The sequence below is a fragment of the Cottoperca gobio genome, chromosome 24 (assembly GCF_900634415.1).
Source record: "Cottoperca gobio chromosome 24, fCotGob3.1, whole genome shotgun sequence".
In the NCBI taxonomy this organism is placed as follows: domain Eukaryota; kingdom Metazoa; phylum Chordata; class Actinopteri; order Perciformes; family Bovichtidae; genus Cottoperca; species Cottoperca gobio.
In genome coordinates this window covers 2,870,808-2,942,896 of record NC_041378.1, presented here as the reverse complement: position 1 = coordinate 2,942,896, position 72,089 = coordinate 2,870,808, and the positions used below count along the sequence as shown (strand labels likewise).

Genomic DNA, 72,089 nt, shown 5'->3' with positions numbered 1-72,089 from the left:
CTCCCCTCCTCTCCTCTCCTCTCCTCTCCTCTCCCCTCCCCTCCTCTCCTCTCCTCTCCCCCTCTCCTCTCCTCTCGTATCCTCTCCTCTCGTATCCTCTCGTATCCTCTCCCCTCCTCTCCTCTCCTCTCCTCTCCTATTCATGTTTCAGAAGCAGCAGGTTCGACACTTGACAGTTGAGAGCGAGAGACCAAGAGAGAAGCACGATGGCTGAATTCAGAAGGATCATAATGTCTTCATTTCTGATGCTGCTGCTGCTGTTTACAGGTAAACACACATGAAACACACATTCAATGAAGAAATGTTACAAAACTGCATTGATATTACTAATAGTACTTTATTAAGTATTCTTCCTTAACTGTCACACACAAGTTTTTATTGTAACATGTTGAGTTTAGTGAACTCTTTCTTCATGTGTCTCTCTTTTTCTCAACAGCAGCATCTGGTGATGATTCCTCTCCTCTGTTCTGTAGGACCTGAAGAAAAAGAAGAAGCCGAGTAATCAAAGGTGGGTGAGACGGACATTTCTTAACACATCTGTAAACATTTTAGAAAATACAGCACTAGTGCTCTGATATGTAACACAATGAACAGATCTTTATACAGGCTGTCCTGTCACATCTGCTACCTCCACCAGGAACAAGAAGAAGAAGGTGAGCTCTGGCTCTGCCTCTGCTTCTGGTTCTGGCTCGGCTCCCTCGGGTCAGGTGGGCCGCTTCAAGAATGGCATGCTGATCCTCAGCTCCAAGGAGATCCAGAAGATCAAAAGCAACAAAAGGCGCAAATAGGTGAGTGTGTTCTTCTAGACCCCGAGTCAGGACACCTACAGGTCTCCTCTTGGGACTTAAAGGGATAGTTCGGATTATTTAAAGTGGCGTTGTACGAGGTACGTCCATCCACAGTCAGTGTGTTACCTACAGGTGGTCGGTAGCAGACAGGACAAGCTAAGCAATATACTGCTGTGCAGCAGCAAGACATATTTTAGACACCTAAACAAGTTTAATTGTACGCTATGTTTAGAATATTTTACCGCTTCACTTTGCCGACAGACTGCCCTTTCCAACGGGGAACTGAAGCTGTTATCTATGCTGGCTTCAAAGTTACCAGACTCCATTGACAAAACATACATTTTAACTTGCAGAACAAAGTAGTTGCTGGTCTAACGCTGCCTCAATCAGTTAGTGTGTTTGTGTTATTGTGTGACTTTGGTGATTTGGAACTAACCCTTTAAAACACCAAGTTCAAACAAAAACACAGACGCACTAACGGATTGAGGCAGCAGTTGACTAGCAACCCCCGTGTTCTGTGGGGTAAAATGACTGTTTTTGTCAAAGGAGTCTGGTTGTTTTTAAGAGAGCCTAGATAACGGCCTCAGTTTCCCGTCAGAAAGGGAGGAAAATACTCTAAATATAGCTTTTTTATACGTTTTGCTGCTACACCAGTACATTACTTCTTCAGGTCCTCCAAACTGTGTACACCGACTATGGATAAGTACCTCATACAAATCCACTTCCAATAACACAAGTTATCCCTGAAGGGTTAATGTTTGAAATGGAGTAAGTAAAGGTTAAACATTGTGGTCGCTGAGAGGTGTCTGTGTTTATTGTTGCAGGTGAGCGATTAAATCCTCCAGGATGGGAAAACATAAAGTACCACACAAACACACAGTCAGAGATTCGGCTTCCTGCAGGACCGTTTGGAGCTGTGAGGCTGATTTCCAGAGGACTTGTCTGCAGGAAAGAATAAAGCCGTTACTGGAGACAGACTGCTGAGTCAAGGATTTAACGCTCACAGCGGCAGGACGTCAATGCACCAAACTAGAGACTTCTGTCGAATCATTTTCCATCACAGTTAATTTATTTTTGTTTTTATAAATGACCAAAAAAAAGACATTTCAGTTTCTCTTGTTTTACACATCTTGTAATACAAACGTCGTGGGCAACCAACGCACAAATGAAGCCATACAAGAGCTTAGATGCTTATAATTTCTTTGTTTCTGGCTGGGTTGGTAGTCTTCTTAGCAAACCAGTGAAAGATGACAGGGTGCTCGCCCATGCCCGTGTAAATCACTCTCAAAGATCTCAAGATAACGTAAACATTGAAAACATAGCTTTAGCATGAGCTCGTGTACCAGATATAAGTGGACGCCACACACACGGGTGAATTGTGCTTTTTCTTCTGTTAAATCCTCACGAGTTATGTTGCTAAACCACAGTTTACGGCGTTCGGTAGACAGCAACTCATCCCTCTTTTGTGGATCGTTGTATTTGATGATTTTAGGAAATCTAAAGAACCGTTTCTCTGGGTCACGAGTAGCGGTATGACCACAAGTATACACTGCGCACAAGATTGGCATTTTTCATTAGATGTTTAAATACAAAGAAAATTATGAAGCGTTGCAGCAAATCACACGTGAACAGCCGCCATCTTGGTTGTGTATAGCATCCAACATGGTTGACTTCCGGTTTGGGAAAATAAGCGTGACGTCACATGCACACGAAGAATTCCACCTTGTGGATTGTTTTGCCTGTTTTAGAATAGTTTTTTATAAAATAAAAAATGTTTTTACATAAGATTTGAGTCTGAAATTAAAGGTCATTAATTGCGTCCATTTTCAGCTTCATACTTGTATTTTTGTTTCCTACTAAAACCTGTTTACATGTTTTAATGTTTTTTTAAAAAGCAGATTATTTTAGCTACTGTCTCTTTAAGGCCTCCTCTCGTAAATGCGCCACTTTGAACGTGATCATTCAGGAAAGACTCGCGACCCTCCGGTTCCCAAAGCAAGTCCCTGCAGACTGAGCTACTGACGCGCATTGATTGCATTGCGAGAGGAAATACGGCGCACCTTTGCAAAAGTAGTTCTCAAAGGGTGGAGATACTAAGATGCGGGCGGTGTGTTCTAAGAGCCTGCACGTGACGTATTGTTGACGCTCCAGATGTTCTAATAATAAGTGTTTCTCATAATATGACCCTAAAATAATCCAGCCTCCTTCCATCATCTGCAATCTTTTATTTCACTTTTACAAAAAAAAAACTCTTAAAAAACCTCTTAAAAAAACCTCTTAAAAAAACTCTTGCCACACATAAAAAGTAAATATCAAAGCTCACAGATGTAACACACAGACACATAGGACCGATTGTACAAGGGAGATAAATGTATTTACACATGTTTACACAGAAAATACACAATATTTGACATATTTACAACAGTCACACGGAGTATATTCGTCACGCACAGCAACAGCACATTACGGAGCATTCTCAAACATTACACGTCCACAGTGAACAAACAGGAACTGTGTTTTTCTGGGTTGAAATTAACTGTAAAGAAAGGCTTTGGCTCCAGACTTCACTGTGCATGTTTATCAAAACTAGTTCAGTAAAATGCATTGGTCTTTATTTCACTTTGTTTTAACGTAGCTGTCGGGTCCATATAGATTCTCATTTTGCATTATTTCAAAAGGAAAATGTATTTAAATATACAGGATCTCCTTAAAAAATGGTGAAAATATATCATTTTAAAGAAGACATCTTTTCTGTGATTCATCCTCCGCATGGTGTATCAACATATTCTGATTGGCAGTTGAACGAGAGACGTTTTACCGTACAGGATATTGAATAACAGCTAACAATCATGCAAGTGTTTGGATCAAAATGGGCGTCAACTAGGCGTTTACAATGTACACATGTCCTTTCTTTGAGAGCAACGAGCATCGACACTTATATAGTAGCTGCGGAACTTTACAGGCGTGTCAGCCGGCTTGTCGGCTTTTCTTATGGGTGCAAAATGATTCTGATACCGACCAACAACTGGCTGGTTGTTGCTATTTACTTTGCACAATCCAGATCTCAGAGGATGAACTCTTTTTGTTCATTGCACAACATTTCCTCTCGTGCCTCCTCCTCACTTTTTGCAAACATAGCTAATTAGAGAATGCAAAGTTCTGAGAAAGTTGTGGTGCGATGGCTGAAAAGCTGCTGCAGAAATGCATGTAGCTAGACTGCGTCGCTTGAAAAGCTCAAAGCTGGACTTAACTTTGCTTGAAGGAGTATGAAGACTTGGACAAATACGGGAACGGGATGAAGAGGGTGAAGTAATGAAAGGTGTGTTTAATGATCTTACGTATAGGGAGCGGGAGTTGAAGCATCTGCAAGTGTCTCAGTTGGAGCTAGAAAGGTGCAGATTTCCCTTCAGGTGTGTCTCCCTTGAACCTCACTCGATTGTCCCTCCAGGCTTCCGTACAGACCAAACCTTTATGTGGATGTCAGTTTCTGAGACACGACAAAGGACAAAATGAAGCGACAGATTTGCTAAGACTTGTTTTTAGCCATAAATGCCTTTTGCTACTGAAGCAGTTGATCCCGGTTAAGAGTCAGGAGTCGTTGTGAGCCAATAAAATATGTTTTTACTACAAGATGTCCTTACATACAGTCATGAATGAGGTAAAACTGAGTCCAGTAGTAAAAGCACTGCCAAGTAACTAGAGGGAGTTGAGTTGTTTCAGAAAAAAACATAATTTAGATGTTTTATTTTGAAAATCTTGAACGCTCCTGTTGCCTTTTTGGTGCTTTTATTTTGAAAATCCTGCCCCCCCCCCCCCCCCCCGCACTTGCAAAACATGAGTTGATGGATGAGCTGGAGAGATGAAAGCCACCCACACTGGCTGAATGCTTCTTTAGACACTTATCTACACAGTGTCCACCATTAGTGAAAGCAGGAATGGCTGCAACGCAACGTTAAAGGAACGACCAACCAAAAATAGCCCTTAATGACTTCAGTTGGTTTCGTAATAAACTTATCAATCCTCACATTTCCTCTGAATTCGCCACATCTACATCTAATCTAAACAATAATCTGCTGTCATGACCCTCTGAAGTGGAGACTCCTCTTCTTTGGCTTGATGTGATATAACAAAGTACAGTCCAGAGATCGGTCGAGTCGACATGGAGCTGAATTATTGGATATAAGACGGATGAAGCTTCAGTGCAGCGAGATGTTTAAAGGGAGTTCAACAGTTTGTGTCAGGATGCTGTTGAATGAATGAACTGCACTTAAATATGAATAAATATTCACTTCAGGTGAATGAGGTGAAACAATGAAGCTTCTGCAGTTGATAACTTACATGAAGACAATTCTTTGTATGACAAGTTTTCATTAAATGTGCTAATTTGCACAAATAAACTCCTAAATGTGTGTTTTGGATGTTTTCTTTGCAGAATTGACCAGTGCAATGAAATGAAAACGGTGTTTTGGCGTGTGGTGTGTCGCCTTAACAGACAAAACTCTTTGCAAATTGCCTCCAAAAGTAAAAGTCTGCAGGTCCATAAGATATATATGTAACCTTTGACCTTTCTTAAGCCAACCACCAACAGTATGTACAAAATGAATATTATTCATGCTTTTCTGAATAAAGCATGAAAAAGCATCGGAGCAGCGGGAGCAGTACTGCATTCGTTTTAACCGCACCGTTGTGACGAAAAGAGAGCTGAGCCAGAAGGCAAAGCTCTCAATCTACCGGTCGATCTTCGTTCCTACCCTCACCTATGGTCACGAAGGCTGGGTCATGACCGAAAGAACGAGTACAAGCGGCCAAAATGTGTTTTCTCAGACGGGTGGCGTCTCCCTTAGAGATAGGGTGAGAAGCTCAGTCACCCGGGAGAGACTCTGAGTAGAGCCGCTGCTCCTTTGCGTTGAAAGGAGCCAGTTGAGGTGGTTCATCTAGTAAGGATGCCACCTGGGCGCCTCCCTAGGGAGGTGTTCCAGGCACGTCCAGTTGGGAGGAGACCCCGGGGAAGACCCAGGACTCGGTGGAGAGATTATATCTCCTCACTGGGAACGCCTCGGGATCCCCCAGTCGGAGCTGGAGGATGTGGCCCAGAGAAGGCAAGATTGGGGTTCACTACTGGAGCTGCTGCCCCCGCGACCCGACCCCGGATAAGCGGTAGGCGATGGATGGATGGACCGTGGTGCCGACCGAAAGTCCTTCTCCATAGCTTCTCCGTACTTCTTCCACACCCACTGCTTTGCTTCTGCCACAGTTGCCGCCCTTTGAGCCCGTTGGTACCCCGCAAATGTTTCCGGAGTCCTCCCAGATAACATAACCCGGAAGGACTCCTTCTTCAGTCAAACTGTTTCCCAGATCACCGGGGTCCACCACGATGTTCGAGGGTTACCGCGTACCCGACCCCAGTGGTTTTTCCCATGGGTGTTGGGCCCACAGAATGGATGGATGGGAGGCACCACGTAGCTTCTTCGGGCTGTGCCCGGTCGGGCTCTGTGGCAAACCTGGTCACCAGGCGCTTGCTGTCGGGCCCTCCCTCCGGGCCTGGCTCCAGATGGGGGCCCCGGGCTTCCTCCGGTCAGGGTCTCTCCTTCTCTTTCCCTCTTTTTCATGAAGTCGTGTTGAACCATTCTTAGTCTGGCCCCTCGCCTGAGACCAATTTGCCTTGGGAGACCCTACCAGGAGCACCAGGCTCCAGACAACACAGCTCTCAGGTTCATAGGGACACACAAACCTCTCCACCACGGTTTTATTTTTCATTAAAATTAAGTGGTTATTTCAGTGTTTATTTTAGAAAGTGAAATATTAAGAAATAACTACAAAAATGAAATATTTGCTAACAAACAAGAGGCTCCAGAGTGACCATGGAGTTGAATCAACACCTCTATATGTTGCTTATAATCCAGAGCAATGGAGGTGAAGGAGAAGTGTACTTTGTGATTACTTGAGCTAAATGTGGAGCAGTAGGAGCCTAAAAGTGAGGAAGGTGGGATTAAAATAAAAAACCATGTTTGAATGTGTGGACTCATTCTGAGAGTGTGTGTGAGGAAAGATCTCCAATCTGCTTCAATAACAATCACTGTGGTTCCCTTGAGCAAGGCACTAAACTCCAGCTGTTCCTCTGGAGCTGCTCTGTGTCTCAACATGTATGTGTTCCATGTTCACAGGAGCAAAACGATGAAGATGAAGATGAAGGTTCGGTGAACTATGAGAACGACTCCATTGATCAACATCATCAACTCACCACAGAGTTCACTGCTGTTAAACATCCTCTCATCACATGTATCATCAGAAATCACAATTATCATTGTGTGTTGGTGAGCAATTTCTCATTCAGTGTTTTCATAAGCCTTATTTTTATGAATTATTCTCGTTACAAAAAAAAATACAGTTACTGTTGTTTAACATCTAATTAAACCTTTAAATCAGGGGTCACTAACTGGCGGTCCGCGGTCCGAGTCCGGACCCAGACGCCGATATATCCGGACCTGGACCTAAAATCAATAAATTATTGAGGGATTTTCGATTTTGACGGGGCGCTTCTATTTCAACCGGCGCAGCTTCCCTCGTTTTTACGGCACTGGTTTAGCGGTTCAGGAAACTCACAGACCAATTACATGCGAGTTAAGCCATCCCACGTGATGCTACTCAGCCAATCAAGTCTGTGCATTCCAACCGGCAAACATTGCGACTCTGAAAGAGGAGTTAGCGATACAGGGAGAGAAGACGGAGAAAGGGAGAGAAACACAGACGAGTGAGCGGCAGACAGGGAGAGAACAAGAACTACTCATGGCCTCTCCAAGAAGAGAGAAGTCAACAGAGCTTTCAACCCAGACTCATTCATGTTCATCCTTCCCACTGGAGCACAACACCAGCGTCTCATATGCTCAGAGACCGTGGTGCTCATTAACAGTGATGTGAAACGCCACTATGAGACAAAGCACAACGTTTTTCACCAAACAAACCCACTCAGGTCTGAGGTCACAGAAAATAAGCACTCAGCCCAATGTGATTTAGATTTGTGACAAAATAAAGCAAATAGGCCACCTGTCAGCATCATCAGCCACAGAGAGCAGTTTAACCCAGGACGTGCTAGCCTGGGTTAAACTGTTCAATTGTTAAGTTGTGTTGAGACTGATTTATTCTAACACTGGTTGAGAGTTAAATCAAGATGTGAAACAGTTAAAGAAAAAGGGAAACTCAAGCTGCTGCTACATTTTATTTTCCTAAGATTAAGCACTTTATTTTAAGATGCACAATCTTTCAAAAGCTATTTATTTTTATTATTATTATTATTATTATTATTATTATTATTATTATATTTATTTTTCTGTTTTCTCTCATTTCTTCACTTTCTCCCGACGCGCTTGCTTTAAATCCTCCGTCTCTCTGGCCCCTGTTGCCCCCCCCCCCAAAAAAAAACCACCTGTTTGCACTGGGCTCTCACGTTTTTCTACAACATGTAAATGCATCTAAAATAAGAGTTCATGGTGGATGCTCATGACCTCTTTACTGTAGCTGTAATCTGACTCCACATTATTCTCAGACATCATTAAAGGACCAAAGATCTCTGCAGTGTGCAGAGCAGGAGAACCCTGAAGTGGTGACGTCACACACACGCAGATAAAACATCAGATTTTTTAGTTGTACAAACTATTTGAAAACAATATGAACAGACCTGCTACATGTGTTCACAAGTAGACACATAGAGACAGTTAATGTAGACACTCATTAATGTGTTCACAAGTAGACACATAGAGACAGTTAATGTAGACACTCATTAATGTGTTCACAAGTAGACACATAGAGACAGTTAATGTAGACACTCATTAATGTGTTCACACTTAATGTTTCTGATGTTTATCTGGTCAACATCCGAGGTGTAACCTCCAGATCTCTGCTGCTGATGTTACCCACATCCTCACAGAAACACTTTTTCTTCAGTTGTGAGAAAATAAAAAATAGAAAAGTGCAAAGATACAAAGAGGAAGCAGCAGGTCTCAGACCACTGTGTGTCTGTTCAAACACTATGAATGTTGTCTGTTTTTAATAATCATTATCTAAAGAAAACTATTGGCATTACTGTTAACATTTATTATAACTAACAATGTTCACACGCTCATCTTCCTCTGTTCTCTCGCTGGTCAAGACCTCACAGTCATCATCACTGTGAATCACTGTAGAGAAGAGAGGCAGCTAAATGCATCAAACTTAAAGTTAATGTTACAAAGTGTTTCACTCTTCTGATATTCACAAGACATTCAGAGAGAATAAAAACTAATATCACACATCATCTCAACAGCCAACAGAGGAGAGATGAAGTGAGGAAGAGGAAGTGACCACAGGAAGTAGATGCTGTATTCATGTTTCAGAAGCAGCAGGTTCGACACTTTGACAGTTGAGAGCGAGAGACCAAGAGAGAAGCACGATGGCTGAATTCAGAAGGATCATAATGTCTTCATTTCTGATGCTGCTGCTGCTGTTTACAGGTAAACACACATGAAACACACATTCAATGAAGAAATGTTACAAAACTGCATTGATATTACTAATAGTACTTTATTAAGTATTCTTCCTTTAACTGTCACACACAAGTTTTTATTGTAACATGTTGAGTTTAGTGAACTCTTTCTTCATGTGTCTCTCTTTTTCTCAACAGCAGCATCTGGTGATGATTCCTACATCGTTGTCAGAGTTGGAGATGATGTCACTTTGTCTTTTGAAGATGTGATACATGATGAGAAGTGTTACAGTACTACCTGGTACATGAGTTCTTCAGAGAACACAGTGAAGCTGTTTGAACACGGGGAGATTCACAAAGAAGCCGGAGCTAAATCTGACAGACTGAGTGTTACAGAGAAATGTTCTCTGGTTATAAAGAAGGTCACAGTTCAGGATGTTGGTCTTTACAGATGGAGTCAGATCACATCAAGACAACAACTTGGTGGAGCTGAACTGTATGATCTGTCTGTTGTTACCTGTGAGTATTTACATCTTAATGTTTTCTGTCTGTTAGAACAATTTACTGAAACATTACAATAATTATGATCACAGTGAGGAAGTTCATTTTTACTCTTGTTGTCTTTCTCTCACAATATCTCCATCTTCAGTGACTGAACATCACAACAATGATCAGGTGACATTAAACTGCTCTGTGTCGACATCTGACCGGTGTATACACAGAGTGGAGTGGCTGTATGAGGGTGATGAGAATGATGTCATGATGACATCACAGAGTACCTGTTCAGCCGAGGTCACATTTCCAACAGCTCACTTTAATGAGAGTTATTATGAGTTATTGAAATGTGCACTGACAGATCGTTACAATGACAAAGAGTATCTGTTCACCTTCAGCCCTCCTCAGTCCTCAGGTGAGAAACCAGGTGAGAATATGATGAGCTGTTTAAAATCACATGTGGATAATTACACCAGATATGTGATTATATTTGAGCTTTTACTATCACATCATTCTGACTTTAGTTTTGAGCAGAAGTTTTTTTACCATGCAGTTTGTTTGTTTCTGTTATTTCATTCCTGAAGGTGATGATGCAACAACTACAACATCACCAACAACAACATCACCAACATCACCAACATCAGGAGGGACGAAGGAAACTGCATCTGAAGACAACAATAATCCAACAGAACAAGGTGAGTGAAAAGGACACAAGTATACATCATAGAAAGTCTCTTTCATAGACACGGAGCAACACTTTAATTCAGAGATTAGAGATGTAGAGACAAGAAGACGCTAACAAACAGCTCGTCATCAAAACACCTCAGACTGTATTTAACATTTCTAACTTCTCTCTCAGTCTGGTGGAGGTCCATCATCGTGTGTGTGGGTTTAGCAGCACTCATCATCAGTGTGGTTACAGTCAACATATGGACCAGAACTAAAGGTGAGAGCATTCACACATGAAACCTTTACAAACAGGAAGTCTTAGAGAAAAACTGGATTCTAACTGTCGTTTGTCTTTTTGTGTTTTCAGGGAACGAAACACAGATGAGAGAAAACCTGGTGAGTTTAAACAGCGAAGGATTAAATGTTTGTAATATTTATAATTCACTTTTAACTCTGGATATACAAAAGACAGAAGAAGATGCAACATAAGAATAAACTCTGCTGAATATGTTCTATTTAAATGAAGAGGTTATTTCAGGGTTTATAGTGGAAAGTGAAATAATAAGAAATAACTAGATAAATGAAATATATAAAACAAACAAGAGGCTCCAGAGTGACCATAGAGTCGAGTCAACACCTCTATATGTTGCTTATCATACAAGTCAATGGAGGTGAAGGAGAAGTGTACTTTGTGATTACTTGAGCTAAATGTGGAGCAGTAGGAGCCTAAAAGTGAGGAAGGTGAGACTGAAATAAAACCATGTTTGAATGTGTGGACTCATTCTGAGAGTGTGTGTGAGGAAAGATCTCCAATCTGCTTCAATAACAATCACTGTGGTTCCCTTGAGCAAGGCACTAAACCCCAGCTGTTCCTCTGGAGCTGCTCTGTGTCTCAACATGTATGTGTTCCATGTTCACAGGAGCAAAACGATGAAGATGAAGATGAAGCTGCGGTGAACTATGAGAACGATGGAGACATTTCTACCTCTGTGTGACTCCACTGATCAACATCATCATCTCACCACAGAGTCCACTGCTGTTAAACATCCTCTCATCACATGTATCATCAGAAAACAGTGGAATCATAAGATCATTTGAACATTTCTGAAGACTGAACATGTGAGTCAGTTCAGAACTTTAACTTCTTAACTTCATCCAACAGGAAAGATAACTCTTTATATTCATTAGTGGTTTTTAATTAGGCTCTCACATTCTCATACATGTTTATACTACTGCCTGTACTGAAGATATCTGATCTATAGTCTACTCACATTATTCATATCATACCTCCAGCTGTGTGTTCTGTATATGATGTCTTATTATTAGCATGACTTGTACTCACACCTGCAGTACATGTTGTATACTTATACCTGCACTGCCTGCTGTAACTGCTGCACATGTTCCTGCTGTATATATCTGATCTATAGTCTACACACAGTTTCATACCTCCAGCTGTGTGTTCTGTATGTGGACGCTTCATTTAAAAAAAGAAAAACTATATCTTAAATCCATAAATCCAAGGAATATCAATCACACTAGTGTTGGTTTATTATTTGTAATAATGGCTTTTATCTGTTTTTGCAAATGACCTCTTCATATAATGTCTTACTATGGACACGACTTGTACTTGACTTGTAATCTTGACTTTCAAAAAGAAGCTGAGTTTAAGATGTTCTGCTTCTTTTAGAAGCTGCAGCAGATTTACCTTATTGTTGTCACTCAGTGTACAGAGGAAGTGACTTTGACTTTAGTTTAAACATCTTGGACTACAGTATGTTTGTCTTCAATGAGCTTTGAGTCTTCATGGAATCTGTATAAATCTTTTTTATGGCTGATAATATAAAATGCAAATAAAAAAAGTGCTTTTATTCAGTTTTGCAAAGAGTTTAGTTTCTGTGTCTCAAACACACGGACCACAACACAGAGCACACTGCACGCTTTCCTCTGCTCCAGTGGTGGTTCTAGACTATCATCACTCGGGGGGGTCATGCTCTCCTCTATCCGTTCCTCTCCTCTCTCCTCCTCTCCTTTCCTTTCCTTTCCTTTCCTGTCCTCTCCTCTCCTCTCCTCTCCTCTCCTCTCCTCTCCTCTCCTCTCCTCTCTCTCCTCTCCTCTCCTCTCCTCTCCTCTTGTCTACTCTCCTCTCGTCTACTCTCCACTCCCCTCCTCTCCTCTCCTTTCCTTTCCTCTCCTCTCCTCTCCTTTCCTCTCGTCTACTCTCCTCTCTCCTCCTCTCCTTTGCTCTCCTCTCCTCTCCTTTCCTCTCGTCTACTCTCCTCTCTCTCCTCCTCTCCTTTCCTCTCCTCTCCTCTCCTTTCCTCTCGTCTACTCTCCTCTCTTCTACTCTCCTCTCCTCTCCTCTCCTCTCTCTCTCCTCTCCTCTCCTCTCGTCTACTCTCCTCTCCTTTCCTCTTGTCTACTCTCCTCTCTCCTCCTCTCCTTTCCTCTCCTCTCCTCTCCTTTCCTCTCGTCTACTCTCCTCTCTCCTCCTCTCCTTTCCTCTCCTCTCCTCTCCTTTCCTCTCGTCTACTCTCCTCTCTCCTCCTCTCCTTTCCTCTACTCTCCTCTCTTCTACTCTCCTCTCCTCTCCTCTCTCTCCTCTCCTCTCCTCTCGTCTACTCTCCTCTCCTTTCCTCTTGTCTACTCTCCTCTCGTCTACTCTCCTCTCCCCTCCTCTCCTTTCCTCTCCTCTCCTCTCCTTTCCTCTCGTCTACTCTCCTCTCTCCTCCTCTCCTTTCCTCTACTCTCCTCTCTCCTCCTCTCCTTTCCTCTCCTCTCCTCTCCTTTCCTCTTGTCTACTCTCCTCTCGTCTACTCTCCTCTCCCCTCCTCTCCTCCTCTCCTCTCTCCTCTCTCCGCCTCTCCTCCTCTCCTCTCCCCTCTTCTCTCTTCTCCCCTCTTCCCTCTCCCCTCCTCTTGTCTACTCTCCCCTCCCCTCCTCTCCTCTCCCCTCCCCTCCTCTCATCTCCTCTCCTCTCCCCTCCCCTCCTCTCCTCTCCTCTCCTCTCCTCTCCTCCTCTCCTCTCCTCTCCTCTCCCCTCCCCTCTTCTCCTCTCCCCTCCTCTCCTCTCATCTCCTCTCTCTCCCTCCCCCCCTCTCCTCTCCCACTCCTCTCTCCCACTCCTCTCTCCTCCCTCTTCCCTCTCCTCTCTTCTCTCCCCTCCCCTCCCTCCTCCTCTCCCCTCCTCCTCTCCCTCCTCCCTCCTCTCCTCCTCTCCTCCTCTCCTTCTCCCCTCCCCTCCTTCTCCTTCCTTGCTCTCCTCCCCCCTCTGCTCCTCTCCCTCCTCCCTCCTCTCCTCTCTCCTCCCCTCCTCTCCTCTCTCCTCCTCTCTCTCCTCCCCTCTTCCCTCTCCCCTCCTCTTGTCTCTCTCCCCTCCCCTCCTCTCCTCTCCTCTCCTCTCCTCTCCTCCTCTCTCTCCTCTCCTCTCCCTCCCCTCCCCTCCTCTCCTCCTCTCCCCCTCTCCTCCTCTCTCTCCTCCCCTCTTCCTTCTCCCCTCCTCTCCTCTCCTCTCCTCTCCCCTCCTCTCCTCTCCTCTCCCCTCCTCTGCTCTCATCTCCTCTCCCCTCCCCTCCTCTCCTCTCCTCTGTTCTGTAGGACCTGAAGAAAAAGAAGAAGCCGAGTAATCAAAGGTGGGTGAGACGGACATTTCTTAACACATCTGTAAACATTTTAGAAAATACAGCACTAGTGCTCTGATATGTAACACAATGAACAGATCTTTATACAGGCTGTCCTGTCACATCTGCTACCTCCACCAGGAACAAGAAGAAGAAGGTGAGCTCTGGCTCTGCCTCTGCTTCTGGTTCTGGCTCGGCTCCCTCGGGTCAGGTGGGCCGCTTCAAGAATGGCATGCTGATCCTCAGCTCCAAGGAGATCCAGAAGATCAAAAGCAACAAAAGGCGCAAATAGGTGAGTGTGTTCTTCTAGACCCCGAGTCAGGACACCTACAGGTCTCCTCTTGGGACTTAAAGGGATAGTTCGGATTATTTAAAGTGGCGTTGTACGAGGTACGTCCATCCACAGTCAGTGTGTTACCTACAGGTGGTCGGTAGCAGACAGGACAAGCTAAGCAATATACTGCTGTGCAGCAGCAAGACATATTTTAGACACCTAAACAAGTTTAATTGTACGCTATGTTTAGAATATTTTACCGCTTCACTTTGCCGACAGACTGCCCTTTCCAACGGGGAACTGAAGCTGTTATCTATGCTGGCTTCAAAGTTACCAGACTCCATTGACAAAACATACATTTTAACTTGCAGAACAAAGTAGTTGCTGGTCTAACGCTGCCTCAATCAGTTAGTGTGTTTGTGTTATTGTGTGACTTTGGTGATTTGGAACTAACCCTTTAAAACACCAAGTTCAAACAAAAACACAGACGCACTAACGGATTGAGGCAGCAGTTGACTAGCAACCCCCGTGTTCTGTGGGGTAAAATGACTGTTTTTGTCAAAGGAGTCTGGTTGTTTTTAAGAGAGCCTAGATAACGGCCTCAGTTTCCCGTCAGAAAGGGAGGAAAATACTCTAAATATAGCTTTTTTATACGTTTTGCTGCTACACCACTACATTACTTCTTCAGGTCCTCCAAACTGTGTACACCGACTATGGATAAGTACCTCATACAAATCCACTTCCAATAACACAAGTTATCCCTGAAGGGTTAATGTTTGAAATGGAGTAAGTAAAGGTTAAACATTGTGGTCGCTGAGAGGTGTCTGTGTTTATTGTTGCAGGTGAGCGATTAAATCCTCCAGGATGGGAAAACATAAAGTACCACACAAACACACAGTCAGAGATTCGGCTTCCTGCAGGACCGTTTGGAGCTGTGAGGCTGATTTCCAGAGGACTTGTCTGCAGGAAAGAATAAAGCCGTTACTGGAGACAGACTGCTGAGTCAAGGATTTAACGCTCACAGCGGCAGGACGTCAATGCACCAAACTAGAGACTTCTGTCGAATCATTTTCCATCACAGTTAATTTATTTTTGTTTTTATAAATGACCAAAAAAAAGACATTTCAGTTTCTCTTGTTTTACACATCTTGTAATACAAACGTCGTGGGCAACCAACGCACAAATGAAGCCATACAAGAGCTTAGATGCTTATAATTTCTTTGTTTCTGGCTGGGTTGGTAGTCTTCTTAGCAAACCAGTGAAAGATGACAGGGTGCTCGCCCATGCCCGTGTAAATCACTCTCAAAGATCTCAAGATAACGTAAACATTGAAAACATAGCTTTAGCATGAGCTCGTGTGTGTGTGGACGCCACACACACGGGTGAATTGTGCTTTTTCTTCTGTTAAATCCTCACGAGTTATGTTGCTAAACCACAGTTTACGGCGTTCGGTAGACAGCAACTCATCCCTCTTTTGTGGATCGTTGTATTTGATGATTTTAGGAAATCTAAAGAACCGTTTCTCTGGGTCACGAGTAGCGGTATGACCACAAGTATACACTGCGCACAAGATTGGCATTTTCTTAGATGTTTAAATACAAAGAAAATTATGAAGCGTTGCAGCAAATCACACGTGAACAGCCGCCATCTTGGTTGTGTATAGCATCCAACATGGTTGACTTCCGGTTTGGAAAATAAGCGTGACGTCACATGCACACGAAGAATTCCACCTTGTGGATTGTTTTGCCTGTTTTAGAATAGTTTTTTATAAAATAAAAAATGTTTTTACATAAGATTTGAGTCTGAAATTAAAGGTCATTAATTGCGTCCATTTTCAGCTTCATACTTGTATTTTTGTTTCCTACTAAAACCTGTTTACATGTTTTAATGTTTTTTTAAAAAGCAGATTATTTTAGCTACTGTCTCTTTAAGGCCTCCTCTCGTAAATGCGCCACTTTGAACGTGATCATTCAGGAAAGACTCGCGACCCTCCGGTTCCCAAAGCAAGTCCCTGCAGACTGAGCTACTGACGCGCATTGATTGCATTGCGAGAGAAATACGGCGCACCTTTGCAAAAGTAGTTCTCAAAGGGTGGAGATACTAAGATGCGGGCGGTGTGTTCTAAGAGCCTGCACGTGACGTATTGTTGACGCTCCAGATGTTCTAATAATAAGTGTTTCTCATAATATGACCCTAAAATAATCCAGCCTCCTTCCATCATCTGCAATCTTTTATTTCACTTTTACAAAAAAAAACCTCTTAAAAAAACTCTTAAAAAAACTCTTAAAAAAACTCTTGCCACACATAAAAAGTAAATATCAAAGCTCACAGATGTAACACACAGACACATAGGACCGATTGTACAAGGGAGATAAATGTATTTACACATGTTTACACAGAAAATACACAATATTTGACATATTTACAACAGTCACACGGAGTATATTCGTCACGCACAGCAACAGCACATTACGGAGCATTCTCAAACATTACACGTCCACAGTGAACAAACAGGAACTGTGTTTTTCTGGGTTGAAATTAACTGTAAAGAAAGACTTTGGCTCCAGACTTCACTGTGCATGTTTATCAAAACTAGTTCAGTAAAATGCATTGGTCTTTATTTCACTTTGTTTTAACGTAGCTGTCGGGTCCATATAGATTCTCATTTTGCATTATTTCAAAAGGAAAATGTATTTAAATATACAGGATCTCCTTAAAAAATGGTGAAAATATATCATTTTAAAGAAGACATCTTTTCTGTGATTCATCCTCCGCATGGTGTATCAACATATTCTGATTGGCAGTTGAACGAGAGACGTTTTACCGTACAGGATATTGAATAACAGCTAACAATCATGCAAGTGTTTGGATCAAAATGGGCGTCAACTAGGCGTTTACAATGTACACATGTCCTTTCTTTGAGAGCAACGAGCATCGACACTTATATAGTAGCTGCGGAACTTTACAGGCGTGTCAGCCGGCTTGTCGGCTTTTCTTATGGGTGCAAAATGATTCTGATACCGACCAACAACTGGCTGGTTGTTGCTATTTACTTTGCACAATCCAGATCTCAGAGGATGAACTCTTTTTGTTCATTGCACAACATTTCCTCTCGTGCCTCCTCCTCACTTTTTGCAAACATAGCTAATTAGAGAATGCAAAGTTCTGAGAAAGTTGTGGTGCGATGGCTGAAAAGCTGCTGCAGAAATGCATGTAGCTAGACTGCGTCGCTTGAAAAGCTCAAAGCTGGACTTAACTTTGCTTGAAGGAGTATGAAGACTTGGACAAATACGGGAACGGGATGAAGAGGGTGAAGTAATGAAAGGTGTGTTTAATGATCTTACGTATAGGGAGCGGGAGTTGAAGCATCTGCAAGTGTCTCAGTTGGAGCTAGAAAGGTGCAGATTTCCCTTCAGGTGTGTCTCCCTTGAACCTCACTCGATTGTCCCTCCAGGCTTCCGTACAGACCAAACCTTTATGTGGATGTCAGTTTCTGAGACACGACAAAGGACAAAATGAAGCGACAGATTTGCTAAGACTTGTTTTTAGCCATAAATGCCTTTTGCTACTGAAGCAGTTGATCCCGGTTAAGAGTCAGGAGTCGTTGTGAGCCAATAAAATATGTTTTTACTACAAGATGTCCTTACATACAGTCATGAATGAGGTAAAACTGAGTCCAGTAGTAAAAGCACTGCCAAGTAACTAGAGGGAGTTGAGTTGTTTCAGAAAAAAACATAATTTAGATGTTTTATTTTGAAAATCTTGAACGCTCCTGTTGCCTTTTTGGTGCTTTTATTTTGAAAATCCTGCCCCCCCCCCCCCCCCCCCCCGCACTTGCAAAACATGAGTTGATGGATGAGCTGGAGAGATGAAAGCCACCCACACTGGCTGAATGCTTCTTTAGACACTTATCTACACAGTGTCCACCATTAGTGAAAGCAGGAATGGCTGCAACGCAACGTTAAAGGAACGACCAACCAAAAATAGTCCTTAATGACTTCAGTTGGTTTCGTAAAAAACTTATCAATCCTCACATTTCCTCTGAATTCGCCACATCTACATCTAATCTAAACAATAATCTGCTGTCATGACCCTCTGAAGTGGAGACTCCTCTTCTTTGGCTTGATGTGATATAACAAAGTACAGTCCAGAGATCGGTCGAGTCGACATGGAGCTGAATTATTGGATATAAGACGGATGAAGCTTCAGTGCAGCGAGATGTTTAAAGGGAGTTCAACAGTTTGTGTCAGGATGCTGTTGAATGAATGAACTGCACTTAAATATGAATAAATATTCACTTCAGGTGAATGAGGTGAAACAATGAAGCTTCTGCAGTTGATAACTTACATTAAGACAATTCTTTGTATGACAAGTTTTCATTAAATGTGCTAATTTGCACAAATAAACTCCTAAATGTGTGTTTTGGATGTTTTCTTTGAAGAATTGACCAGTGCATGAAAGAAAACGGTGTTTTGGCGTGTGGTGTGTCGCCTTAACAGACAAAACTCTTTGCAAATTGCCTCCAAAAGTAAAAGTTTGCAGGTCCATAAGATATATATGTAATATCTTATTTTCTTTGTACTACATTACACTACACTACATGACTCTCATGTACAGAGCCAATTAGAAACAAATATTTTTGTGGATTAAAGGGTTAATCGTGCCATACTTCATCTTTGACCTTTGACCTTTCTTAAGCCAACCACCAACAGTATGTACAAAATGAATATTATTCATGCTTTTCTGAATAAAGCATGAACAAGCATGATTGGCCGGAGAATCGGAGCAGCGGGAGCAGTACTGCATTCGCTTTACCGCACCATTGTGACGAAAAGAGAGCTGAGCCAGAAGGCAAAGCTCTCAATCTACCGGTCGATCTTCGTTCCTACCCTCACCTATGGTCATGAAGGCTGGGTCATGACCGAAAGAACGAGTACAAGCGGCCAAAATGGGTTTTCTCAGACGGGTGGCATCCTCCTTAGAGATAGGGTGAGAAGCTCAGTCACCCGGGAGAGACTCGGAGTAGAGCCGCTGCTCCTTTGCGTTGAAAGGAGCCAGTTGAGGTGGTTCATCTAGTAAGGAGCCACCTGGGCGCCTCCCTAGGGAGGTTTTCCAGGCACGTCCAGCTGGGAGGAGACCCCGGGGAAGACCCAGGACTCGGTGGAGAGATTATATCTCCTCACTGGGAACGCCTTGGGATCCCCCAGTCGGAGCTGGCGGATGAGGCCAGGAGAAGGCAAGATTGGGGTTCCTTAGTGGAGCTGCTGCCCCCGCGACCCGATCCCGGATAAGCGGTAGACGATGGATGGATGGACCGTGGTGTCGACTGAAAGTCCTTCTCCATAGCTTCTCCGTACTTCTCCCACACCCACTGCTTTGCTTTTGCCACAGCGGAGGTTGCCGCCCTTTGAGCCCGTTGGTACCCCGCAAATGTTTCCGGAGTCCTCCCAGATAACAAAACCCGGAAGGACTCCTTCTTCAGTCAAACTGTTTCCCAAATCACCGGGGTCCACCACGATGTTCGAGGGTTACCGCGTACCCGATTCCCAGTGGTTTTTCCCATGGGTATTGGGCCCACAGAATGGATGGATGGGAGGCACCACGTAGCTTCTTCGGGCTGTGCCCGGTCGGGCTCTGTGGCAAACCTGGTCACCAGGAACTTGCTGTCGGGCCCTCCCTCTGGGCCTGGCTCCAGACGGCCCCCGTCTTTATTTTATTTTAATTATTATTATTATTATCTATCCATCCATCGTCTACCGCTTATCCGGGATCGGGTCGCGGGGGCAGCAGCTCCAGTAAGGAACCCCAATCTTCCCTTCTCTGGGCCACATCCTCCAGCTCCGACTGGGGGATCCTGAGGCATTCCCAGGCCAGTGAGGAGATATAATCTCTCCACCGAGTCCTGGGTCTTCCCCGGGGTCTCCTCCCAGCTGGACGTGCCTGGAACACCTCCCTAGGGAGGCGCCCAGGTGGCATCCTTACTAGATGCCCGAACCACCTCAACTGGCTCCTTTCAACGTAAAGGAGCAGCGGCTCTACTCCGAGTCTCTCACGGATGGCTGAGCTTCTCACCCTATCTCTAAGGGAAACGTCAGCCACCCGTCTGAGAAAACCCATTTCGGCCGCTTGTACCCGTGATCTCGTTCTTTCGGTCATGACCCAGCCTTCATGACCATAGGTGAGGGTAGGAACGAAGATCGACCGGTATATTGAGAGCTTTGCCTTCTGGCTCAACTCTCTTTTCGTCACAACGGTGCGGTAAAGTGACTGTAATACCGCCCCCGCTGCTCCGATTCTCCGGCCAATCTCTCGCTCCATTGTCCCCTCACTCGCGAACAAGACCCCGAGGTACTTGAACTCCTTCACTTGGGGTAATGGCTCATTCCCTACCCGGAGTAGGCAATCCACCGGTTTCCTGCTGAGAGCCATGGCCTCAGATTTGGAGGTGCTGATCCTCATCCCAACCACTGCACACTCGGCTGCGAACTGATCCAGTGACTGTTGAAGGCCATAAGGACCACATCATCTGCAAAGAGCAGCGATGAGATCCTCAGGTCACCAAACTGCAACCCCTCTCCTCCACGACTACGCCTCGATATCCTATCCATGAAAATCACCAACAGGATTGGTGATAAAGCGCAGCCCTGGCGGAGGCCAACATTCACGGGAAACGAGTCCGACTTACTGCCGAGTAGCCGGACACAACTCTCGCTTTGGGCGTACAGGGATTGGATGGCCCTCAAAAGTGACCCCCTCACCCCATACTCCCGCAGCACCTCCCACAGTATCACCCGGGGGACCCGGTCATACGCCTTCTCCAGATCCACAAAACACATGTAGACCGGATGGGCGTACTCCCAGGCCCCCTCCAGGATCCTTGCAAGAGTAAAGAGTTGGTCTGTTGTTCCACGACCAGGACGGAATCCACATTGTTCCTCTTCAATCAGAGGTTCGACTACCGGCCGAACCCTCCTTTCCAGTACCTTGGAGTAGACTTTACCAGGGAGGCTGAGAAGTGTGATACCCCTGTAGTTGGCACACACTCTCTGGTCCCCCTTTTTAAATAGGGGAACCACCACCGCGGTCTGCCAACCCCTAGGCACTGTCCCAGACTTCCACGCAATGTTGACGAGGCATGTCAACCAAGACAGCCCCTCAACACCCAAAGCCTTCAGCATTTCTGGCCGGATCTCATCAACCCCTGCGGCTTTGCCACTGTGGAGTTGTTTGACTACCTCAGTGACTTCCATCAGGGAAATTGACGATGATCCCCCATCAGCTTCCAGCTCTGCCTCAACCATAGAGGGCGTGTTAGTCGGATTCAGGAGTTCCTCAAAGTGCTCCTTCCACTGGCCTATAACCTTCTCAGTTGAAGTCAGCAGGGTCCCACCCTTGCTGTACACAGCTTGGATGGTTCCTCGCTTCCCCCACCTTGGTGCCGACCGAAAGTCCTTCTCCATAGCTTCTCCGAACTTCTCCCACACCCGCTGCTTTGCCTCTGACACGGCAGAAGCTGCCGCCCTTCTAGTCCTTCGATACCCTGCAACTGTTTCCGGAGTCCTACCGGATAACATAACCCGGAAGGACTCCTTCTTCAGTCGGACGGCTTCCCTGACCTCCGCGGTGTTCGAGGGTTACCGCCCCTTGAGGCACTTAAGACCTTGAGACCACAGCTCATCACCGCAGCTTCAGCAATAGAGGTTTTGAACATCGCCCACTCAGGTTCAATGCCCCCAACCTCCACAGGGATGGCTAAAAAGCTCCGCCGGAGGTGTGAGTTAAAGATCCCCAGGACAGGGGCTTCCTCCAGACGTTCCCAGTTCACCCGCACTACCCGTTTGGGTTTACCAGGTCTGTCCAGAGTCTTCCCCCACCCCTTGATCCTACTCACCACTAGATGGTGATCAGTCGACAGCTCCCTCCCTCTCTTCACCCGAGTGTCCAAAACATGCGGCCTCAGATCAGATGATACGATTACGAAATCGATCATTGACCTTTGGCCTAGGGTGCTCTGGTACCACGTACACTTATGAGCATCCTTTTGTTCGAACATGGTGTTTGTTATGGCCATTCCATGACTAGCACAGAAGTCCAACAACAAACGACCGTTCGGGTTTAGATCAGGGAGGCCCTTCCTCCCAATCACGCCTCTCCAGGTGTCTCCATCGTTTCCCACGTGTGCGTTGAAGTCTCCCAGCAAGACTACGGAGTCCCCTACTGGAGCCCCTGCAGGGCTCCATTCAGGGTCTCCAAGAAGGCCAAATACTCAGAACTGCGGTTTGGGGCATAGGCACAAACAACAGTCAGAGTTTTCCCCCCCATAACCCGAAGTCGTAGGGAGGCGACCCTCTCGTCCACCGGGATAAACTCCAACGTAGCGGCGCTCAGCAGGGGGCTAGTGAGTATCCCACCCCGGCCCGACGCCTCACACCTTGGGCAACTCCGGAGAAGAATAGAGTCCAACCCCTATCCAGGAGTACGGTTCCAGAGCCAAGACTGTGCGTGGAGGTAAGCCCCACCAGATCCAACTGGTAGCGATCCACCTCCCGCACTAGTTCCGGCTCCTTCCCCCACAGAGAGGTGACGTTCCACGTCCCCAGAGCCAGCCTCTGCTGTTGCTAGTTTCCTATTCCAAGAGCCAAGACCAAAATGGCCAGATTTTGAATAAACTAAATATGATCAAAACCAACAAGGACATTTGACACCGGAGACTAAATCAAAAGAAATAGCTGACAAAATGAAGACTGAACTCAAGATACAATTCTGATACTGAACACATGTTTTAGATAAGTGCAGGCTTCAGCAGTTTTCAGGAATAGAAATAGAAAGTGTAGATTATGTAGGAACATTATTGCAGGAGCACGACAGAGGGGAAATGCAAACATTGACTGTGTGTGATCTGTGCTGCTATAACTACCTCCTGCAGAGAAACATTCAACTGCAAAACATTTCACTTAGCTGAAGCCCTCTGGCCTTCGTCTTCCAGAGAAGAACACAGCTTTACTGACTGATCAGTGCTCCGACACTAAAGGGCAAGTTCAAGAATGGATTGTGCGTCGTCTGCACCTGCTGTCTGCTCGGCTTCAAGGTCCCGTTCACAAAACATAATATGCAAATGATACATGTTTCTATAGTTTGTTGTCATTCGGCTGTATTCGTAAAGTCGCGATAAATTAGCAAGTATTTTTTGCTTTTATCCTGCTTGTACCATGAGCTTAAAATGAACGGTAAAGAAGACGAAGATTGTTTGTTTCTTGAGAACGTTTTGGATCAACTTTATGAGATTGGTAAGTGCTGTTAGCTCGGTATGCTAGCTTTACTAGCATACTTTAAAGGCTGGTGTTGTCAGTTAATTCTGTCTTATTTGTTTAACCGTGTATGCGCTGGCACAATATGACTGTTAAAAGCAAAAATGTTGTATTCGTTGTGTTGCTTATGATCATTTTACTCAGTAAAACGATTTAATTGACGTTAATGTTAGCCAATGTTAGCTCTATCGCATAATAACTTACATCCATGGTCACCTTTCTCTAAAGGGAAAGGCTTTGACTCCTGTCACAGACTCCCTGCAGCTGAAAGTGTCTCTTCTGAATGTCAGATCACTGGCTACCAAATCTTTTTGGATTAATGATATAATAGTTCAAAAGAACTTGCACTGTATGTTTGTAGTTGAGACCTGGTTAAACAACATTACTGGTGTGGCAATACTGACTGAGACATGTCCTTCAAACTATAAATACTATCAGGCAGTCAGGCAAAATAGGAAAGGTGGAGGGATTGCCGCTATCTTATCAGCGTCGCTTGTATGTAATGACATTGACCTGGGTGAATTTACATCATTTGAATATCTTGCTATTGAGCTTAAAGCAGAATTATCTTTGCTCATCATCACATTGTACAGGCCACCAAAATATTCAGCACTATTTCTAGAGGAATTCTCTGAGCTGATTTCACTCAGCATCACTAGATGTGAAAGAATAATCCTGCATGGAGACCTAAATATTCACGTAAATAAGAAGAATGATCCCAAGACTATTGAACTTGAAAAGTTACTAGACAGCTATGATCTAAAACAAAATATCAGTGAACCCACTCATCAGCATGGTAACACGCTAGACTTAGTGATAACGACAAGGCTGGACTGTTGGCAATCGAACCCGGGTCTCCTGCGTGGTAGGCAGACTCTCTACCACTGTGCTACCCAGGGGTGATAGGCTCAGATGCAGAGACAGACACAGGCTCGGAGTGGGTTAGAAAAGGAGTCTTTACTTTTAGAGCAAACAGGTGGCAGGACAAAACTCAAAATACCTCCAGACAACTAACAGGTAAAGTCTGAGCAAAAACAGGATCAACAGAGGATATACGAAAAGCAGGCAGTAAAAGGATGTTAAGAGCTAAAGAGCAAAAAGGCAGTCAACTTAGGAACTCGAGACAAGGGCACAAAAACGGACACTTCAAGAGACGGCTCAAAAACTCACAAACTTGGGCTCCGGCAACAATTCAAGACTCAGCAATGAACAGAAGAAAACAGGCAGCTTATAAAGGCTAGCAAACAAGGAACAGGTGCAACCAATGAAACAATAAAGACAAGCGCATGACACACAGAAATGAATGGTGGCGACCCCACATGGTCCAAAGAGGAACTGCAGCCCAAAAACCCTGACAGGACCCCCCTCCCTATGAACGTCTCCTGACGTTCCCACACGGGCGATCAGGGTGGCTCTGGTGGAAGGCCTCGATGAGGCCCGGATCGAGAACATGCCGAGACGGGACCCAGGACCGCTCCTCAGGACCATAGCCCTCCCAGTCCACCAGGTATTGAAGGCCCCTCCCCACCCGGCGAGAATCCATTAGGCGGTGGATTGAATAAGCAGGGCCACCATCAATGATTCTTGGGGGCGGAGGGGGTTTAGCTGGAGGAACCAAAGGACTCTTGGCGACAGGGCATAGGCGAGAGACGTGGAAGGTGGGATTGACCCGCATGGACCGGGGAAGTTGGAGACGGTAAGCCACTGGGTTGATCCTCCTCAAGATCTTGAAGGCCCCACGAACCGTGGCACCAGCTTGCGGGACTCCACCCGTAGAGGAAGATCTCGTGTCGACAGATAGACCCTCTGCCCAGGACGTCACGGTGGTGTAGGTCTGCGGCGGCGGTTGGCATGACGCTGGTACTGGCGTGCGGACCGCTGCAGGGTAGACCGGGCCTTGCGCCAGACCCGCCTTGCGCCAGACCCGCCTGCACCGTCGGACAAAGCTCTGGGCCGAGGGAACACCCACATCAGTCTCTTGGTCAGGGAAGAGTGGAGACTGAAAACCAAACTGGCACTCGAAGGGACTGAGACCTGTAGCAGAAGAACACAAGGTATTATGTGCATATTCAGCCCAGATCACAAACCTGCTCCATGATGATGGATTGGAGGAGGCCAGGCATTGGAGGGTGGTTTCCAGGTCCTGATTTAGCCTCTCAGTCTGACCATTGGACTCAGGATGGAACCCTAAGGAGAGACTGACCGTAGCCCCAATCAGCTTACAGAAAGCCCTCCAAAACTGCGCGGTAAACTGGGGCCCACGATCCGAGACCACATCCAGGGGGAGACCAAAGAACCTGGCACACAGCCTCGGCGGTCTCCAGTGCCAAAGGGAGTTTGGGCAGGGGAACGACCCGACACGCCTTGGAAAAGCGGTCGACAATAACCAACATGACTGTGTTTCCCTGAGAGGGGGGAAGGCCTGTAACAAAGTCCAAGGAGATGTGGGACCAGGGCCGCTTGGGGATGGGTAGAGGGTGAAGGAAACCATGAGGCGGGGTACGGGCGTTCTTACTCTGGGCACAGCCAGAGCAAGCAGCAACAAAGGACCTCACATCCGCATTCATGCCAGGTCACCAGAACCGTCTCTTGACAAACTCCAGAGTCCTGCGTGCTCCCGGGTGGCTGGTAAGGCGTGAAGAGTGCCCCCACTGCAGAACTTGGGATCGCACCACAGTTGGGACAAATACCCGGTTGGAGGGTCCATTCCCGGGGTCTGGCTCCCTCTTCTGGGCCTGGCGAACCAGTGACTCGACTCCCCATCGGACAGGAGCCACAATCCTCGAGCTCGGGAGGATGGGTACTGGAACTCTCTCACCATCTGACCTGTGAAACAGTCTAGAGAGTGCATCAGGCTTCTGGTTCTTCGAACCGGGGCGGAAGGACAAAGCAAAATCAAATCTATTAAAAAAAAGAGCCCATCTTGCCTGCCTGGGGTTGAGACGTTTGGCCCTCTGAATGTACTTGAGGTTTTTGTGGTCGGTCCAAACAACAAAAGGGTGTTGGGCCCCCTCCAGCCAGTGGCGCCACTCCTCCAAAGCCATCTTGATAGCCAGGAGCTCACGATCTCCAACATCATAGTTCCTCTCAGCAGGTGAAAGGCGAGCAGAGAAGAAGGCACAGGGATGGAGTTTGCCATCAGCCGGACGCTGGGAGAGCACAGCCCCCACTGCCACATCCGAAGCATCCACCTCAACCATGAAGGGGAGGGAGGGGTCAGGTAAGGTAAGGATGGGGGCGGAGGAAAATCTCCCCTTCAGATCCTGGAAGACCCGCTCTGCCACTGGAGACCACTTAAAGGGGGCAGATTTCTTCTTGGTGAGATCGGTCATGGGGGCAGCAACAGCATTGAAGTTCCTGATAAACCTCCTATAAAAATTGGCAAAGCCAATGAACCGTTGTACCTCCTTGACCGAAGAGGGTTGGGGCCAATCCTGGACAACTTGAGTCTTCTTGGGGTCCATGCTGAGACTCGACTATCATCACTCGGGGGGGTCATGCTCTCCTCTATCCGTTCCTCTCCTCTCCCCTCCTCTCCTTTCCTTTCCTTTCCTTCCTGTCCTCTCCTCTCCTCTCCTCCTCCTCTCCTCTCCTCTCTCTCCTCTCCTCTCCTCTCCTCTCCTCTCCTCTTGTCTACTCTCCTCTCGTCTACTCTCCACTCCCCTCCTCTCCTCTCCTTTCCTTTCATCATCTCCTCTCCTCTCCTTTCCTCTCGTCTACTCTCCTCTCTCCTCCTCTCCTTTCCTCTCCTCTCCTCTCCTTTCCTCTCGTCTACTCTCCTCTCTCCTCCTCTCCTTTCCTCTCCTCTCCTCTCCTTTCCTCTCGTCTACTCTCCTCTCTTCTACTCTCCTCTCCTCTCCTCTCCTCTCTCTCCTCTCCTCTCCTCTCGTCTACTCTCCTCTCCTTTCCTCTTGTCTACTCTCTCCTCTCTCCTCCTCTCCTTTCCTCTCCTCTCCTCTCCTTTCCTCTCGTCTACTCTCCTCTCTCCTCCTCTCCTTTCCTCTCCTCTCCTCTCCTTTCCTCTCGTCTACTCTCCTCTCTCCTCCTCTCCTTTCCTCTACTCTCCTCTCTTCTACTCTCCTCTCCTCTCCTCTCTCTCCTCTCCTCTCCTCTCGTCTACTCTCCTCATCCTTTCCTCTTGTCTACTCTCCTCTCGTCTACTCTCCTCTCCCCTCCTCTCCTTTCCTTTCATCCTCCTCTCCTTTCCTCTCATCTCACTCTCCTCTCTCCTCCTCTCCTTTCCTCTACTCTCCTCTCTCTTCCTCTCCTTTCCTCTCCTCTCCTCTCCTTTCCTCTTGTCTACTCTCCTCTCGTCTACTCCTCCTCTCCCCTCCTCTCCTCCTCTCCTCTCTCCGCCTCTCCTCCTCTCCTCTCCCCTCTTCTCTCTTCTCTCCCCTCTTCCCTCTCCCCTCCTCTTGTCTACTCTCCCCTCCCTCCCTCCTCTCCTCTCCCCTCCCCTCCTCTCCATCTCCTCTCCTCTCCCCTCCCCTCCTCTCCTCTCCTCTCCTCCTCTCCTCCTCTCCTCTCCTCCTCTCCTCTCCCTCCTCCCCTTCCGTCTTCTCTCTCCCCCTTCCTCTCCTCTCATCTTCTCTCACGCATCCCCATCCTCTCCTCTCTCTCCTCCTCTCTCTCCTCCCCTCTTCCCTCTCCCCTCCTCTTGTCTACTCTCCCCTCCCCTCCTCTCCGCTCCTCTCCTCGCCTCGTCTCTCATCTCCTCGTCCACCTCCCCTCCTCATCCCTTCCTCACTCTCCTCCTCGCCTCTGTCCTCTCTCTCCTCCCCTCTTCCTCTCCCCTCCTCGTCCTCTCCTCTCCTCTCCCCTCCTCTCCTCTCCTCTCCCCTCCTCTGCTCTCATCTCCTCTCCCCTCCCCTCCTCTCCTCTCCTCTGTTCTGTAGGACCTGAAGAAAAAGAAGAAGCCGAGTAATCAAAGGTGGGTGAGACGGACATTTCTTAACACATCTGTAAACATTTTAGAAAATACAGCACTAGTGCTCTGATATGTAACACAATGAACAGATCTTTATACAGGCTGTCCTGTCACATCTGCTATCTCCACCAGGAACAAGAAGAAGAAGGTGAGCTCTGGCTCTGCCTCTGCTTCTGGTTCTGGCTCGGCTCCCTCGGGTCAGATGGGCCGCTTCAAGAATGGCATGCTGATCCTCAGCTCCAAGGAGATCCAGAAGATCAAAAGCAACAAAAGGCGCAAATAGGTGAGTGTGTTCTTCTAGACCCTGAGTCAGGACACCTACAGGTCTCCTCTTGGGACTTAAAGGGATAGTTTGGATTATTTAAAGTGGCGTTGTACGAGGTACGTCCATCCACAGTCAGTGTGTTACCTACAGGTGGTCGGTAGCAGACAGGACAAGCTAAGCAATATACTGCTGTGCAGCAGCAAGACATATTTTAGACACCTAAACAAGTTTAATTGTACGCTATGTTTAGAATATTTTACCGCTTCACTTTGTCGACAGACTGCCCTTTCCAATGGGGAACTGAAGCTGTTATCTATGCTGGCTTCAAAGTTACCAGACTCCATTGACAAAACATACATTTTAACTTGCAGAACAAAGAAGTTGCTGGTCTAACGCTGCCTCAATCAGTTAGTGTGTTTGTGTTATTGTGTGACTTTGGTGATTTGGAACTAACCCTTTAAAACACCAAGTTCAAACACAAACACAGACGCACTAACCGATTGAGGCAGCAGTTGACCAGCAACCCCCGTGTTCTGTGGGGTAAAATGACTGTTTTTGTCAAAGGAGTCTGGTTGTTTTTAAGAGAGCCTAGATAACGGCCTCAGTTTCCCGTCAGAAACGGGAGGAAAATACTCTAAATATAGCTTTTTTATACGTTTTGCTGCTACACCACTACATTACTTCTTCAGGTCCTCCAAACTGTGTACACCGACTATGGATAAGTACCTCATACAAACCCACTTCCAATAACACAAGTTATCCCTGAAGGGTTAATGTTTGAAATGGAGTAAGTAAAGGTTAAACATTGTGGTCGCTGAGAGGTGTCTGTGTTTATTGTTGCAGGTGAGCGATTAAATCCTCCAGGATGGGAAAACATAAAGTACCACACAAACACACAGTCAGAGACTCGGCTTCCTGCAGGACCGTTTGGAGCTGTGAGGCTGATTTCCAGAGGACTTGTCTGCAGGAAAGAATAAAGCCGTTACTGGAGACAGACTGCTGAGTCAAGGATTTAACGCTCACAGCGGCAGGACGTCAATGCACCAAACTAGAGACTTCTGTCGAATCATTTTCCATCACAGTTAATTTATTTTTGTTTTTATAAATGACCAAAAAAAAAAAAGAAGACATTTCAGTTTCTCTTGTTTTACACTACAAAGGTTTTTAAATGATGCAGTTACAATGCATTTCTCATGTACAAACCATGTAGTCGTACAAAACATTTACATTGGCAAGAAGGGAGGGGGGATCATAACAGATGGGGGGGGGAATAAAAAAACTAAACGATTCACACACAAGCAGACATTTTCATGAAGAAACACACACACGCACACACACTCTCTGAACAGACCATGAGAAAGTACTTTATCTCCCTTTTTATAAACCCTTATGTACACGACTTCTCGACTGCTGCCGGTGTAAACGTTACAGATCGTTACAGAGAACCAGTTCTTTTCCTTTTGTCAAAGGGAAAACATGAACAAGTTGGAGTTTAAGAGATGATGATGGCGAGACAAGAGGTGTGATCTGGCAGTGTGCGGCTGGGTGAGGTCACAAATTCTCACACCTTTTTCTTGAAGCAGCTTTTGTGTTATTTATACATTTCAGAAAAAAGAAAGAGAGCATGAGGAAATATGAAGCTTATCTGCAGCACATTGTTTCAAGCTGTAAGCAAATCTGCTTGTTGTTGAGATTTTGTAGCCGACCCTTGGCAAGCAACCATAGACAGTATATATATATATATATAATCAGTAGCCATTCAACTTTTATACTGAACGAATTGAAGAGGGCAATATACAAAAGAAAATAAACATATATACATACTTTATAGAGTAAATAAATATGCCATTCTTTAAGTTAAATAGCTAACAGCGGTGACTTTCCTCCCCAGCATCGTGTCTTGAAGTTAAATGAACTCTCACATTCATGGGTGGGTAAATGTGGGGTGAAGGGACATGCAGCACTCTTACGATACCATATCTAGACAGGAGTGACTACAGTGTGACTTTAAATATGGGAATTCCGTCTGTATCTGTCACATGAAGTTTTGTTTTGATATATTCATCTCAGAAAAGGTGAAACCTCATTTGACCTGAAACTGTCTGACGCTCCACCTCACACCTTTAGTATCAGCTTTTATTCCCTCCAGTCATAATTCCATCATCCGGTCCGTCAGACGAAGGAAAAGGTTCACCTTTGGTTATCTGATAGATGTCTCACTTTGCTCGTGGGCTTATAATCTATTCCTGGTCCTGGCAAAGTCGAGCTCGGGGGCAGGTTTCTGTTCTGACGTGGGAGAACGGTCAGAGGGGGAGGCTGAGCGGAGCCGAGCAGCCTCATGTGATGCAAATGTAAACCGCGTGTGCTGGTGGTCTGGGGCACGTCAGGAAGAATTCCCCTTTGGCAGATGGTTAGATGTTCTGAGCTGCGAGAAACTGGTTCAAGTCCTGACTTTGACACTAATGCTGCATTCATGTCATGTGGGAGAGATGGGGAATGTCGGCGCTAGCTTCAGCCGGTAGACCATATACAGCATGGCAATTAATATTTAAAAAAAAAAAAAGATTTTTATTGCCTGGATTTATTGTTAGCAATAAAATGCTTAATTAAACCTGCAATAGATGCTTTTTCTGGCCACTTGGGGGCAGCAGAAACAAGCTGCGGCAACGCTGATGTCACTTTTAAAGTTAATACGATGAACTTTAGACATCCAGCAGAGACACTCTCGACGGAAATATCCAGTTCAGTTGTTAAATATGTTCACCAGATATTCGCTTAATGTGAATTTCTGTATGTTTAGTGCTGGACAAGTAGTGTACGGTGTTTGTTTCGCGTGCTGCAGCTGAAACCGCAGCTATGAGACCATCAGTGAATCAAAGCAGTTAAGTTAAAGGCCAGAAAAGCAAAAACAATGAGCTTAAAGACAGTAAAATGCTGCGTAGAGGTGAGGGGAGTCGGTGGATATTCTCTGGGTTCATCACTACGAGCGACTCTTTTGAATTTACATATTGTCATTATAAAAATAAAGATGTAAAACAATCTTTCCCACGTAATTTGGATGCATCATCAGGTGCAAAAAGCCAGTTAACTTATTCACAGACTTAAATCGGAGAGTAATAAACCTGAAGTTTGCTGTTCTGGAATTTAAATATTGTGAATTTAACAAAAGTAACAGCTTTGAGTCATAAATAAGAAAAAGATCCTTATTCTATAGTAATATTTCTTAATACCTAAGGGAAGTAAATATTGAAAGATATCACCTTATACTACTCTAATGTTCTACAATTAATAAATAGATTCTTTAAAAAAAATGTTATGTCCCTGCTGTTGTATTGAAAATAGACCTCACTAGCTCCAGTAAGAAATACTTTTATACTTTAACTTTTTGTATTTGAGTTCGGTCACCTGGCGTATGTAAAGTTTGTGTTGAGCTGAGAATGTAAAAGAATACGGACGTGGTAAATTACATGCTGCCTGCAATCATAAAGACTTGATATAAAAACTTGTAAAAATGTAAATGACTGCAATTCTCTGTCCCTGATTGGATGTTTTGAATATCATGAGATAGTTGATGAGTGAGAGTAAGAGATCTGACACTTTAAAAGTCAGATTAAAGGTATGAAAACACAGTCGGTTGATATGAAACATCAGGATTAATCCTGCTGCTGCCACCGTCCACCAGCAGAGGGCGAGCTGTCGTAGCAGTTGGCTTTAACGTCACTCATTGCAAACACAGAAATACACTATTTACAATGCAGCCTCAGATATTTTGTAAACTTGTTCGACGCTTAATCCATGCTTAATATCACACGTCATAATCATAACTCACATATCGGTATTTACATTTGTTCCGAGGATGTCCATTCACACGTAAACCCACTGTGTGTAATAACTCTCACGACATTATAGGGGATATAAATATTTCAGATATTGTAATAAAGATTAAAGTAATTCATTTGAAAGCAAACTTCTCCACCCTCTGCTGCATTGCGTATGAATTATATACACGGGTAATGGATGGTGAAACAACATGTTATATCCGTAGTCACAGTGGTTTGGTTACTACTCTCCTCTAACAGGCGGCTGCATCCAATCCTTGGTGAGAAACGTAGCAGCGAACGCAGCTTTACCTGATGTGTCTTTTCAAGATTCCTCTTCAGCGGGACACATTAAGAGATTCTACAGAGAGACTGAGAGATGAGCGAAATTACCATGAGACAACCGCACTTCTCTAATCTACTTTTTTGGATGTTTTATAGAAGATGTTGGTTTTGTGAAAAGAAACCAAAAAAAGAAAAGAAAGGGAGGGTTTGGCTCAGTTCCATTTCATTTCAGCATTTTCTGACATTGACATCCCAGAAGGTGGAAACATTTCCTCATGAGACGGAGGATCCAGAGCCTGGGAGCGGCTGCAGGGAAAACATCAAGGAAGGAAATTAATCAACCTTTTCCCTCATTTTAAATAATTCAACAAGACAAGGTACAAGCTGTTTGCACACAACTTGGCAACCCAAATTAACACAAGCCCCCACCACGTTTTATTAAATGCTGCAGGCATATTTAAAACTCTAATCTCACTAACGTGCCGGTTTAGTCATCACAAGATTATGCTGTGCAGCCAAATATTATTCACAGAACTTCATTCTAAATTCTAGTGGAGATCCTAAAGTAAAATATAAGGATGCTGTCTGTCAGTGTGCAAAAGAGGATTTAAAAGGGTAAAAGTGGATGTTAAGTGGTAAACATCTCAATTTCTGCAGAAACTAATTTCAATCACCCGTAAAAGGTTAAATTTAGTTTCCTTATTGTTGATAGAAAATATGTCAACATGCAGACTAAAGGAACATTAGAGATTAAAATTGAAATGGCGTCGATTATCATTTAAACTCACTTGCTTTTTATGCAAATGTGTCAAACTGTCTGTGTACCTTTTACACATGCTAGCACAAATTGAAGTTAATAATCCAAAGTGAAACGAAATGTAGCAATCTGTTGTTTCTATGAATTCAAAGAATTAGTAAAAACTTATTTGCTTTCTTGCCGAGAGTTAGACAAGAAGATCGATACCCCTCATGCCTGGAGCAAAAAGATGAAGCTACAGCCAGCAGCCGGCTAGCTTAGCTTAGCTTAGCTTAGCATAAAGAGTGGAGTGCTCTGTCCAAAGGTAACAAAATCCACAAACCAGCTAAACAAATGATTCCTTAAGGTGGCAAAATGAAGCACGGGACTGCTGCTCCCCTCCTCTCTGCTGAGTCTTATCCTACTGCGAGTGGTAAATCACAGTCTACCAGGAACTAAACGACTCCCTTCTTAGAAAGACGATGACAAGCCACTTTAAAACTACACATCCGATCCTCACCGAGACCCCGCTGACTGCCAAAAGATGCACGAGAATGGATTAACCGCTGACCCTGCTGGGTGGTCGCTCCCACGCTTTGTAGATGTGTCACGTTACCGAAAAATGAAATGGAACGGAGCCCAATCCTTCGTAGCTTTTCACCTCGGTGTGTAACCCTTTTCGACTAACAGCACCAAACAATCTTTTGCGCCACTTTGAATGCGATGGAGAAGAAGGAAAACCAGACACAGCAGTGCTTTTGGAGTCACGACGGGGACAAAAATGTTCATTGAAAGTGTAGCTTTTAAATATTTCACGAGTGAAACGTCCCACGATGCCACTACTACAAAACACTCTCTTCGTCTAGTTTCACCTTGTGAGCTGCAAAGACACCTGAGAGAGAAGCAGAGCAACAATAAGCACTGATGAATCCTCTCTCACCTTGCTCTCGTGGACTTTTAAAACTGCTTGTGATGTTATTTCCTGGCGGTGTCTTAAATCGAAATCCCTAAAAAGCTAAACAATAAATAGCGACTGCACGGCGCGGGAATCCTCAGCGATTAGTTTTGTCTCAGGCCTCGAGGAAAACATTTCAGGCTGTATTTTCCCTCTTGTTTAAATTGCTGTAATGTACAAACTGGAATAATACATGAAAACATAAAAGATGTTAGTATCCTGGAGCTCACGGGGCACGGGGATGTGAAAGAAGTATGGCGGTCCACAGTAACTCCAGTCATCTCTGTAGTGACGTCCAAAAGCTTCAATCGTTGTATTCACGGCCAATAATAACCCAGATTGTATTCCTTCATCCCAAAATATAGAGCAGGGTCTTTCATTGAAGTGTATCCAAGACAAAGGGCACCTTGAGAAGGATGGGAGGAGGTGGGCGGGCAGGGGGGGGGGGGGGGGGGTCTCCTACTGTTTGGCATTCTTTGGCAGATCCAGGCCCGTCAGTAAGGTCGCCTGAAAGAGCAGAACAGAGGAGAAGAGACGTAACAGCCGAGCTGGATCTGAGGGGTGTGGTTTCATAGTGGACATAGTGGGTTGGGGGCAGGAGTCATTCTTACGGGATTGGGACGAGACCGTGTCTAACTTTAAATAAAAAAAAGCAACCATCCCCAACACACACACACACACACACACACACACACACACACACACACACACACACACACACTGACCTGCACGTTTCTGTTGAGGCTGACGGCGGGTACAAAGACCCCTTCCAGGTTCTCAAAGGCAGTGGGTCCATGCTGCACCTTGTTGATGTAGAACGTCAGCGTGTGTTTGTTCAGGTCCAGCAGGACTCCCACAGTCGAGCCCTTAGTGATGCCTCCCTCCGCCCTGCACACAAACAGCAACAGAGAGATTCAACTGGTGGATATAAGGTGACAGCGTAAACTTTAGTGGCTCCGTTTTCATTTCATTTCCTGGAGAGATGACAAACTGAGAGTTCAACCGATCGACTACATTTGAATGTCCATAACATGGACTTTACACGAGAACATGCACTGAGAGCATTGAAGCAAGAAGACTTATGCAAATACTCAAGGAATGCTTTTCTCTTCTTCTCTCGTTCTTTCTCTGCAGCTCGTTAAAAAGAAGTTTAAAGTGGAGACGTTTAAAATATTCATGATTTATTCTACATATGTGTCCAGAAGGTCTTGAGCTCCATTTGTTTTACAAGCTCATCAAAGGGAATTCAGACTACATCGACGCAGCCTAATGAAGACTACAAATGTTCTTCTACCCTGAAAGAGAGAAACTACAACGACGTATTGGGCCCATTTGTTGGTAGGAAGTAGAGCGATAGAGGGGGAATATTCTGAGGAGAAAAACTCTGAATCAAAGCATGCATTTCAAAAACATGATGTCTGCCTCAGGACTGAGTTAGAGTCAGCGCTCAGAGACGAAAATAACAACATGAAACACACATGAGGTGATTCTTAAAGTGGCAGAGTGAATCAATCTGAAGTCTGGATGGACCGAGGTCAGTCACAGGTTTTGCATTATATCTGTGAAGAGCTGACTTTCTTATTGTCAAGAATGAAAAATCTTTCGTAAATAAATGTTTACTGAGGGTTTGATAGATGTGACACAGAGAGATGTTTTGATGTCTCCTACAGGCTGCCGTCTTCTCTTCCCTGGTGTGTTTGTTCGTCGGTGTTGTATGAGCCCCGCGGGCCCCACTGTCATCCTGCGTATGTGTCATTATCAGGGTGTGTGTGTGTGTGTGTGTGTGTGTGTGTAGTTCTTTACTGTGTGAGATTTATTGCAGAACAAATAATGATGAATGGATGAAGGAGAGTGGCACGTAACAAAGTCTCCTGCTGTTCTTAATGACAAACAAGTGTTATTAAATAAAGACGAGTAACACTAACTGGCTCATTTACTGGTTAATAAATAATTTATTAATGTGTTTAACATCAATACACTTATTATAAAGTGAGTCAAATATTAATAAAGGAGACATTTCTCACTTTACAATAAGTCCTGCAGTCACACGTCTTTGAAAGTTATTAATAAATCTATCAAGTCTGCATTTATAAATGTTAATGTGTTTTGAATAAACAGATTTTAGTTGTATTTTTACAACCTGGCAATTCAAAAGTTGCTCTTCAAAAAAATCTATATATTCTTTATTAATTTATTTTATTTTATTCTTTAATTTTAACTTATTTAGAATATTTATGTTGTTGTGTACTTGTTTGTGCCTGACGTGAAATGTACATCTTTTTTGCTAAATAAAGTTTTGTGTAAAAAGAAAAAAACCTTTATTTAAAAAACACCTTAAAAATAATGAATTATTAGTAAATATCAGTTCTCTTTAACTCCAGTTAGAAAAACCCTAAATATGTAAATAATGAAATAAAAAGATCTTTAAATGACAACACACACAGACCTGTTGGTGTGTGAGTTGTTGTGCATGAACCAGGAGCGGTTGTTGTCCACATACATGGCCCACGCCTTGTCATCTTTCCCCAGCATCATGTCTTTCATGGTGTTGATCCTCGCCACGCCAAACGCAGGGTCCGGGTGGTTGTCATAGCGATCGATGCGGACCTCCCAGTAGTGGATGCCCTGAGAGTCAAGAGGAAGTATATATATATATATATATATATCACTCGTATAGAATCTATATCATCTATGTATCATCACTGACACAGATGGCAAACGTGCGTTTACTTTGGAGAAAGCCGCGGTTCCCAGCACCACGCGGTCGTCGTAGCTGCTGCAGCTGACGGTCAGGTTTTCATTGGTCAACACGATGTCCCGGTGAGCCGTGCTGGGGTCGAAGGTGAACCACGCCACTGTCGGAGGGAAACAACAGTCGGTCAGGACGCCACATTCGCCTGCTTTGGGGTTTTTTTGGACAAAGAGTTGAGACAGAATAAGAAGTTCTGAAAGTGCCACCATTCAGACAAATGTAGTTTTTACATTCAGGATGCTTTGTTATAAAGAGATCTGGCTTTAATCCTTATTAATGCAGCTACATTTAATGACTTATTTTTACTATAACAAGAGAAGATGACCATATAACATAACATATAACCATATATATATATATATATATAGCCAATAAGAGGTCACAGACATTTAATTCCATTAGATTTGTTGTGACAATTATTATTATTATATTATAAACATATATAAATATATATTTAATACACATTAAATGTACATGTGATACATCGGTTAACATATGTATTAACAGTTGATTCCTTCCAGTCAGAGTTACATATGGACATCCATGTCTGGCATTAAATATATATATATATATATAAATATATATATATACAACATTATGTCTGGCAGACCATAAGTGTGTGGGGGAGTTAAGCTGCGGTAAAAGCGCACACACACACACACACACACACACACACACATCCCATTATTTCCCCTTCTCCATGTCGCTGTAGGAAGCGACAGTCCTCGAGGAAAGACGAGGAGGAGGCGATGAGTGTCGAGAGAAAGAGGGCGAGTTGGTAAAGAAAGGAAGATGACAGAGAAAGAAGAAAGAGGACGGGAGGGATGAACGGTTATCAGTCAGAAAACAGACTAATGCTCATTGTTGTTGTGTTGGCAACGTGACTCACTCATCCCACTCCTCCTTCTTTCTCTGACTCCTTATTTTCTTTCTCTTCCTTTGCAATCTTCTACTTTCGTTTTCTGTTTTTGCTCGTCTTTCCTTGTTTTCCATTATCTTCCTTTATATACACACACTTTCCTTTACGTTCCTATTCTTAGTCTCCTTTCTTTTTTCCTTTTCAATGCATTTCTTCATTCATCCCTTCTTTCCTTTCCAACATATTCTCTGTTTTTCCACTCCTTTGTCTTTTCCCATCCCTTCGCCTTACTCTCCTCTCCTCTCCTTCCTCCTCAACTCCTCTTTCCTTCCTTTGCCCTTCCCTTCGCCTTACTCTCCTCTCCTTCCTCCTCAACTCCTCTTTCCTTCCTTTCCCCTTCCCATCGCCTTACTCTCCTCTCCTTCCTCCTCAACTCCTCTTTCCTTCCTTTCCCCTTCCCTTCGCCTTACTCTCCTCTCCTTCTCTTTCCTTCCTTTGCCCTTCCCATCGCCTTACTCTCCTCTCCTTCCTCCTCAACTCCTCTTTCCTTCCTTTCCCCTTCTAACGCACTATATGCTTTCTTTCTATTACAAATGCATGCGTGTCATGAAACCTGTTTTACGTGGAGAAAAATAAATTATTCTACAGGACAGACACACAAACACACCTGACCTACCGTCAGAGGTCTTGAGCACCACCGTCTTGCTGTACGGCCCCACGCCGATGACATTATAGGCTTTCACCCTGGCGTTGTAGGAGCTGTTAAAATGGAGGCCGTCCACCGTGCACACCGTCTCCTTCCCCACATACACCTCCTGGTGACACACGTACATTTCAGGAGCATCATTACAGATGCAGATTAAGAGCACGCACATGTATGTTTGCTGCTTAAACACATATGACCTACTCATGGGCTCAAGTATTAGTCCAACACACTTACAATGCATGTTCACTGATAACACACACACACACACACACACACTACCATCTGGCTTTAGTCAGAGTTGAGCAGCATATGGATGATTAATAATAAAATAAAAAAGGACAGGCTGCAGAACAGACACGATTCACTGCCTTTTGGAACATATTACTGTCACATTAGGGTCAAGGCTTGTTCTCTGTTTTGCCCACATTGCATGTTATTATTATCATTATGTTATAACTCATTATGTTATGACTCATTATGTTATGACTCATTATGTTATAACTCATTATGTTATGACTCATTATGTTATGACTCATTATGTTATGACTCATTATGGTATGACTCATTATGTTATGACTCATTATGTTATGACTCATTGTTATAACTCATTATGTTATGACTCATTAATGACTCATTATGTTATGACTCATTATGTTATGACTCATTATGTTATGACTCATTATGTTATGACTCATTGTTATAACTCATTATGTTATGACTCATTAATGACTCATTATGTTATGACTCATTATGTTATGACTCATTATGTTATGACTCATTATGTTATGACTCATTATGTTATAACTCATTATGTTATGACTCATTATGTTATGACTCATTATGTTATAACTCATTATGTTATGACTCATTATGTTATAACTCATTATGTTATGACTCATTATGTTATAACTCATTATGTTATGACTCATTATGTTATAACTCATTATGTTATGACTCATTATGTTATAACTCATTATGTTATAACTCATTATGTTATGACTCATTATGTTATAACTCATTATGTTATGACTCATTATGTTATAACGCATTATGTTATAACTCATTATGTTATGACTCATTATGTTATGACTCATTATGTTATAACTCATTATGTTATGACTCATAAGTGTGTATTACAAGGCACCCACCCTGTACTGTCCTCCGTTGCCGTCGTCCAGCTCCAGGATGTAGCCCTCGATGGGGCTGACGGGGGGCGCAGTTACCCTCCAGGCCAGGGTGGCGCTGTTGTTCCTGGTGCAGCACTTCTCCAGCTGCAGGAGAGGAGCCACCGGCACCGAGGGCCCGGACTCCACTGGGAGAAAGAAGACGGATGAGATTTAAAGACTGTAATGGGGGGGGGGGGGGGGGAGGAGGAGGAGGGAGAGATGAAAGGGTGGATCGATGAAGGGAAAGAGAAGACAAACAGGGTGATGTCGTCAGCTGGTTGCCTTTAAACAAACTGAAGGGAGAGAAAGAGGAGCTTTAATATCTAGTGGGAGATAAAAGAAAATGAAAGAAACTGAAAAAGGTGAAAGAGCTTATGTACAGGGCAACAGCTGGGAATCAGTCGAGGCTTTAACTTGGCCACTTGAGGACATTAAACACTTATAGGTGGTGGTGCAGAGGGTTAGACTGATATAAACTAGTGGGGGGGGGGGGGGGGGGGGGGTGGTTCTTAATGAAGCTTCCAGAAGCAATTATTTGGCTGATTTCTTGTATTTCAAGTACAATGGGAAAACCTCTCAAATGATACGCAGGCTTGTCTTGCAGATATAAAGTCTAAATGAAAAAAACAAATGTTTTAAAATGAGTAAATAGCTTAAGAAAGCCAAGAAAGGGAGAAACAAGCATCATATCAAAGACATATCTGTCCAACCCCGTGTGAAACAAACACACAAACAACACACACAGGGTAACAATAAGCACTGAACACACACAGGGTGATGAAGTCTTCTTCATGTGTTATCTGATCTCTCTGGAGCTAAATACGTAGCAGTGAAGACACAGAGGAGAGGCAGCAGTCAGGACGGAGGGAACGACGATCGATGCATTATATAGTGAACATATAGATTCACTTTATCAATATCAATTCAAATGCAATATGTTTCACAGCATTTGTCGCCAAAGTACTTCTTTGATTCATCCACATGCGCTCTTTTTTAATCTAAAGAAAGGTAATATATATGTATTTTATAGAGTGCTTTAAATTGTTAGTATTTTAAATATTCTTTTCACATATTTCACTTCATATTTATTACATTTTTATCTTATTTTTGTATTTTATATAGCAATTCAATAACAGGACATTTTCCCCTGTGCGAGGGAACGTTGGAAGGACATGTTAATACACGTGCTTATATTTACATCCTGTGTTTTGCTTTACTGCAACAAAACAAAGAAGTACTTCGGGCAACAAAGTTGTGTAACTTTGTGTTCCAGTGTTCCAGTGAAGGCAGCACTATTCTGCAGATTCACTGGAGAGGATGTGGAAAACGAGGAAGGAGTGACGGAAAATAAAAGTTCAAGGAAGGAAAACAGAGGTTCACTGTGAAAAGTCTCTGAAATACCTCCTGGGCTCTCTGTCTCCATCTCAGCCTCACCACTGTCTGCTGCCTGCATTTGTATAAATAACGGATTCTCCTGCACATCTGGAAATATGACGTTTTAATACAAGAGCACATGGACAGAAGATGGCATATAAAGCAGCTGGAAGCAAGATGTTATAATTAATACACAGAGAAATGTCAGTAACGCTTTATTTAAAAGGTCTTTTTAACACATTGTAATGTTAATAAGCATCTTAGAAGGATTTATAAGGGACTTCCTACCTCTTAACTAACGCTTATTACAAGAACCTTAACGTATCGACGCTCTTTAAAAAAAAAGAAACAAACACGGGGACGATCAAAGCCTCTCTGCGGGCTACAAGCTCATTGAGGTTCGCTTGACTTGAGCTCAAATTAGAGAAAGTCTCCTTCAAGTACGACTCCCGCAGGACCGTGAGCTTACAATATTTATAATGGACCACAATGCATTTTGAATAAACGATGAAAGTAATGTTAGGTCCAAAGAATAATGAGCATTGTTTAATAACAAGGTTGAATCCACAAAACAATAACACGTGATCTTCACGGCCTCAGTGGAGCCGTATCATAATAAAATATTCATACCGCCGACTACATATTTAATGTACATTAACATTATCTCTAATGTAAAGGACGCTGTGTTTACTCATGCGCAGCCGATGAATATATAATCAGCTGAGTACGCTTGAAGAGAAGAGCAACAGAAACTCAATCTTCTTCTTCTGTGTGTGTGTGTGTGTGTGTGTGTGTGTGTGTGTGTGTGTGTGTGTGTGTGTGTGTGCGTGTCAAGTTGGTTTATTTATAGAGTTGGTTTAAAAGGGACACGTGGCGTGTAGTGTACGCGTCGGGAGGAGCAGTACTCCGCCTCTGACAACAGCTTTATGAAGTCGTAATGCCGACAGTGTGGGAAGAACAGAAGAAGCTCCAGTTACTCCGGCTTACGAGTGTTTAAGCGTTATTCCAAGATGGTCGGTTACCCCCGCTTTGCCCCAGCCTTGTAACTGCATAATGGAATTGGCCTAAATTAGCTACTTCTGCGATGTTACGTATTTTAAGTGGTTCATTAACGAGTGAAACTGATGCAAACAAACTGTATAAATGTATAAAATCACTGAACCAACTTCGTTTTGTGTTCATTTTGGATTTTATTTCAATGTAACTGCAAACGGTTTGTTGGTGTTTGTTCACCAGGTGTGAAAACCTGTTCACGCGCCGCAATGACAAAAGTTCCATCGTTTGAAATGTAGAATCCAGTGTCGTTGGAGCGTCAGCCACACTGTGGACTGTAAGTCAGGATATCGCAGCCTCAGCTACATTGATTTTTATGCTTCTTTTCAATCCGTGTCTCGTGAAACCCCCCTCATCTTTATGAGCACTGCTCAATCGATGGAGTGCTCCTTTAAATACAACCAATGTTAAAGCAAGAGAACAGAGATGAGCGTAAATGGCACAATGCACAGAAACACATATAGAGTCTAAGCAATCCTGTAATCGTTACTCAAACGCAGTTGTCAAGCAGAATTGAAATCTGCCAATTGATTGGGAAGTGTGTGTGCTCCTGTGTGTTCACCTTTGCCCTGGCAGAAGTCCAGCTGCAGGATGGTCTGCAGCAGCGAGTCGGAGCTGAGGGTGAGGTCAAACTCGGGCCCGACTTTCGGCTCCAGGGCCCCTTTCACCCACTGATCCTGAGACGATGTGACCCGCTTGATGAGAGCATCTGAAATCTGCACACACACACACACACACACACACACACACACACACACACACATAGGCGAGTTACGATGTGCAGAAACACCCACGTACAACAAGGACACATGTAGTGACAAACAAACACAGGAAATGAGCAGGAAAACGGCTTCTTTGTTGTGGGAAAAGTTCCATTAGCCGAGCGTCATTACATTGTGTCTGACAAGGGGAATAATGCAGGCATTAGTGCAGTTCAAATATTTAAGGCTAAGAATTAGATCCCGCTTCTGCTGGTAAGAGCTCCAGAGCCTCAGGGGGAAAGCTAAGTGAATATATTACATTAAACTACACTCGACTGCAAAGAAAAGTGATGCCATCTTATTTGAAAACATGAGCCAAGTATTTAGAAATTCATCGTCGAGCCTTATAAATTGCTTCATTTCCTTCTTTCAAACTGTATTGTATTTATAAATGTTCCTGAACTGACGAACACTGAGTCACAGTTCCTTAAGAGACTCCAGTTATGAATAAGGAGTCGGCAACCATAATGAGCCACATAATCAATACGTTATAAAATATTCAGATGAAATGGAAGCAAGGGGGTGTGTGTGTGTGTGTGTGTGTGTGTGTGTGTGTATGTGTGTGTGTGTGTGTGTGTGTGTCCCTCAGGAGTCTCTTTGATCTTTATTTCATCTCTCCTTTTCACATTACTCTATTTCTCTCTCGGTCTTCAAGTAGAGAAATTATTCATAACCCGAAGCAGAGACACTGGAGTTTCATCTCACATCATTCAATGGACAGAAGGAATGTGTCTGATGGGTTGAGCTTAACGACCATGTGTTCTTCATGGTTTTGCTTTACGTACATTTCTATATTTCTTCGTCTTTGCCATTTAACCCCTTATTTCACCGAATTAGTCAAATATATTATATATATATATATATAAGTTGTATGAGCTATACATTAACAAATATATTGTATATTCCTGTTTGCTCAAATGTAATCCACAGAATTGTACTTGTTTTATTATAAATGTACTTATAATGTTACTTATGTTTGGGTCACAGGTTAAATCTAACCTTGATGAATACAGGGACTCGTGGTCTGATTCTCGAGAGAGAGAGAAAAGCCCTTATATTTATCCCCATATTGTCATGAACTTACACGCTGAAGAAACAATGTTAAGTGTGTTTTATGAGCTTTTAAATGACACCAAACTAAACCTTCACTCTCACAGGTCTCTCAGTTTGACCCAACAACACCCGGATCATTAACTATCGATCAGCCGTCGAGCATCTGAGCTGAGAACTAAACATGTCGGATGAATTAGAAACAGATCAGCTGCAGTATTAGTAAAGCAAATCAGATGCATGCACACACACACACACACACACACACACACACACACACACACACACACACACACACACACACACACACACTCTCTCGGGGTCAGATACCTGGAGGAATCCACTGGGATCGTTCTCTTTGAGGACTTCCAGGCAGAACTCCATCATGCCGGTGGTCTGACGTAGCTTCATGGTGCAGTGGGTGATCTGGTCACGCACCACCTGAGACAAAGACGCAGATCAGAGAAATGAGTTTTTAGAAGTTCTGAGCTTCAGTAATGCTGTCAAGGCCTTTAACCTTCAAAAAGACAAATATTAGACCATGGAGCGAGCAACAAGTCTTAATACATTTGGTTATACTTTGTGTAAATGGTCAAATTCCCTGATCAAATGTATGAGTTAGGCTGCAGTTTGATTATCAGCCGATAACACAACATCATACCGACTACCTCGTACGTCGTCTTCACTCCTTTTAACCAGGATTCCCCCCCCAGCAAGACGAAACGGAGCATCATTGGTGCTCTCATCGACCGGCCAACGAATGTTAATATTGGTTCTGCATAGTCTAATCAGAGGCCGATCAGCTGATGCAAAACACGAAAGACTGTGTGTGCTGCTCAAAGGGCATCACTGGTCCAGCAGGTGTACCAGGTGTACCAGGTGTACCAGGTGTACCAGGACACAATACATTTGCAATTTTCAAGTTGTATTCAAAGGAAATCCCTCGTGGAGGAACGCAACCTAGAAATGTCAACAGCAACCTCATCAGTCATCTGAAGGTCAGTCACGTCAAAGAATATGACGAGCTGCTCCCAATAACCAAGAGGAGGCTGCTATGGTTTGTGTTGTGAATCCAAGAGAGCGGTGAAGAACTTGCACATGTTGTAATTTAATGGTACTTTCTCATATCTTACTTTTAATACTTAATATACAATGTTGCTCAGAATAGTTAATGCTACACGATAAATCAAAGGTTTCATGATGGGTGACCGAGCCCCGAAGGTCCTGATCAGAACACCTTATGAAAGGAAATATCGATTCAAATCAACTTTGATCGTCACACATGTACACACACACACGCACACAGGGCCTCTGGAGAGACTCCTGGAGAGGAGCCGGTCCACACTCAGAACTTGGTCTGTGCTGAGCTACTGCCGCACAAAGGGGCATCAGCCAGAGGGCTTACTGTCGAAAGGGCAGGCAGAGGTCAAAAACCTAAACGCAGGCTAAATAATTAGATTGCTCAGAAATTGACCTGGGGTGGAAATGAGCTGGTACATTAACGAGGAAGCAACACAAACAGTGAAGAAATGCAACAACACAAAGAAAAACAAGGAGGTTCTTTGTGCTAATATGGAACAAATGCAGGCATTTAGTAGTTGATACAGGAGAACAGCTCGGACTGGCATCATGTTGTTGTATGTAGGAGATGATCAGGGAATAAAGAGCAGCTGTGCGGATCAGGTGATTGGCTGGCAGGCAAAACAGACAGGAAAAAAGGTGCAGAAATTAAAAACTGTCTGCCAGCATGACTGTATGATTCCTTCTTCAACACTCCTGGCACTTCATCACCAGCAGTAACTCTGTTTCAACATGTTTCACATCAGACCAGGGTGAGGGGAAGGGAGTGTTTTACAGAAACGGCTTAGAACGGCGTTATCAGCCGTTACCAGACAAATGTGACTTTTTTTCAGACTCTCTAGCTCTTTGAATGTCTCACACACACACACACACACACACACACACACACACACACACACACACACACACACACACACACACACTGAGAGACCACGGGCTATCTGCTGGATGAACTCTGAGCAGCAGGGAAATGAGATTTGGACGGGTGTCACAAGCAGTCGTTGGAGGCTAATTGAAACTCAGCGAACCGTCGCCGCATTATTAGCCTTTTGTTTTGTTCCCTGCAACACATCTCAACTAGTCAGCGATCTTTAATTATCTGCTCAAAGTACAACTGATATATGTATATAATATGTGCTGCACATGTGTGTATATACGCACCTGATACATACGTCAACATTTAAAAAGATTCTGCATGAGATTAGACAGAAAGCGTCGTGATGTTAGCGAATCCAAGATAACTGATTACACCGTTAACCGATGGCCGCCTAAATAAATCAGAGAGTTAATTAGACTGAGTCTTGGAAATTAGGATCCTCGTTTATTTGATGGTTAATGAGATCACAGTTAATTATTCACCTGTCAACTGCCGTATGAACTGAAATATGAAGAGCGTGAAGAGTGAACTGGAAGAGGATCAAAACAATCTGTGATGAAGCAGACTGATAAAAACGGGTAAATAATATATGCAAAGTTGGATTTATGTGTATATTTAAAAAAGATATATTATTATTTTATTGTGCTGTATTTTATTGCTTTCTTTTTATGAATTTTTATTTATTAAGAAGCACTTTGTGACGTAGAAAGGTGCCGTATAATTAAACGCTCCCTCCTTAATAAATCTTAATTCATCCATTTAATTTCATGCGTTTGTCTTACAACCCAACAGAGGTGTACACAATCAGAATCATGATATTCATAACTTGAGTATTAAATTAGTGTGTCTCTTTTACACTTTCTATATTTAGGTGTGTATGTGTGAAAATGTTTAGTTTAGAGCTTTGTCTCTGGGTTTCTATAAGGATGTAGGATTAAGAGGTAAAAGAAGGAATCAATGAAAGCTCATTAAAATAATTGTAGAAATGTATTTGTGTATATCCATGCAGCTGGAATAGCAAAATGCACACACAGACGCTGACATTATTTAGCAGGAGAACATTAGCTCCTCGTTTGAGGTCGGCTGAAACCCGCTCTTATCTCCTGTGTAAACAACGTGAAGTGTGAAGCCTCAGAGTAAATCTCAGATTTATTTCAATTTCCTCGCGTCCCGCTGAGAAGTGCCGTCAGCCCCCTCTTTTCCAGGCGCTTTTTTTTTCATATGTTCCACGTGCATCTGAAATGAATTTGTTGAGATTCCAGACACACTGCCAACATGACTCACAGCCTCTTCCTCACACACTGAAGCATGTTCCAGCTCAGGTTACAGCAAGATGTTGAGATGATATTTAACATTGTTGGTAACTTTAGGAGAGCAAGTGTTTACGTGAGCATGGTGTAGTACAGGAGACCATGATATACATTATATAGTGGGGTAGAAAAGAAAGGAAGATGGCTTCCGACTTCAATACACACTCATCTGTATGAGTTGGGGAGAATATTAATCCATCAGATGCTGGAATAGGGCTAAAACTACAGTATGTGTGTGTGTGTGTGTGTGTGTGTGTGTGTGTGTGTGTGTGTGTGTGTGTGTGTGTGTGTGTGTGTGTGTGTGTGTGTACGTTATAGACCTTAAGAGTCAGGATGTTTTGGATCTTGGGTATATTTTGGAAACGTGGGGACATTTATTCCAAGGGCTGTTAGAGGGATAAGAGTTTTCTGAAGCAGAGATATCGTCTTCTTTTCCACATGCATTCGTCTTCCTTGTCAAAAACCTGGCGCCTACATTACCCACAATGCAACTCGACTGCAATTTGGGTTGTGTTATGCGAGTAGCGGCTAGCCTCTAGTCTCAAGCGGAGACGAGGAGCGGGCTGCAGAGGTCTGCCGAGCTAAACTTCTTTTTAAAAGCGTGTAGTTTTCAGACCCATCCAACGCTCCACAATTGATCAGACTTCACGCAGCTCAATCTGGAGTCACAAAAGGCTTTGTACAACTTTTTCCACATATGCCATAGAACTCCCTGAAGACATAACATCCTGGCATTTATTGTTAATACTTACAAACGTAATTACAAAATATATTTTTTTATCAAATGTGCTCATTTTATTCTTTGGTTTAGAATTAGTTTACTGACGCTGGCAACTCAGACAAATACGCTGAGTATTTCTGTCTGTTCTTTGAAAGAGAAAAACTAAATATATTGCTTTTAAGGGATTCAACTCTGGCTTTGGGGATTTTTAGAAACCTCCGCCTGTAGTCACAGTCTTTAGATTTGCTTTGTTTGTGTGTCTGGCCAAAGCTGTACTGTATCTACAAAAAAAGATTAAAGGACTTGTAAGTGCTTTTGAAAAAAAGGAAAAAAGAGTGGGTAAAATGTGAGTTCACGGTCAGACAATATGAAGATCCACAGAAATAGATAATCTATTTAAAGCCTGCTCCTTCCACTGGCACGACTGGATGAAAAACAGTTGTGCTTTCTCTCCACTGCAGTTACATAACTTACACGTTGTGTGAAGAACAAACACAATCTGCGTTTAGTCCCGCAATTCATTTATGGAAAGATTGTTTAGTGTTTTTCTGAGTTGTGGGCGTCGCGTCAAAAAATGCAAATAATGTGTGAAAATTCCTGGTTAAAGGTACATTTGCAGAATATGACCATATAAGCCATTTAAATATAATCCAATATGATTATTGCAAAACTGTGATGTAGTTTAGAGGTTTTAGAGGAAAATAAAAAGACGAAACAGAAGAATGTCAAGAGTAAATATAATGTGTATATATATATATATATATATATATATATATATATATTTATTTTTATATTTTTATATAAATATATATAATATATATATATATATATATATATTCATATATTTATATTTATATATATATATATATATATATATAAATATATTTAGATATTTATTTATATATATAAATTATATTTATATATATAAATTATATTTATTTATGTGGCTCAGGCATTATAAGAGCATGTCATTTTTTTCATTTAGACAGAAACAATGTGCTAAATGTATTTATTCATGTGGAAGCGTTTATCAGCCATCAACAAGCAGCTATTCTTCTTTTGTTCCAGCTTCGGCGCAGCCTCCAGCTCTTTGCCCTCTGGCTAAATCTCAATCCCCAGCCTGCAGATAATGACAACAGCTGTCCTTGGGGCTTCCGTCCAAACAACCCCCCTCCTCCCCCGCCACCAGCCAGACGGTCAGTCAGTCGGTGGGCACGTTGAGGCTGGGCAGGCGTCCATGTGATACACTACGACTTAGGAAAACCCCAGCGGAGGATTTACAGAGGAAAGTGGAAAAAAAAACTACACTGCGAGTTGGTTTGGAAGCTGAGACTGAACGTTTTGATAATCAGCTTCTTATTATTAGCGATGACCCGACTATCATCTCTCAAAATTAGAACAGAACTGGTTATTTTTAGTCTTCTTACTCATTTGAATTTGGCGTAATATATTTGACAGAGGTGTAAGGTGTTTTCATGCACCAATCGTTGAATCAGAAAAAACATTTTTTATGCGAGTTATTAATATATAAGGATGTTTATCACCGATCTTGTTGCTTATTGGGTCCTGTAAATATTTAACGTTAAAAGCTAATTCCCTAATACTTTAAACAACACTTGTTAATTCTCTTTACAGATTTGTTTCCCAGTGTTCTGGCTGTTGCTGATATACTGAGAAATAAACAAAGTGGTGGAATAGAAAGAGAGGTATCACACAGAATTGCAACTGTGGCTGGTGAGAGCAGACAGACAGGTCGATAAAGCAGACAGACAGGTCGATAAAGCAGACAGACAGACCAAAAATACAAAAGCAGAGACGGCAGATTTCAATACGCCGCTCTCTTTAGACAGGAAAGAGATGAGAGCTGCTGTTTCATGTTGAAAGGTTCCCTGAAAGGCTGGACGGACAACAAGGAAGAGATGAATCAGTCCCACCTTTAGCTTGTAATCCTTCTCCTTGGTGACTTTGGTGAGCAGTTTGGCTTTCTGTCGGGTGAGCGCCTCGATCAGAGAGTCACACTGGGCCACGAGGCAAGCTTCGAACTCCACGCCGTTCTCCTGAACACACAATCAGAGGGAGGGTGGGGGGGGGGGGGTCCTTGTAAAGACGTCATATTTAACAGTTTTGTCACAATAAAGATACCGTCAGGTGTCCTTCTCCATCCTGGGCTCTCAGGTAGAAATAATCAATACATCCACACTGTGACTGAAATAGACCTGCTGGTGTGTGTTTCTGCTTTGTGTCGGTTACTGGTATGTTAATTCACCACTCAGATCTTCTTCTATTTTTGTTTTCACCACACAAACATTAGTATACAGTGGTAATTATTTCAAAAAGCCTGCAGACAAAAATAAATCATGAAACGTTTGTTGCTGCAGCTATTTCCCCTCAAGACAAACGTCCATATCATACATCACATACGTAAAGCATACGTGCAGTGTGCAGGAACTTAACTCTAGTTTTGATAAGGAAATACAAAGGAAGTACCAGCAGAGACATTGGAACAAGCTTCTCTATTAGCAAGAAGATGACTTTTACTTCATTACATTCTCCAGACCTCCTCCTGTTACCCAGTGGTGTGAAGACATCCTTTACAAGCTCAGGCTTGAAGGGGATTGAGAGGGTCTTTGATGAGCTGTGGGCGCCTTGTCTACACTTCCTCACAACTCGCAGCGCAGACACAGACCGCAGGGGGCTTCACACTGCGGCCTGGCGTCCTCTCGGTGCCCCCGTGAATGTCTAGCGATCCCTCTTTGGTGTTTTATTGCTTTGCATCAGATGTGTAATGTATCCCAGAGATTCACGAGGGCTTCTCTCAGGGTTTTACAACCGGACTGCGGGGCTTTGCTCCCATTTAGCCACATGAGGTCAACAGTTTATACATTTCCAATGAAAGATTTTCTGGAGCATCAAATTAAAGAACAATCTGGATTTTTGGATGCGGAAGAGAAAAATAAATCCATTAGTGTGCTCGTGTTTCTAAGAATAAGCCATAGGATTTGTCTTTTACATTTTTAAGGAACACATTTAAGAGGAAGAAATGAGAAAAGATGCATCAATGATTGGTGACGTTTTAAACTGTTTCAGCACATTTCATTCCCCTTCCAGCTTTTCGAAAAGCATCACCCAGAGGTGGAAGGTTTCCTGCTACTTTACACATCTACTCCGCTACACGAGGTAAACATGGTACTTGTTTTACTACACTAAATGTCTCTGACCTCTGGAGTTACAAGTTACTTTTCAGTTGAAGATTTTACAATAAAAAACATTTGATACGTCTGCAACATGTAAAGATGAAACCAGATGTTCTCAACTCTTTCGGTTTGTGACCCCCTTACAAAGAAAGGATTGTGACATTTTCATTTAAATAATTGTTTGGGCTCAAATAAGTAACATGTAATAAGTAACATGTACCTTTATGTTCATTTACCTAAGTAGACATTCAATATGTGTACTTGTGATGCTGTTCCCTGAGTGTTAATTATTGTGAAAATTACTACATATCTTACTACAAGCTTATAGTTAGGGCTGGCTCAGGCTTACCTTGGATCAGCCCCTAGTTATGCTGCTATAGGCTTAGACTGCCGGGGGACACCTCCCTGCTCTCTTCCTTCTCTTCCTCTCTCCTCCCCTCCCTCTCTTCTACTCCCTCTCTATCTGTATGCATTATGTAAATGTATGTTACTAACTCACCATCCGGGGTATCATCCCCGGAGTGTCTGTGTCTCATGTGGCAGGTTGCCACTGATAAAGTTTACGTCAGTATCATGAATCGTGGCTGCGCCTGCTGCCCTGGTCCTGCTGGACACCAGGAAGCCTTATTGACATTTTCCTGGATTCATCCAAACTTTCTCTTTTTCAACACAATATCATTTCTGTCACATGTTGTATTTGTACTATGTTGTTTATCCTGTACACACGACATCTACTGCACGTCTGTCCGTCCTGGGAGAGGGATCCCTCCTCAGTCTCTCCCTGAGGTTTCTTCCATTGTTCCCCCTTTAATTATGGGGTTTCTTTTAGGAAGTTTCTCCTTGTGCGATGCGAGGGTCTAAGGACAGAGGGTCTGAGGACAGAGGGTCTAAGGACAGAGGGTGTAAGGACAGAGGGTGTAAGGACAGAGGGTGTGAGGACAGAGGGTGTAAGGACAGAGGGTCTAAAGACAGAGGGTCTAAGGACAGAGGGTCTAAGGACAGAGGGTCTAAGGACAGAGGGTGTGAGGACAGAGGGTCTAAGGACAGAGGGTCTAAAGACAGAGGGTCTAAAGACAGAGGGTCTAAGGACAGAGGGTCTAAGGACAGAGGGTCTGAGGACAGAGGGTCTAAGGACAGAGGGTGTAAGGACAGAGGGTGTAAGGACAGAGGGTGTAAGGACAGAGGGTCTAAAGACAGAGGGTCTAAGGACAGAGGGTGTAAGGACAGAGGGTGTAAGGACAGAGGGTGTAAGGACAGAGGGTCTAAGGACAGAGGGTCTAAGGACAGAGGGTGTAAGGACAGAGGGTGTAAGGACAGAGGGTCTAAAGACAGAGGGTCTAAGGACAGAGGGTCTAAGGACAGAGGGTCTAAGGACAGAGGGTGTCGTAACCTATACAGTCTGTAAACACTGAGACAAATGTATAATATGTGATATTGGGCTATATAAATACATTTGATTTGATTTGATTTGATAACCTTAACAAAGCAGTCATTTTAACACAAACCACAATGTTTCCTTAAACCTAACCAAGTCATTTCTGTGCCAGAAGCTCACCAAACATTAACCGTACAAGCGTGAGATCAGAAAACGTGCTGAAGGTCTGCGACACATTAAGAATCCACAGAAGCATTTTCTGTCTGCATTGAGCCCACATGATGAAATCTTAGATAGCAGTGATTTCCAATCACGTTTGCTCCACTGTGGGACACAGTTCAGATCTATAAGAGGATGAGTGCTGGAGATATTTATTCCTCACGCCCACAATTCCTTCCCTTTATCCATCCGTCTCTCTCCCTCCTCTCAGTCAGAGCAAAGTAGCGCTAAGAGTTTGTTTTTTTCATTTAAATGCAATCCTCTCATTCATTGTGCAATAAGACTCTTAATGCCTGTTCACAGTGCTGTGGCTGACAAGATATGACAGTGCAGACAACGTGTGTGTGTGTGTGTGTGTGTGTGTGTGTGTGTGTGTTAAAGTGTGTGCATGACTGGCAGATGCTGCAGGAGAGATCAGCTGCACAGCAATGCTGTCTGCAGGGAAATCACAAACATATAAACACACCAACACACATAATATATATATATACACACACACACACACACACTGCACACATTTGGCAGACATGGTTTGTTTTAGTTTGGTGATTCAGTGGATTTAGCCTCCTGCTGCACGGTGTGAGGAGTCCAAATGTGCCTCTGTGACTGATTTATTTGGAGCTTATTACCCATTACCAGCTTCCCCAAAGCAAAATGTATTTAGTCCAGAAAATCAGTGGCGATGTAAATTATGTAAAGACCTCTACATGTGAAGGTAACTGATCCGACATGGATGTCGGTTCTGGTACAATCTTGCACAGCCAGACCTTCATGGAGATCCTGAGGCTTTGAAACAACCACTCTCAGAGGAGTGATTCCACCTGCTCAACTACAGCACGCTATATTTATACATGTGCTTTAGAATATAAGATATTAATATAATATATTAATATATTGTTTGTGTAGTGAGTATCAACATGGTCCAACAGGAAATTACATCCTTTCTAAAGAGATGTCACATTCGCTGTGTAATCTTGCTATATTATCAAAACCTGCTTACTATTAGTATGGAACTGGGACACTGCTAAATGATAGTAAAGTTTAATCTTACGGCGTTAAAGTATAACAACAATTAATTGAGTTTTTATCCAACTTTTGTGCTTCGGTATCTTCAAACCAGCACGAGCCAAAACAAAGACAGAAGAGAAGTCTGCCAAAGCAAGATTATCTGCTGTGTTATGACAGACCACTCACACACTTTTTGCTTTGTAGCTGCATTGCATTCTGGGCAATGGAGTCAAATGCTAGTATCTGCCTTATATTGTAAATTCACTGATAAAAAAAACATCTTGACATCCCATGACATCTTCTAATCCAGAGCTGTACAGATAGTTACAGGTGGGATTATATTTCACACAGAATTGAGTGCACAGGTGATGTACAGCGGTGTTACCTGTATCTGCTGAAGCATGTTCCTGAGCTGAACCAGGAACTCCTTGGCATCTTTAGCTTTGTCAGAGACACCGTTCAGGGCCTGGGAGATCTGGCACTGCAGAGACAAACACAAATATAGAAAAAACTATTCAATTAAAAATGCTTTAGCAAGTGTCATTATTTACTTTTTAATAACTGCAAACACAAATCCGCTAGAATTAAATAGATGATCTCACACTTCAGTTAGTAAAGAGCGACTTTAAACTTGTTATTTGCTCGAGACATGACGCCTACATCTCTCTCGACATCAAGAGCTGAAGAATTGAAAACACCACGCCTCAGTGAAGGGAAACTGTGAAACCAGTACGACCAGTTACCTCCGAGGCTTTTCCTAAAACGCTGGTTATGTAATCACTTCACCCGATAGACTATTCCCCCTGGATGATCCGAGCCCAGAGCAAAATCATTGGGACCCCGTCTCACAGGCCGAGACTCTGCATGGTCGTTTTATAATCTAGATTAGAGTCTAAAACACATGTCACTTGTTCCTCTCTCAGCAACACTTCAACACGAGGTAGAATTAAACAAACTAGCAAGAATATAAAAACGTATCGCAGACGTGAGCTTCTCCTAATGCAACGTTCTGCAAAGTCATCACAGTGAGGAGCTACAAATCCATTATAATATTCACGCCCAAACATGATGTATCAAAAGGAAATACCTCAAAATCCTTACATATCTTATAAATCCGAGTGCTGCCACATATATCATCTTCAGTATTAGCCAACATTTTGTCAGCAAGTGCTTTAAGCTGAGCACTGAGACTAATGCGTTTGACGCTCTTTAATCCTCACTAAATCGTCTCTATTTGCTCCTAAATGGAGCTCTTCCCCCAATGTTCTACCTAATTTCCATAGAATAGCCACAGGCGGAGTATATTAAGAGGGTAGAATATTCTGTGTATCACCATCAACAGCTGTTTGTGCTGCTAAGATCATTTGCATGTTGAATATATATATATATATATATATAAATATATGTTGGTCCAGCAGATAAAACTGTATATATATATAAACATGAGTTCATTAATACGTTTAACCTCTGCGGTCCTACTCAGCATGTTTACATTCTAATACAAATAACTCATGCAACTGTACTCTGCAACCCTACACTCTCAGGTTTAGTTGGCATGGGTCAGTGCGTGTGTGTGTGCGTGTGTGTGTGCGTGTGTGTGTGTGTGTGTGTGTGTGTGCATCAGTCACTGGTAAATAAGAAAAGACAAGACAAAGGAAACCCACACTGTTACACACATGCCAAGCTGTGATGAATCTGCTCCACCATCACCACACCCACATGTCCCACCTGCTCCTCTTTATCTGCACACACACACACATGCACACACACACATGCATGTGCTCCATGTAGCAGAGTGGGATGATTATTTTCTTTAGAGATAACAGTACCTATTCCTCCAGTTAAACAGCACTCAGTAAATCTAAGAAATCATTACATGTTACGAACTCCTTTTATTGATATAACATATGTGCTGTTGAGCCGAGTATAACAATAAAACAAATGATATTGTTAAGCAATAGACACTTAATGTGTAAAATAGTCTGATGTGAGTAAACCTTAAGTAAAGATGGATTCACCCTGTATTAGTGTTGATCGTTATATATCTTTGTCACCACTCTGGCTGAACCAAGAGTCTCTTGATCGACTCCACAGAACAGAACTCAGCTGCCAGGCTTTTAACCAGATGCACTCCTGTTCATCCTCACACTGCCTCCCAGTATCGCTTTGAATAGATTTGACAGATTATTTTTAAGGCTCTTCACAGAGTCTCACCGCTGCAGGTCTGACCTCTTAGTATAGTACGAGGTGGTATGTGCTGTAAGATCCTTTAAGGGATGTCTTTCTGTTCCAGAGGCCTGACTGAGAACTAAGAAAGGGACAGAGCTTTGTATTCAGGGCCCCGAGGCTCTGAACCTATCAGGTCGCCTGAGTCCCTGATCTCCTTTAACGCTTTTATTTCCTTTAAAAAACTACACTATATTGGTTTCCATACAGCAAATAGTTTTTTATCTCTTTTCTTCTAAACACTGATGATTTTATTTCGCTGCCTTTGTGAAGCATTTTGTGACCTCTTCTATAAATCCATCCATCCATCCATCCATCCATCCATCGTCTACATCTTATCCGGGGTCGGGTCGCGGGGGCAGCAGCTCCAGTAGTGAACCCCAATCTTCCCTTCTCCGGGCCACATCCTCCAGCTCCGACTGGGGGATCCCGAGGCGTTCCCAGTGAGGAGATATAATCTCTCCACCGAGTCCTGGGTCTTCCCCGGGGTCTCCTCCCAGCTGGACGTGCCTGGAACACCTCCCTAGGGAGGCGCCCAGGTGGCTCCTTACTAGATGAACCACCTCAACTGGATCCTTTCAACGTAAAGGAGCAGCGGCTCTACTCCGAGTCTCTCACGGATGGCTGAGCTTCTCACCCTATCTCTAAGGGAGACGCCACCCGTCTGAGAAAACACATGTTGTACCCGTGATCTCGTTCTTTGGGTCATGACCCAGCCTTCATGACCATAGGGGAGGGTAGGAACGAAGATCGCCCGGTAGATCGAGAGCTTTGCCTTCTGGCTCAGCTCTCTTTTCGTCAAGATTACTATTAATATTTTTACTCCCACGGCTACGTTTGAAAGTAAATCTCCCACTACACAAAGTCACTGTATGTATAATCCCCTCACCACATCCCCATAATAACCACTAAACCCCCCCCCACACACACACACACGCTGATCTTATCCCCGTCCATCCCTCTTCTACGCACGTGCTGTCCGGAGTCGGGAGGAGGGACGTGTGGGAGGTCATGGTTCACAAATCAACCCAACCCCTTCTGTGGAGCTTCTCGCTGCTCCTCACCAAGAGGCCATCTGGCCCAGCAAGCTGTCTGGTGTGTGTGTGTGTGTGTGTGTGTGTGTGTGTGTGTTAGTGTTTGCATGCCAAGATGCTAACAAGGGGATGACGGATGTGGCGTGTGAGTGCTGTCCTGGCACATCCCCTCTTCTTGTTTGTGTGTTCTGTCTGCTTCTACATTTATTCAACTCATCAGGTCAAAGTTCTGAGCTGCATCCACCCACCGGCCTGTCTGCTCCTCACCTACTTTAGTAAACATTGGTGGTTCATTCATTGATTTTCTTAACCAACCACCTTATTTTTCAGAGTGGTGGGGAGCTGGAGTGTATCCCAGCATGCATTGTGTGCCACAGACATGAGAGTCTCTTCTCTGAGAGAGAACAGGACAGAAAGGCAGCGTTACACATTGTTACAACAACAAATACAAAAGAAACAGATATAGAGTAAGACGGCTGTCACACACCACAAAAGACCACAAATAATCCCCATTGAAGCTGCAGATAAAGGTACGAGCATAACAATGGCGTTTATATATTATGTTCCCCACCATGCTGCAGTGACGTATTCAACATTTGCTGTCTTTGTTTTTCTTATGTATGCTGTAAACTATATATATATTATATTAACCATCAATGTGCGGCTGCAGATTTCCACTAATTCCACGACCTATTTATAAATAGCTGAATATAACTTCTTATTCTGCAGATATGTGGACTGCCCCGATGCTAAAATGCTAAAGGCACCAAACTAATGAATAAGATAATAAGAAAATGCTCCCAAAGCAAGAATATAATGCAAAAACACCTCAATCCATATTTACAGGTTTTAAAATACCGCTTCATGAGACACCTCTCCATGCCAAGCCTGACACACTGTCGTCACAATCTGCAGGGATATATTTGGCCACAATGCTTCAACCTACAGGAGACCATGCCAACCTGCAGGAAGAGGATGAGCCACTGAAGAGATGTGGAACGAAAGAGAAACACAGGAACATGAGAAAACCATGCAGATGAAAAGGAAATGGAATTTATCTCAGCGAGAATCGTCACACCTGCAGAACAGAACTGTGCATTCAGAAATCCAATGTCTTCCCCTTCTTTGTGTCTATTGTTCTCGTCCCCTTGACCTTTTTTCATCCTTTATTACTCCTCCAAACGCGAGTGTCATTTGTCTTTTCAGCCCTCCTCTCAGAAACAAGTGCTATTATCTCATTATCTTATTATAGAGGCGACGGCGGAGCATTTATTCAGTCTGTGACATTTGTGGAGGCGCCGCTGTGTTGGTTCCACAGAAAGAAAGATGCAGGCGAAGAGGCAGCGGCACGGATTCAGGAGGGGAACCGCTTATGGTGCTGAGACGACGGCTAACTGGAGAGCAGGCAGAGGGTTTGAACTTCTGGATCTGCGAGTGCGTGTATGCTCCCCCTTCCAACAGACTCGTTATTATTGCTAGTGTTGTTAAATGCCCACTGACTCCTCAAAGCAGCTTTAATGCTTCGTGTAAAGGATGATGGGGATGAATGGATTCACATTAACTCTCAGTCCAATATAAAAGGGTAATAAGTAGATAGGAATGAGAGGGTAATACATCTAAACAGCACAACACTACAATAAGAACCCTGTCTGCCATCAATTACATTTATATACTACTAAATGCCAGATACTTTGTGGAGTAAATGTCATTTCTGCCTCTCTATTTATGTAAATGGGAGTTTTTTCCAGAACATGCATCTCACAAACAAAACGTTTTGTTTAAGGGGTTTAAATTCAACATTTGTCATATTGTCGTATACAGTTAACTCTGCTTGTAACTCTAAAATCTTTCCCGCATTATGACAATTAAAAAGAAACCCTGTGATCCCCGCAGCATCACTCTGCTGATGCTCGGAGTAGAATATAATCAGAACTGTTGTTGACACAGTTGTGTTTCTAGAAAACATTACGTCACATGAGGACGCAAAGGATGCATACACTCCACAAAGAATCCCTGCACGGTCGGATTTGAATCAGAGACTAATGTTCAGGCACTGTTGGGAACTTTTTTAATGTCGTAGAGAAACAGTTGTGTTGAGTAATGTGAGAGAGAAGATGGGGGTCACTGTGACCCACAGGAGAACAATCGGTAGATCTTATGTGTTTGGCTGACAGCCGGGGAAAGGTTGATGGTGGTGTTGACCTTGTCAGAATAATACCCAGGGGACATGGAAGAGGAGCAGGCGGAGGAGGGGGTGAAGCCCCTCATTTACCTCCTCACTTCCCCTTTAATTTATTCTCATTTGCATTCATAAACCTTTATATTCTCTTCTAACTCTGTTCCATTTACCCTCAGACCCCCTGCTCTCTTTCTCAATAGGACTTGGAACTAATATTTACTTGGTGGTAAATAGGGTTGAACGTTTGTGAATCAATAATGCACAAGTGAAGTGTGGAAGGAGCTGACCACTCTTCCTCTTCTCCTTCCCTTAAGCTCTGCACCATGAAAGGCTGACAATTCTGTGGTGAAAAACAGCAGCCAAGAATGATCCACTTCCTTGTGCAGAAACATGAAGCGCATTAAATTAAATAGCACATTCTGGGTAACATGCTGCTCAGGTGCCTCGTGAATCCATTGCAAGAGAGAATCAGTGGCAGATTGCAGGGTGAGAGCCAGTTCCTGATATATATCGCAGGAGCTGCAGCTGCCTCCACAATCTCCACTTTGTGCGTCACAGTGCACACTCACAGTTGCGTGTTGGATGTCAATCATTTCCACTACGAGAGCCGATTACTTGGTCAACTTCAGACACGACACTGCACTTCCATAGGTCCTCAGTATTACACCACAATCGAGAACATTGAAGGAAAGACATACATAGTTAGATATCAAAGAGTAACAATATTATTAGTATTTAAAAACATGGGTTTTCAATAGGGGGTCCGTGACTGCTAGGGGGTCGTCTGAATTTCTGCAATTCATCAAAAAATGTAAATAATAACATGAATCCAACATATTATTAGCCAAATCAGCCTATTGGTAAAAACCCAACACATTTCATTTACACAACATTGATGATAGTAACTGATACCGATGAATACACTCACACGAGCTAGCTAACCTGTGCAGCACCTATCCATAACGCCAAACCAGTTAGCTACGGCTACAAATTATTGTTAATAGCCATAAAAACATGTTTCTGCATCCCACTTATGGCTTCATCAAATCACAGGAAGCCGCGAATGATTGTGGAAGAATGAATTATTGATGAAAGCCCGTAACAACCTCTTAGATTGGTCTAATCCAAATTAATTTAACAAAAGCCTTTATTGCTATAAAAACATGATTAAATGTAACTCTATACATACAGTAAATATAGCTGTACTCCATCAGAACAACCAGTGTATCGCTCCATCAGTGTAGTCATCCAGCTGTGTTACAGTATTAGTGTTTCACATCTGGTGGAGGTCAAAACCAATCTCCTCTCCCCTTCCTCCTCTTCATCCTCTCATCCACCATCGACCAGCCTCTCAATCCTCTGCTGAGCTGCTACACAGCCATTTGAACGCTGATACTATATACTTTCCAATGCAACATTTAGCTTAAGCTCAACCAAAACAAAACAAGTATCCATTAGCGGAAAGTTCTGAATTACTGTATCAGACAAATCCACGATAAATGACGTCGTAGAGGCTAGATTTACCATCCTAATACAAGATCAGATGTGCTTTCAATGTCATATGATGTTTAAATGGTGATATGATTGAGACATATATATACGATATATGGGAGACCAACATTTGCTTCGCTAGCGTGACCAAACTTGACCAAAGTGTTGTAAATCTTAACCCAGAATCCCAACATGTGGAGCAGAAGTTATTCGTCATACAAAGCAGAAAACCTCGACACTATAAAAACCGCTATATGAAGCTTTTCAACCATCTACATGTAGACCATCAATATTAATAGCATAAGGTTCACTGCTCAAATATGTCCGGAGCAGCTGTGCAAAAACTTCATCTCCATGAGTCGCCGCCTTTCACCTACTCGTAAACTTTTTTAATTCAGTGTGTGGCCGCCTGTTTTGAAGCATAAAAAAAATACATTAATAATAGATTAATGTATAATGTGAAGCTCAAGTTCAACTTTATTTTGCTGTATTTATCAACAACTCAAAAGCAAGTCCCTGCTGAGAAAGAGAAAACTACTTCAAATGCTTCCACTTGTGCTGACTATGATGAGACCTTTCACAGTTTGACAGAGCTCAACGCTGTCACATCCTCTCCAGAGAAATAGATTCCTCCCCAGTCGTCTTAGATCAACCGAAGCATGGATCAGTGGCTACTGCCATAACTGCCTGAATGAACTCCAGGATGGAAGGAGGGAGAATCGTTTTACCGCCCTGACTTTTCCTTGTGGGGTTTAGCTTCTGAAGAGAGAGCGGCGAGGAAACAAAAGAGCTGCAGAGCAAAGAACAACTGATCAATAATTGATCAGGGCATCTTCCATATTAATAAATAAAGAAGGTAGGGAGATCGCCCAGGGCGTAAATGTTATGAATCCAGTGCAAATTATGTTTATTGGAATTGATGAATCTATTACGGGCTAACATGGGACGCTGTCGATTATTCTGTGTTGTGATTTAAAAATGCTAACGATCACGGTTACGCTACATCACATGTTACAGACGCTGGCATGCTCACATAAGACTCATCTACACGCACATAATGTATTGGGCTTCTTAATGAATGAGCAGCCGCTTGTAACGAAGCTCATTGTTCCACTATAGGATGTCCACACGCTCCTCAGAGGTCTGGCATCAGCACTTATTTTGTTACCAGAAATAGATCACAAATATACTCTCTCTCTCTCTCTCTCTCTCTCTCTCTCTCTCTCCCACACACACACACGGTTAACTACAGTTACACTCCCCCCCCCCCACCCCCGCACACACACACAGCCTTTCTGCAGAGTAGGTCTAGTGTGTTAGAGCCAGAGGAGAGGAAGTGTAGTAAAGTGTGCATTAACCTACATTCATCGCAGTCCAGCAGCACAGCCTTCAGTTACTCTGTGCCAGGGTGTGTGTCAGGGTGTGCGTGTGCGTGTGTGTGTGTGTGCTATGACATTGTGAGGACAGAAATCTGTTAACACACTCATATTATAGGGACTGAGCTCCCATGTGGGGACATAAATCTGGTCACCACAAGGTTAACCGACGGGTTACGGTTAGAATTTAAATTGGGTTCTATAACACCAAGAGAAATCCATGTTTTCAGCATTGCACTTCTATAACAGTGTCAAGGGACATCTTTTAAAAAAGTATTGAAACTGATGCAGCAGATCCACGCATTCTTCTTCTTTGGCAAAACATGGTGTCTACATTACCCACAATGCAACTCAACAGCTGACTAGATTGACCACCCGTCGAAACCGGCCAGTTGTCAGCCTAGAGGCCTTCAGTCTCATATATCCGGTCAAATTAACACATGTGCCGCATGATGGTTTTACGACACACATCGCCACAGACAGTACAGTCAGCCACACACACACACACACACACACACACACACACACACACACACACACACACACACACACACACACACTATAAAAACAAGGCTTTGACAACAATAAGCTCCTGTAACTTGATGCAAGTTATTTAAGAGTTAATGTTTTATTATGAACATGCAATTTAATTAAAATGTTCCATGAAAGAAAAGTTACAAAACTAATTGTGTTTGCTGTTATTTGTAGTTACTATTAATACTTAAGAAGAAAGAAAATCAGGGTTTTCTCCTCTCATCTGCTGACAGGACGTTTGGAGTTCCGGGTGTGTGACGCTAGTAGCGGCTAAAGGAGCCTCGCTAGCTCCAGAGGTCTCGTTAGCTCACTAACTCCTCACCCCTTCACACTATTCACAGAGAAGAAATGTGCCATCCATGTTTGAAGCTATAAGACACTTTGAGAGGCTGATAAATGGAAGTAGAACTGAACTGAGACTGAAAGTCAACAGAATGTCCTCATAAGTACTGTGCAACATAACAGTGTGTGTTGCAGGGCCTGAGGTAACAGGCGAGTAAGGCTGACCTGTCATGGTCGGCGAGCTGCCATCTGGAATGAGGTTAGTCAGGCACAGCCAGTCGGCACAGTTCAGCACTCGCACTAAATTACCTTAGTAACAGCGTCTCGGGAGATGAAAGCGCCCACTTTTGCTGAGAAAATTGTCGTAATTTCATGTAGTACTGCCTGAGGCGCTGAATTCACTTACATAAGAGAAGAACACTCCATGTTACTCTGAGAAAACCAGCACTCTTGTGCTTTTTAAGACATGACATGAGGTTACCTGGTTTTCCTAATATGTACGAGTCATCATTAAAACTCAAACATGTTCCGACTGTAGCATAACATTACCATGATGTACTGTATCTGTAGGAAGCAGGAGCTGATGGAGATGTGGTGGTTATTACAGTAACACGAGTCCTGTAGCTGCTTTTATATCACAACCTTCCGTGAGCAGACCCACAAAACACTACTCTTTCCCCCAGTGATGCTTTGGAACAATGCGAGTCTGCGGTCTTATACTCAAATGCATAAGCCTATTATAGATCTGGTAAATGTCCAATAGTTGGGTGCAGCGTCCCTGTTAACGCAGTGAGTATCCGATCCACGTGAAACAGAAACAAACCACAGCACAGATCACAACAAACCGGCCGCAGGCGGCTCAACACGGGGACACGATTGTCAAAATGTTTCTCGTCCCTGCTGATGAGGAAACAAGCGAGACAAGATGTTTACTGTCAATATCAAAATGATGTAACATGAGAGTAAGCGACAGCTCTGGCGAGGAAGGAAACTAAATCTGATTTCCGTGTATACACCAGAGATGCATTTTAAAGTGAATGATTCATATGTAATGCATGTCACATACAGACGTGCAGTGTTATCTTTGTCTTTGATTGTGTCACAAATCTCAAGTCAGTGGCGTGTGTTTCCCCAAGATAAACAGTCGTTGTACGAACCAGCCTTCCTGCCACACCAACTGTGTTCATTGTGACTCATGTCACCGTACCAGAATAAATCTACACCGTCTGCCCACCTACCATCTGGATTCGTCTCTACCACACACACTTAGTGGAAGTTCAGCTCTTTAAGGACCTTTAGTGCTAATTTGTCACATACATGGTATTTTATTCCTCCATCTGTCTCGAACTCATGAGCCGACATTCCTGTGAACTCGCCGCCTCCCTTTATACCTTATTGTGCACGTAAATCATTTATACGTTGGCAAAAATTAGATATCGACTCACAAATCTCATCAACAACTAAAGTAGGGTAAAAGAAATCACCAACGTCATGGCCTCTTCAGTCACAGGATATATGAAGAAAGGAGTTCTAGTGTTACCCTAATCAAGACAATCCTCAAACAATGATCCAATTTATGAAACTGTCTATTTCTCTGACAAATTGTGAATCTAAAGCACTCACAGGAGATGAACAATGGAGCTGGCTGAGTTGCAAACAGACTTAATGTAATGCATGTGGAGGGACAAACAGTATGGGAAGCTGAACGTCAGCATATGTTCTGGAAATGAGAGAAGCGACTCCAACAACAGCAGCAGCTTTGTTTCACAGTGTAAAGCGGCACACAACAACAACAACAACAACAACAACAACAACAACAGTTTAGAAACTTGAGAACAAATCCCAGCAGAAAAAAGCCAAAGATAAATCAGGTGACAGAAGGGAGCGTAAGGAGAGCCATTCTAAGTGGCATCCTGTCGGAGCGGCTCAAAGCACAGAGGGAGTGATTAAATGTGGGAGCTGTATACGGATCCAACATCGTTCCTCTCTCAGTTATGGTCCAATTTTGAGGTACCAGCCACCAGGGCAAAGAAGAACATCGGCTAACATCTCAGGGGAAATGATCCGTTTTGATCAAGACTGATGTGCGATTATACAGAAAGACACAAGCTTTAAAGTTGCCCAAAACATGCAATTACAGGAGAGGCAGATATGTTGAATCACATGTTGTTTGAAGAGGTTTGGAAGCAAGAGAGCACATGGGTTTGTAATGTCCAGGAGGAGGATGTGAAAGGTGTTTATGATGCGTTAGATCCAACGCTTGTACAAACGGGCAGATAAAGAGCAACCCTGTCTCCTAGAAATGATGTTTGTACACTCCTTTCTTTCCCCAAATACTTTATGATGGAAATGTAATCGCTGTTTGGAATCTGGATTATGTTCAGTGGCAATGGCTGATAGTGGTACGTTTATGTACCATGAACATTTCATAGGATAGAGGTCGGGGGGGGATGGTGGTTTAACCCTTTGGTTAAGGTTAGAGAGAGATTGTGTTTGTATATTTTATATTCTCCATATCGCCCAGCTTAATCACCAATAATGCAAAATGACAGACCTAAAGGAAAATGTTATGGTACCGTCCAAAAGAAAATAAATGACAACATGCATCTCAAGGTGGAACATCGGATCACTTCCTCTGCTGCGTCCCACACTGCAGGATTATGAGGTGACAGCCTTGGCATGTGCTGTTTTGGGGGCTGCTCTGACCCAACGACACTTTGTGTTTCCAAACACAAATGCTGTTTTAAGTTAATGTCTTTGACATGGTAATGTGCACAACACATTAATTATGAATCAAGTCAAATTTGTCCCATTTCAAATCTAAAACGATTTTAAAGATGACGCTGCAAACACACAGCAGGAGAAGCAGAGACTCTGCATCTGTGGTTTTTAATATTTAACTCAGTGGCAGGGCTAGCTGCTCTTTACTGGACTGAGTTGCATCACATATACACACACACACACACACACACACACACACACACACACACACACACACACACACACACACACACACACACACATACACACACACATGTGCTTTAAATAGGCAGTGTGTTTTCTGCTTGACTGATCAGAGGAAACTGGATCAGTGTGTCTTTCTCTGCATTCCCTCAGCAAAAGTTCATCCGCTTCACTTATGCATATTTATGCCTTCCGAATGTGTGTGTGTGTGTGTGTGTGTGTGTGTGTGTGTGTGTGTGTGTGTAGCAGTGGGATAGTCAGCCCCAGGCTGCTCCATGATGTACTTAGTGTTTGATTTGCAACAAATACAATAATGATCCAACTGTCTGTCTTCATTAGTGAATTCTCTAAAGAATTTATAAAGCATAAAACACATAGACACGATGAAATGCAGCAAAATGTTGCATAAATACCTAATCATATATTCATACATGGCTAAACTGTCAATGCATATATGCAAAAAGCACAAATAATTACACAAACACACACACACACGCACACACACACACTCGTGCAGCTGCTTCATGTTTACTCCCCAAGGAATTTGACATAGCGTTACTCACAGTCCAGTATGTAACCCCAGGTCACACACACACACACACACACACACACACCCACACATACACACACACACACACACACACACACACACACACACACACTGCTGAGTCATGGCAGCCATTGCTCAGTAGGATGTGTCAGTACAGCATCAGAGTCACTTATATGAATATCATATTCATCTAAAAGCACAACATTTACAACAAACTAACAACAGTCCTCTTGAGCTACAGTAGTTCTCCACCTTTAAAACCCCAAAGGTGGAGAACTATTCATTTAAAAGTAGGTGAGGTTTAAAATCCAAACATCTGACACCCTGACCTGGCAGTGAATGTGTTGCACTGAATCTCATGTGTTGGTGAGGAACAGGAACAATGGGAGGAGGATATGTGGAATTAGCCAAAGCTCAGCAATTAGGTCCATATCAAGATCAATTAGGATTACTGTGCAGAAGCATAATAAATATCATTTAGAGAGAATACGGAGGTCATCGTGTGTTCAGTTAAGAGCTGGTCTCTTACCCCCAACTGTTGAGGATTTGTGATCTGAAGAGTCTACTGTAAAGAAAGAGACTTTTGATTTGTCCAACTGTACTTTTGTTGTGGCAACATGGCAGCTGAGTCTTTATAGCTAGATATTTCCATCACGCAATTTACTAAAAACCCAACTGATAGCATCAACCGATATGAGCGTATCACAAATCGTAGCATCGTATCGTATTGGCAGTAAGTAACAAGAGATTATAGGTGGAGATTTGTGTTTGGTTGGTTTGTTTGTTTGTCTGTTGGTCAGCAGGATTACAGAACAACGACTGACCCCATTGTTATGAAACTTGGTGGAAGAGTGTAGCATGGGCCAGGGAATAACCCAGAACATTTTGGAGCGGATCCAAATGACAGGGCGGATACACGCATTATTATAATTCTTTGGTTGCTATATCTGGTATTTCCTGCACAGAAGAAGCATTCTGTTTCCAATCAGAAGCAGGGAGAGGATGCGTATAGATACGGTAAGACCCAGTACAACAGTATGAACGAAAAAAGGAAGAGAGTGCCGCCCACCAAAATAAAAACCTTCTCTGAGTGCCACCTCAAAAACTCAACAGCCATTTCAGCTGTGCAACATGATGCTGGGAGCCTGTTTAAGTGCAGACCGAGGAGGAGGAGGAGGAGGAGGAGGAGGAGGAGGAGGAGGAGGAGGAGGAAGACGGCCAGACATCGATCTCACTCAACAAGAAGGACACCGTATTAACTAAGTGGCGGCCATCTCTTATTCATTCACTGCTCATTACTTATCAACGCCCTCTCACTCCTGTACTCTGATGGGATTTTCACGGTCCATTTATGGGACAGGGTGATGGAGGGAAAGATGGAGGAAGGGCGGGAGTAAATGAGGGGGGTGGGGAGAGTAAATAAGAGGCAGAGATGGAGCGTTAAAGGGAGGCAGGCGTATAGAGAAGGTGAAAGAAGAGGATGAAATGTCTGGAGGCTTCCAATCCCACAGAAAACAAGAAGGACAGACAGAGAGATGAGTCCCGATGACCCACTTAGCAGGAGAATGGCTTTTAATTTACACTTATGTCTGGGGTGTGATGATCATGATGGCCTTATGAAATGCTGTTTTAAACACAGGAAGTAGTCTGATTAGAGAGTGAACCAAATCAAACACCGGTCCTGCAGCCTGTTAAATAATAGTAGTGTATTGATTTCCCTTTAAACTCTTTTGATTTCTGTCCCTGAGGCCTTTTTTAATTTTTTAATTCCAACAGCAAAGTCGAATCACACCGTTTCCTGAGAGGGGTGAACTTCAGTTGACCCCAACCCCTTAGGACACTTTTAAATTAATGAAGGAGTCATTAAAAACATGAATTAAATCATAAATCACTTTAATCATCCTATAATGAAACAGGCGGGTGATTTTTGGCAGGCAGGGGGGGGGGGGGGGGGGGGGGGGGGGGGAGTGAAGGAGGGATGAGGTCAGATGGCAAAACCCGGTGTTATCTCCATGTTTTAGTCAAATTTAGTTCCAGTAGACTTTACAGTAAATGGTGTTTCCCCCTGTGTGCGTGTCATAAATGTAAATATGCTTCACATTAAAATAAGTCAAGAGTATTGTGCTGCAAATACAGTTACTGTTGAGACCTTACGCAACAAATACACCACAAACCTAAAACAATACAATAAAGAAATGATCAACCTTTGACAAAACCTTTCCATGTCTCCCAAATCACACAGCTCAATACTCCTGAACATTATTTATCTGCCAACCTTAACAGCTCGAGGGGAGACCCGCTCTCAACTCTGCTGCTGAAGATTGCTTTCTATCAAAGCGAGATATAGAACATTTGATTCAGGGCCATGTTTTTGTTTATGCATGCAGTGGAGGCAGACCATTGAGATATTTTACGTAAGTAGAAGCATCAGTAGCCCACTGATACCTTAACATGAGAGTGATGTTAGAATGCTGATGTCTGATGGCATTTACGCTGATCTGAAAAAGCAACCATAGCGATTAAATAAATGTACTTAAGTTACTTAATATGCACATATGACAACCATCTTTAAATATCTATAGACAAGCTTAAATAAAAGCTTTGTTTTCATTCTTAACCCTGTCCTGATCCAGCCAGAGGAAATACACCATACTTCTCTTCCCACACTAATAACATCCCACACACATGCAGTACATGTGAGCCGGTAATGCATGAAATAGCAACACAAATGTTGTGTGACCTAATCAAGGAATGACTCATATTGCACACAGACATCTGGGTTTTACGCCTACGGTAATTCTTACACTATGTGTGAATCTGTCAGGGTTCTCTAATTTACAATTTGCCCCACATACAGTTAACGCAACATAGGATTGCAATGTTTTCTCCCTTTTCTGTGATGAACGTTTCCACTTTGCAGCATCCTCTCACTCCCTTTACTGTAAATTCACTACAGACATGACGAAGCAGTTAGCACGATTTTAAATAACCTACGCAAATATGAATGCATATAAGATGAGGAAGGATTTAGATTGAAAGCATGTAGCATATACATTATATATATTACTAAAGCATAATTAGAAATTAAGATTAGATTAATACAAGATATTCAACAACAGTAAGGGCAATAAGCAGTGTTTGAGTGGGTAAAAAATGGTGTATGTTGGGATTTGGATCTAGTCTGTGTGTGTGTGTGTGTGTGTGTGTGTGTGTGTGTGTGTGTGTGTGTGTGTGTGTGTGTGTGTGTGTGTGTGTGTGTGTGCTCACCTTGTGTTGTTTCCACATCACAGCCAGCGGTTTGACGTCGTGTTTGGCATGTTTTCCCTCCTCCAAACATTTCATACACACGGGAGTCTTGCAGCTGTAGCAGTACATGTTGAAGTTTTCCACTTCGTGATCCACGCAGGTCGCCGGTTTCCGCGCGGTAGCGGGCGGCAGCTGACCGACGCCTGCCGCACCTCCTCCTGCCGCCCGGTTCGGCGGCGGAACCAGGCGGTGCTTGGCGAGCGGACCGCGGGACGGGTGGCATCGCTGCTGGCAGGCGTTACAGTAGTAGACGTCGCACTGCTCGCACATCACCGTCGCGTCCACCGGGTTGCGGTCGCACAGCTGGCACTTCACCGCGGTAGAAGAGGAAGAGGAAGAGGAAGAGGAGGCGGAGGAGCGGCGGTTCTGCTGGTACCGCGACACTATGGCCTCCAGCAGCCGGTTCCGAGGGAAACCTCGGAGCCCCCGCTCATCCAGGGAGACGCTCCGGTGGCACAGCGGGCAGGTGAGGGAGCAGTGTCGGTGGTGGTTGGCCGGTGGAAACACCCGCACCCCGTTTGGAGACTTGAGCTGGCACGGCGTGTAGGATCCGTATCCGCTGTCCGTCTCGCTGTACAGACTCATCTTGTCCATGTCCAGGTAGTCGTAGTCAGAGCTGCCAGAGGCTCGGCTCTGCAGCGGGGTCTCTCCCTCCGGGGTCTGCACGGTGATGTTCCGAGCACAGGCCAGGCAGACATTGTGGGAGCACGGCAGCAGGATGGGGTCCTTGAAGAGAGAACCGCAAACGGGGCATTTTAACTCTTCCTCCATCGCTCCCGTCTGTTTCGGTGGACCGGGGAGGAGAAGCAGCTTCAATGAAAACACTCCAGCACCGACTGACACGGACAGCTCCCTAAGCTGCTCTGCGCAGGCGCAAAGGGGGGCGGGGATTGAGGTGATTGATCGAGTTAATCTAAAGGCTATGAAACACCACAGGTCTCCTGATTGCCATGAATTGGTATTTATTTATTTAGCATTTCCTCATATCTTTCATTAAAAAATGTTATCTTGGGTATTTTATTTTGTATTCTTTTATTTGCCTCTTTAATAAAGCCCTGACGATAAGTGCTGCATCAATAAAGTTTATCATTTTTAGTATCATTAATATTATTATTTCAATAATGTTGTTAACCTAAAAGTACTTAACTTTAAATACATCTCTAAAAATATTTTTAAAATTAATTAATGAATACAAATACCCAGTATTTGACGTCAGTGTCCTAATAGTGAATATATTTATGTTGCAAAGCATACCGAGAAGGAACACAGCGGCAGAAGGAGAAGAGAAGAGCAATGGTGATTATTATACAAACTAAGAGAGATGAACAGTGAACATTAAAGAAAAGCATAGCCTATATCTTGTGTACTTTGTGATTCAGTGTTATGTTCATGATTTTGCACATATCATTATCATTAAAAAATAAAAGTAGAACAATTTATTTTCCTTGGACTTCATAATAACAAGTACTCGGATCCTTGAAGTAGCGTACTAATACCACAACGTAAAAGTACTCTCTAGTATTAAGTAGGTATACTTAAAGTATTCAGACTATTCTATATTTTAATCAATATTATTGATCAATTAATACGTAATCAACATTTTACCTTTAAAACAAATTGACGGTTAGAACATATTTTATAATAATGTAATTTGAGAAGTAACTAGTAGTCACATGGAAATAGAAGAACAAACACCACCAGCCTGTTTACAAATCCTATATCATTAAGCAATAACAGAAAGCAAGGACACTTTTAATTTATCTTAGTAAAGTGTCTTACCCTCAGCCAGAGGGAACAGAAAGGCCATGATTGTCCATCATTATGTCAACAGTAATGGTGGTCATGATAATAATGATTATTATTTATTGTGACTGCCTGATGCTCTGCATTTGTTCTGCCTGACAGTCAGAGACAGATGATCAGTGGCCAAACTAGCATATATACCAAAGAGATGAAACAGACAAACATTAAACTCTGAGTGTTAAATGTTAAGACCCTCGATCCCACCAGAGAGGACAGGTGCTCAAAATGAATGGAGATGTTAGTC

The 72,089-nt window shown here is 43.4% G+C and overlaps 1 protein-coding gene and 2 long non-coding RNA genes across 4 annotated transcripts; 2 read left to right on the top strand and 1 right to left on the bottom strand.

Moving 5' to 3' along the window:
* The first annotated feature begins 472 nt into the window (after positions 1-472).
* On the top strand, positions 473-1,675 carry LOC115028931 (uncharacterized). Its single transcript, XR_003834601.1, has 3 exons — positions 473-508; positions 638-788; positions 1,613-1,675. It is a non-coding gene; the product is annotated as an uncharacterized LOC115028931 (long non-coding RNA).
* Positions 1,676-13,983: 12,308 nt separating this feature from the next.
* On the top strand, positions 13,984-15,206 carry LOC115028930 (uncharacterized). Its single transcript, XR_003834600.1, has 3 exons — positions 13,984-14,039; positions 14,169-14,319; positions 15,144-15,206. It is a non-coding gene; the product is annotated as an uncharacterized LOC115028930 (long non-coding RNA).
* Positions 15,207-29,912: 14,706 nt separating this feature from the next.
* On the bottom strand, positions 29,913-71,008 carry trim67 (tripartite motif containing 67). Of its 2 annotated transcripts, XM_029462807.1 has the most exons (12): positions 70,004-71,008; positions 54,486-54,581; positions 50,239-50,361; positions 44,647-44,757; positions 43,068-43,221; positions 41,480-41,560; positions 40,061-40,224; positions 38,883-39,021; positions 37,326-37,492; positions 37,042-37,220; positions 35,321-35,483; positions 29,913-35,102 (listed from the first exon to the last, which is right to left on the bottom strand). In XM_029462807.1, exons 1-12 carry the CDS (start codon positions 70,811-70,813, stop codon positions 35,055-35,057), a joined length of 2,235 nt encoding a protein of 744 aa, XP_029318667.1. In that variant the 5' UTR covers positions 70,814-71,008; the 3' UTR covers positions 29,913-35,054. The 2 variants fall into 2 exon arrangements, with proteins under 2 accessions (XP_029318667.1, XP_029318665.1); XM_029462805.1 differs by lacking the exon at positions 41,480-41,560 and having other exon boundaries at positions 37,326-37,450; positions 70,004-71,000.
* Positions 71,009-72,089: the final 1,081 nt, after the last annotated feature.

What these genes read in the sequence shown, in the direction of transcription:
- trim67 (XM_029462807.1), bottom strand. Translation starts at nt 70,813, where the DNA reads ATGGAGGAAGAGTTAAAATGCCCCGTTTGCGGTTCTCTCTTCAAGGAC. An exon ending in ATCCCAGTGGATTCCTCCAG is followed by an intron (nt 43,222 to 44,646) that starts GTATCTGACCCC and finishes GTGTGTGTGCAG; the next exon opens with ATTTCAGATGCTCTCATCAA. An exon ending in GGAGACAGAGAGCCCAGGAG is followed by an intron (nt 40,225 to 41,479) that starts GTATTTCAGAGA and finishes TCTTTCTCCCAG; the next exon opens with TGGAGTCCGGGCCCTCGGTG.